The sequence below is a fragment of the Salarias fasciatus genome, chromosome 10 (assembly GCF_902148845.1).
Source record: "Salarias fasciatus chromosome 10, fSalaFa1.1, whole genome shotgun sequence".
NCBI classification, from domain to species: domain Eukaryota; kingdom Metazoa; phylum Chordata; class Actinopteri; order Blenniiformes; family Blenniidae; genus Salarias; species Salarias fasciatus.
This window is the reverse complement of record NC_043754.1, coordinates 3040518-3112606: the sequence shown is the minus strand read 5'-3', so window position 1 is coordinate 3112606 and position 72089 is coordinate 3040518. Positions and strand designations below refer to the sequence as shown.

General features: G+C 43.5%; 1 protein-coding gene across 1 annotated transcript; it reads right to left on the bottom strand.

Annotated features, from left to right (window-relative positions):
* Positions 1–31688: 31688 nt before the first annotated feature.
* wscd1b (WSC domain containing 1b) lies at positions 31689–58570 on the bottom strand. The gene is made up of 8 exons (XM_030101182.1): positions 57940–58570; positions 44542–44656; positions 42382–42566; positions 38894–39015; positions 38440–38662; positions 36027–36191; positions 35744–35944; positions 31689–32111 (listed from the first exon to the last, which is right to left on the bottom strand). Exons 1-8 carry the CDS (start codon positions 58349–58351, stop codon positions 31759–31761), a joined length of 1776 nt encoding a protein of 591 aa, XP_029957042.1. The 5' UTR covers positions 58352–58570; the 3' UTR covers positions 31689–31758.
* Positions 58571–72089: the final 13519 nt, after the last annotated feature.

Below are 72089 nucleotides of genomic sequence, written 5' to 3'. Positions count from 1 at the left end.
TGCCCCGGCTGCTAGCCGCATACGGATGTCTCGATTTTGGATCTAAATTTCTCCCGACGCACCGTTCGGATCAGAAAAGCATTCGGGGTGATTCTCTTCACAATAAAGAAGTTTATTTAACTCAGACAGGATCTCCCTCACTAGTTAAAGAAATTCCAACAGCTTCATTTCACTGATTTCAGTGTCTTGAGTTTGCAGTTTGCAGGAGGGGGCGGAGCAGCTCCGACAGGTACTCACCTGTCTGACAGGGGGCGGGGCTTACACACTAGGATCTGATCTTATGTCAGTCATTGTGTATTTGAAAACAAAATCAAACAGAGGAACAGTTTGAAGAGGACAAAGTGACTGAGGATGTTTCTCTGGTTTTCATTTTTAATGGATTCTAAACTGTAAATAAATGTGATACTTTGCGATAACATACGATGCTTATTGTCATTTTTTCTTGTTTTCCATTGGATCCAGTTGATTAACTCACAAACTGCAGTGAACAATGTGAACTATATGAAAAGGAGGACCTGTTCAACCACAGCGAGATGAAATGAGCGGACGATGAAAGATGAACTGAACTATTGAAGAATCTCAACCTTCATTTTTAACACTTCCGGATCCTCCAATAAAACTTCTCTGATCCATCTGTGTTGGTGGAAGGTTTTTCTGCCTTTTGTAAAGCCATAATGTGTAAATATCTCATTATCATTAACAGTACCGGTGCAGGTATGGACAGACCTTCACTGTTGTTCTGCTGGCAGCGTTTTCATTATTACAGCCGGCCAGTGAGCTCATATCATGTTCAGAGGCTTTATTCACTGGGTTTTATGATTGCATCGATTGGATGTGACCATATGCCTCTTAAAGTATCCTTTATTTAATAATTTCTTCATTGATCGATCTCCCTCCGTGTGCATGCGGGGAGGCTGCTGATAAAACGCTCATTTGGGATGAATAAAGTCGTGTGAACCGAGCCGAACTCTCGCTGTAGGACTTAAATATTTGAGCACGTCATAAAAAATGCAAGGTGAGAACTTCAGCGCCTTCCCGCAGTCATAAAACGGGATTCACGGCCGATTCTCAGCTCTCAGTTACAACTATTTTCATTCTCATCAACAACGAATAGAAGACGATCATTAAAAACACATAAAGACCGAAAAGAAAAAGGATCCAATTTGGTCACATCGCAATTCAATCTGCTTGAGTTTGTTAAAACATTCAGTTTAATGTCTTCACAGTTTTCACAAAATGTGACCTCTAAAGTTTTTTTTTTTTTTTTTTGTTAAAAGGCAAACATGAAGAAAACCTCAAGTAACAAAATCCATCTGGAAAGTTCTTTCTGGTTTTAGAAACTTTTTGAGGTTTACTATGTTATGATGTTTGAAGAGGAAGATGCTCTGTTATCAGTTCACACCAAATTGTGTGTTTTATCTTCATGGAAATCCATTGAAATCAATAATCGAATATTTGTAATTCCCTGCATTACTGAAGCTTGAAGTAACTCAGTAGAAAGCCAGACATAAAGCTGTCGTTTGACTGCAGCGCTGAAACACATGAAGTCTGTGTTTCCAGATTTATGAGGAGTTATGAGCCTCCTTCACCGGAAGCTGCAGTAAATATCGGCGTGTTTGTCGTCCTGATTTACACGAGTGCGGAGTTTCCTGCAGACCTGAAATACTGCAGAAGTTGGTTCTGCTGGAAGCAGAGGCAGTAAAACGCGCTTCACCTCATTCCACCTCGGAGTGGAGAGTCGCCACGTCTCCACCCGGAGACGCAGGAACCCGAGAGGCGGAGGATCTCCTCCCCGAGCTCAGACACCTGCACTGCCACGGAGTTCAACCTGAAGTTAACACACACACACACACACACACACACACACACGTATGTACAGCTATGGTTGAGAGCACACTCATTGACATAATGCATTTCCCAACCCCTCACCCTAACCGTGAAAAATGAGTGCCTAACCGTGACCTGTGCCCTAAACCTAACCTGAACTTTACTGTAACCCTGAACCAGAAATCAAGTCTGAACCCTCAAAAAGGTCGAAAAAGGTCTGTCAAACAGTGAGGACAAAACGTCCTCAGAAAATGTCCTCACTTTCCAAAACTGTCCTCACTTGTAAGGTTATTAGCCCATGGTCCTCACAACTATAGCTGTACAAGTGCACACACACACACACACACTCACACACACACGCCGCAGAGCAGAGTTCTAGATTTACTTTGACTTCTATTTTTTCAAAAAAAGTTTTTTTATTATAGCTTCTGACATTTATTTTACTCATTTTTAGTTACTAATTGTTTTAGGCTGATATATTTCAGTAGGAGTTTTATTTTTGTATAAACTATTTTGTTAAGAATCAGTATTAAACACTATAAAAACAACTACAACACTTTTTTCAGAAGTTTCCAATATTGATCTATTTTGTTAAAACAAAACAAGTTTCTGTTATATTTGACTAATCTTTTCGATTTTGTACTGACAGATGCTGTTGTATTATTTTAGAGACGTATCTATAAGTATTATTATTGTCAATAACCGTATGGATTTCAGCAAGTTTATTTGGTCATTTTATTTATTTTTTTTCATTAAATGCAGTTTTTTTCTTATTTATGATTTGACAAATTCATAATAATAATAATAATAATGATAATAATAATAATGAAACACAAAACCAATAGGACCAGTGTTTTGTAGCAGGCAGTCTGGATTCATTATTTACCTGATTTCCGTGTTTTCCGGTCGATCGGATCAGTCAGTGCGTCTCCTGCTGCTGCTGCGTTCATGTCACACAGGTTAAGTAGGAAACCGGAGCTTCGTCTGACAGCTCCTCCGTCGGGTCACGGAGGTCCGGGTGTTGAGTGACGCCCTCAGCGACGCGTCCATCAGAGATGAAATCAGCCAAATGAACTGCGCGACTCTCCTCCTCCTCTCAAGACACCAGGAGGCGGACGCCGTCCGTCCTCCTGGATCGGCCGTGAATGAACGGCGCCCGTGAGGTGAGCCGAGCGGCGCCGTCCGCACACCTTAGGCCGGGAATGCCATCCTGATGGGTAAAATACAAACGCCGCTTGTTGGCGTTATGAGAATCTGCTGACGGCGACTTCGGGCCTCCGGGAGAAAAAACAGGAAAGGAAAAAGAAAAACCTCCCCGAGATTCAACACCGCTGCAAATGAGGCCTGAAGACACATAAACGAAGCCGCCTGTTTATTTACAGGCCGCAAATCCGCTTCAGTGTGTGTGTGTGTGTGTGTGTGTGTGTGTGTGTGTGTGTGCTTCTCCTGCACCAGTGGGGACCTGAACACGCTGAGAACACTGGAAGTCCACGTTAAGAAACCAAGATCTTTAAATAAAAAACATGTTTCAATAATTCAACTCAACCAAGGAGTCATTTCTAATGTTTGAAATCTTTTTGTTTTCACACGTTAAAGTTTTTAGTTGTGTAATTATCACTTTCAGCAGCTTTTTAAAGGACTGTTTAGCATTATGAGCTAATCAGTCATCATTAGCTTTATTTTCAACCTGTTTTAAGTCTCATTTCAGCAGTTTCATTTGTTTTTAGCTGATCGGTAATTTTACCTTTTTCAACCCTTTAGAACTTTGTCGTTGTTTTCACAGTTTTAATCGTTGTACTTTTGGTGGTTTCATCTGTTTTTATCAATTTTAGCATTTTTATTCTTCACAACCTGAAAAACTCTTTCCGGTTTCTTTTAAAAAGAGGTTTTATGCTCCGTTTACACGACATCATTTCAGGCTTCTGAAAAGCGTCATGTTTACACAGCAATGTTTTAAAAATGACGTTATCATGCCATTCCACCAGTTGGTGCTAGTGGTTTTTTTTATGATGAAACCATTCAAAATCTGCTAAACACTTGTGTTTTAGTGGTTTTAGCCGTAATAAATTTTAGCTGCTTCGATAGTCACAGCCAGTTCTGCAGTTTTTTTACAGTTTTTATGGTTTTTTTCCTTTAGCTACTTTCTTTTAGCAACTTTTAGCTAATTTGCTGTTTTAACTGTGTTTAAACATTTTCTGCAGTTTTCACAGCGTTACCTGTGTTTAGTAATTTTGACCAGTTTCTTTAACATTTTCATGTTTAATTAAATTTCGGGCTGCTTTGTGGCGCAATTTGATGAGTTCAGTGCTTCAGCTGTTTCTTGGTTAGATGTGGTTTTTAAAGCTGCTTTTGGCCGTTTTAATGTCTCACGAACAGCATCAGTTCACCAGAGTTCAGTTCAAAGAGGAGAATGTTAACCGCTGGATCGAGCTCCTCAGTCAGGTTTTCAGACTCGTCGTTCTCTCAGTCCCAGATTTGGTGGATTTGGTTCCACGTCTCATCCCGTCCTCATTTCAAAGTGTCTCCGATCGAAACACTAAACCCTTCACAGGAAGTCAACATCACCGGCATGTGACTGTTAAAAGCAGGAAATCAGTAAAAAGTCCAAGTTGAAGCTCATTAGCTTAGCGGGTTAGTGCTGGGCTAGCATGTGTCTCTTTATACATTTCACTGCTTTCTGTGGCTTCTTGACAACCAAGACCTGAAAATTAACCCTAACTTCAATGACGGAGCGGTATCGTCTTCAGATGTTCGTCTCCAGGATCTGAACGCGTCTCCATGACGAGTGTTTTCACCGAAGGTCCCCACAAGGCCTCATAAACAAGTCCACTCAAACGGAATTTCTGTCGTTTATTGATTCATCCTGATTTCAGCGATGATGGCGTCCACGGCTCGCCTCCCCGCGTCCCGCCGCGGGAGCGGGACGGCTGGATATACAGATGTCTCCGTCCCTCACGGGCTCAGTGGCGCCTGCTTGTAGCGCCGCTCCGCCTGTCAGACGCTCATCCGTCAGCCCAGAGGCGAGGCGAGGCGAGGCGGGGCGAGGCGGGGCGGCGAGGCCTCGGCCGTGTTAATGACGGCAGAATTAGCCGCCGGAACCGTTAAACAGCGCGCCGGGCCTGGAGACATGTCGGAGCGGCGTCCTGACTGACAGACTGGAATCAGACCGAGAGCAGCAGTCGTCTTCTGGTCCGACGCGCCGAAGCAAGAAGACGGAGCTCGAACTGACATGTGAGGCCCGAGCGTCCTGCACACTGCACCACCGCTGGACTGGACAAAAGAGCTGCAGCGCTTCCTCCTGCCAGAGAGGAGCTGTGGCGCCATCTTGTGGCAGACATGCAGGAATCCACAGCAGGAAACCACAAAGGGACAAGTGGGCAGCAAATACAGACGAACACACATTCAGATTTACGCCTACAGGCTGCTCAGAGTCACCGGTTTCATGACAGCAGGAGGAAAAACAAGCTCATGCATGTTCAGGGAAAACATGCAAACCCCCAACAGGAAGTGTTCTTTCTTCTCACTGCTGCAGTCCTGTTAAAGTCTGTTACAACTGCAGGTCGGTGAATTTTTTTCAAATCCAAAATAAAACCACACAGTCACCACTTAATAGCCTCCTCTGAGGAAAAAGATGGAAGACTTCCAGAAAACCCACATAAGAACATCAAGAACATGCAAACTCTCCTCAGAGAAGCTCGTTCTGAAGCGTCCCGAGGAGGCGCTGAGGGAGAAGCTCGGGTCTCGGAGCAGACTGAGGGTCGCAGCAGAAACACGAGACGTTTCAGGCTGTTTAATGAGGTGAAAACGGAGATAATAAATGTCCCGCTGGCTTCAAACTGTTACTTTAGTGGAACCATGTGAAGCTTCAGAGGAAAGAGATTTACCCCTCTGGTGCAAAAAACAAGGGATGAAGTTCTGTAAAAACTCCCGAGCAGAAAAACAAAGAAATACAGCAACGCAGGAAAAAACAAAACATGTACATAAGAATTAAATACATGGTATAAAAGGAGCAATATGTCAACATGTCCAAATATACATTTTTTTTCTGCTAACGGGTTTTGGATCACAGATGAGGAAACAGCAGTGGAATCTGCTGCAGTGATTTAAACTCAACTAAAATGGTCTTTTCTTAATCCCACTGGTGAAATCCCTTTTCTTCCCACACTGACCAGCCTCTTTCTCAGCTGTAGAGGTTCTACATTACAGGGCTGATGGAGGTCAGGGGTCACGCTCAGTCTGCTGTGGGATTCAAACCTGTGCACTCCCGATCCTGAGTCTCGTTCTGTAACCTCGAGGCCTCCACTGAACCAAGAGCACTGCCAGCAGTGGGATTTAGTGTTAATCAATAATGTCCAGCAGGAGCTGCAGTGACACACAGCTCCCTCTTGTGGTTCAAAGCAGAATTACAGAGCAGGACGTTTAAACTTTTCATTTGCAGCTTTCAGCAGGCAAACAGGTGGAAGGAGTGTTGGTCTACATATTGTACTTCTTTAACGCATAATGATCTCGTGTATTTTGGGATCAAAAGCCTGAATGCAATAAGTTTTCACATTGGTCACAGATTTGTTACATATTGCTTTTTTCTTTCTTTTTTTTTTTTTTTAATAAAGTGCAATGACTCTTTTAGGACCATTGACATAATGATCAACCAGAAAGAACATGTTCATCCATAAAGATAAACATTTCATTTTATATACTCAAACATCAATAATACAGCATGAATTAATTGAAAAGGAAATTATTATTATTATAGTCAACCTTCCAATTTGTCAAAAATGACACGAAATATCAACGTATTAAAAATGAAAAGCTATAGAATAGGTTCAATCAAAACATCTCTATGAACACACACACACACACACACACACACACACACACACACACACACACACACACACACACACACACACACATTTGAATTGACACACTTGACTGAATTTGAAGTGATCAACAGCATCAAAACCATCCAGACCAGGATTGTTCAAACTGTGGCTCCAGGCCCAAACCTGGCCCAGCGACAGATTTCACATGGTCCCTGCACGCTGCCTTAACGTATCATTTACTGGAGGAAGAAACACAAACGAAACAACTGCGACACAGATATCCTCCTGTGAACTCCTGCTGGATGATGATCTTCATACAGCTGACCAGTCGAGTCCAGCAGTCCCAGTTTAACGCGTTCCCCTCCAGCTCGTCTCTGGCTGGTTTGGACCACTTTGATCAGAGAGAAGCTTTGTACTGGTTTACATTTAGAAATAATCACTGCAATATTCAACGATGCGGGCAAATGGATTTCATGTTGCCTTCAGGCCTTCACGAAATGTGAGCGTTGTTACATAATGCGGTGAAAACGTATTGCATTTAGTCTGGTTATTACATAACGTAGTGGTGTTGCATAACACAGAGTCACACACACTTAACCAATCACTTTATAAATATATTGAAACGAAGACGTTTTGGAACAGGAACATTAAGCAGTGAGTGAGAATGAAGAGCTGAGAGCAAACTGTGGAGTGGTGACCGGCTGCGTCGGGGTAAACCAGGTTAACGAGTGTTTACAGGGTGAGGAGGATGAAGCTGCTCAGGCTGCCACACACACACACACACACCACACACCACACACCACACACACACCCGCAGAGGTCTGCCAGCAGGTGCCAGTGGTGCACTGTGCTCCTGCTGCAGCCTGACGAGCTCTGAGCTCGTCTCCCTTTAACTTCAACACTTCGCCGCTGATCCCTGCCGAGAATGAGGACCAATCAGCACAGCGGCCCTCTGCTCACTGTCTGCTCCAAGAAGTGAACAAGGAAGGCAGATTAAATGGTCAAACACTGCAGCTTTGGAGTTTCCTCTTGTTCCACACAAAATTTCAACACGTTCCTCTGATTCAGATCAACAGTTTCACAGATCATCCTGAATAACATCCTTCCATCTTCTCTTTATCTGATTCAGGGTCGCAGGTTGTTGGTGAGATTAGATCATATCGAAATGGAGATATTAAAGAACAGTAGATTATAAATTATCAATAGTACAAAATGTAAACTTGTAGTATATAAGGCACACAGCTGTTCTGTTATTTTTTTGAGTCCAGAGTGTTTAACCACCGCACTGCTGCAGCTCTGCTGTGTGTCACAGACAAAAGAAATGTTCCCATCAGTCATTTCAAACTGAATTTCACCAGAGAAATGTGGTTTGTTTTTTCTGGCACAGATCAACAGACACAAACCTCTCAAACTCTGTGTACTCAGTCTGATGGCTCACAGTCTGAATAAAAAACTTCAGAGGCTGAAGCTTTTCTTTCTGTCAGACTTTCAATCTGGGGCCATTTTCACAGCTTTTCTAGAGATATGAAGAAGAAAACGGACAAATACGTTCGTGAATGTTGTGTCTAACTTGCAAAAATGAAAGAAGTAGCCGGACAGACGAGCAATGTGCATCACGCTTTTATTTATTTAACTTCTTCTCTTTTATCACAAACTTAAAGGGATACTTCAACATTTTGGCAAATTGGCCCATTTAGCGCAATTCCTTAGTCATTTCGAACAGCATACTTACTTTTTTGTGAGGGCGAGCTGTTGTTTATTCAGAGGTGAGTCGGGGAAGGTTTTCGGGACGGACACAATGCAAGTGGATGGTATTTTTGTTCCCCCTCGTCAAACTCATCAAATACACAATCCAACAACCCCAAAACACTTTGGTGGACACGTTATAATCCGCACATTCACTACGCTGTGGAACACCAACAAATAATACTGTAGCGTTACGACACTGAAGCAAATACTGGGAACTACTTTTTCTTTTGAAATCACTACGCCCAGACGCCATGTTTAGTAAGTAGTTCTGTCTTAGCAATCTTCGCATAAACAACTCGATCTCGTAATTTTGCATTAATATTTCACAGCGTAGTGAATGTGCGGATTATAACGTGTCCACCAAAGTGTTTTGGGGTTGTTGGATTGTGTATTTGATGAGTTTGATGAGGGGGAACAAAAATACCATCCACTTCCATTGTGTCCGTCCTGAAAACCTTCCCCGACTCACCTCTGAATAAACAACAGCTCGCCCTCACAAAAAAGTAAGTATGCTGTTTGAAGTATCCCTTTAAACATCTCTATTCTACTACATAAACCTACAGCGCCCTCTGGGGGTTTTTAAGTACAACAACACAACATTTCCCCTTTTCTTGAAAGATCTTGGTATTGTGAAGAAACAGTGTGACTCAAAGTAAACAGGAATCAAAGTAAATATCTGAATCTAATCATAACCATCTTAAATCAGCCATTAGTATACAGGATTAGCATCAATCACTTCGAACAAAATCACAGCTGCATTATAACTGAAACACAATCCATCCATCATTGTTATTCACATGAACAATTTTCTTTTTCTTTTAACTGTTTTTCAGAACAACTTCAATTGTTTTAACATCATAGCAGAATTTTCAGTGAGGACAATACACTCACCCGCTACTTCCTGAGTTTATTATTACCTAACAAAACCTGTCAGTCACTGAGGTGGACTTCTGTCTCTCAAACCTCGTCTTGGGCCCGTCTCAGGTGTGGAACCAGGTTCATGATTCCATCAAGCACTGTCTCACTGCCCTTCCTGCCACAGGTCACTCCATTCCACTTTCGACCATCACTAAGCAGAAAAGTGCTCTGTCCCACTTTCCGTGGCGGGTCTGTGAATCTGGACGATCCCTTTTGGACACGCTCGGGTTTCCGGACACACACACACACTGTCATTTACTTGGAATGAAGGTATTCTCACCCCTCTCTTCCTGTCAGTGCACTTTTTGCTTTTCTGTTGTCTGTTAAACTCACACATTTGCATGTTCGGAGTCAGTCCCGCCGCCTTTAGGACATGCGGAACCCTCTGTAAGTTAGCATCATGGGATAACAGGAGCGAACTGAGGTTTGTTAAAAAATAAATGTATTTTGTGTTAATACATGATTTCAGGCCTTTGTGAGCTTTTGTCTCTCCACTCTCCACTCGTTTCCTTCCATCCCGGCATTCCTGCTCTCTGGCGAGGAGGAGAACCGTCACGTCTCTCTGTGAATCGCTGCTTCACGCTGCAGGACTGAGCTCTCCTGCGGTCACGCCGCTGCTTCGCTTCACCTCACCGCCCTGCAGGGCTGCACTTTTAGAAAGCCAAGCTTCTGCCTTTTGAATCTAAACTTCTTCCACCATCTTTTAACGGCACTTCAGAGGCTGAAATCTACAATCTGCAAGATCACTGCAATGTTTTTACAGCATTTCTTCTTTCTTTATCTTCTTTCTTTATTCGTTTGAGCAATTTACAACAAATTTCAAAAGGACATTACTTATAGATACATCACATTTGCTCAAAAGGAGGAGGCTGAAGCACAAAGCTTATAAACGCTTAGCCCTGGAGCTGCTACTTGCATCCAGTTACGTTCAGAAGATACCTTGTGAGTATTAGTAGTCATAAACATATATATATTATATATATATATATATATATATATATATATATATATATATATATATATATATATATATATATATATATATATATATACACATATACATACACATACACACATACATACATACATACATATACATACATATACATACATACATATATACACATGTGCAAACACATACATACATACACACATGCACCCATACACGCACATACATACATACATAAGCATATAGCTTACGTCCCACTTAGTGCATATTGATTCAGTTTGATCTTCTTATACTGCCGTTTGAATTGTTGAAGAGAGGTACAGTTTTTAAGTTCAATTTCTAGATTATTCCACAGATCAACCCCACTTCTTTCCTGAGTTACCTGTCAACTTGTGGCTTCTGAGTGAGAAACCTGTTTTCTAAAGAGTCATTAACAGTTAAAAACTGCTGAGGAATAACTTATTTTTAATGCAAAAATGTCCATGATGTTGTTGATTGCACAATTTGGCTTGTAATTTACAATTTATATTAGCATTTTGAGTTATAAAAACAATCCCTTAAACGCAGTGGCGGACCGTGCATTTCACACTAACGCCTTCAGAACAGATCCGCCTGAACCAATCCACCTCTCAATAACTATTTTATGTCTATAAAAAAAATCTAATTATGCAGATATGCACATAAAGAGTTGTTGCACAGCAGATAGATACTTGTGCAGCCAGAATAAATGCCTTTGCTGAAGTGCACAAGTCTCCTACTACATCTGTGCACATACAATAAGCATCAACAACTTAATAAAACAGCAATATTATTTAAGAAAAGAGGAACATTTTACTCACCAAAATCCCAGTTATTTGTAAACAAAATACATCCTCATTTCCTTCCTCAAAAAGAGTTCAACTGCTCTGTCATATAGATTATCCGTGCGTTTCAGTTCCATAAAGCCAGGGCTGAACGTCCAGCTTGCTCTGTGGTATTTCTGGAGTAAGTTTTATTTCTCTTCAGGTCTTCTTCTTCTTCTTCTTTGGAATAATTGCCGGTGGCGACCAACAACTTAGGTGCATACCGCCCCCTACTGTATCTCTTGGTGAATGTAAATCAGAGGGCCTGGATATGCTGTTGTTAGTGTAGCTAGCTAGAAGGCGCTGAGTCGCCAACTCGAATTCTGATTGGTTGAAGCAACTGTCTGTTTGACGCTTCACTTTACTTTACTGGGCTATCAGAACGGACTGTGAAGGCCTCCGGCAGATTTCTTTGACCCTAGCAACAGATGATGCCTGAAATCTGATTGGTTAAATGATTTAATATGAAAAAAACATGTCTGGAAGCAGCGCGACCAGGGGAGAACTATGAAAGGAACTGGAACATACCGTTTGGAATCATTTATTAATTATTTATGGACAAAATATAATTTACATCAGTCTGTAATTCAGATACTTTTTAGGCCAGCAGAGAAGGCCTTGCAGGCCCTGACGGCCCACCACTGCTTAAACGTGTTTGTGAATTACTTCCAGTGTGTTCGTACGTTTTGTAAAACCTCAATAAAAACTGTAAAATCAGACATAGCAGGCTGAGTTGTGAAGAATGACTCCAAACAAGCATGATGAACACAAATCTATCATTTGAAATAAAAAGTGAAAGTTAAAAGTACTGGAAGTTGCTCTTTTTGAAAACAAAACAAAACAAAACAAAACAGTATTTCCCATGTGTGGCCACTGGATGTCACTGTATGACAACAAAGCTTCTACAGCCTCACTAACTGCTACATTTAACCTCAAATGACTTCAAATAGAAAATGTCTACCCCAGAATAAAGTAAAAACAGAAAACAGATAGAAAGCAGCAGGAAGAGTTCAGAGTGTGAGAGAAACAAGAAGAAAGCAAAGAAAGTGATTGTGGGCTAAAAGCCGAGACAAACTTTACTGACGGTTCTGGATCAGCGGCTGCTGGACCTGGATCAGTGTCCAGACATGGAAAACAAATGTGCATCGTCCACCAGTATGAACTGTATACATTTATTACTTCCTTCACGCTGCATCTGGAAATTACAGTTCAGAACATATGGTGAGAACCGAGAACCCCTGTGTTTGGTGCTCAAAGCTCACTGCTCTGCTGCCTCGCTCGCCGTCTCGTCCTGTTGTTGACCAGAATGTCGCCCCCCAGGCCCGTTCCGGAGATAATGCTGCTGCGTACTTCTAACACGGTGTTATTAGTGTATGCAGTTATTTCATGCCTCACAACAACTCTGAATTACTGCTTTCCTCATTTCACAGAAAACAGCCAGACAAAGGGCGCGTTACCTCTCTCAGATAATTACAGCCAAGCAGCCGAGGGGGGGTGGAGGGGGTGGAGGGAGGGTGGTGGTGGTGCCAAGCTCGCCAACTTTGAGCAATACATCATTGTCACTGTGATTAAAAAGAATAATTACTCTTTAACTTTGCTGGGTAACAAGCCAAATGTTAGTGGCAGCGTCTGCAGAGGCGGCGCAGACTTCGGCTCCTCACCTTCCAGAAAGTCCTCCAGGGGAAAGGTCACTTTCAAACTCTTCGGTGGAAACGTAGGAATAATAATAAAACGTCAGAATCAGTTACGTCCGGGACCAACAAGAGCAATACGAACAGCACAAAGTCGATATGTGAAACGTGGAAGCGAGGAGATTCAGTTTGAATGATATGATGATGGAAAGTTGTGGAATGCTAATTCTGCTGTTAGCCGATGAAGCTAACATCAGGAGGTCAGTGACCCGAAGGAGCAGACGGAGGACTTTCTGGGGTGGAAGTGTTCATTTAATGTCACAAAGCTAAATTCATACTTCACAAGCAAACGACGAGCGAAGGCTGCGTTTCTGCTACGTTGCCTCCAACCGCCGTGACGATGGTTCCAATCCTGGTCGAGCCCGGACACGGCGGCTGACCGGACAGCAGCAAGATCGGGTTCATTTCTGATGGTTTTATGTTTTTATTTTTTCCCGACTCATCCCTCCGGCGACTGATTTATCTCCGCTGCATAAGAGGAAAGGATAAAAAGGAAGGCCGGAGCGCCGGGGAATAGTGGCGACAAACATTACGGCGAGCGCCGCCTCTCGAGAGCCGTCGGCTGTGTTTGTCCTAAAACTCCACTCTGACACAGGCCGTCGTATAATTTTACATCAGGGCTCGTATATCTGAGGGACGGGTCAGGAAACACCAGATAAAACCGGCGTCCAAACAGGCGGTGAGCCGGAGCTCCAGAGACGGAGAAACGGATCGACCTGCATGCTCAGGTCTTTATTTCTCTTCATAAAAGCCGGCAGACGACACGGAAAGAAAGTTATTTATCAGCTAAATGTGTGGATGTGGTGATAAATAACTTCCTGAAGAGCTGCAAGACGATAAAAGGTTCCACAGCTTTTCTACAGATATGAAGTACGACCCAGTAAAACCTGCGTTCAGGTCGTAAAGCTCATTGTTTTTCAGTTTAATTCTCTTATTTTGATCCTCATCTGCTCATCTTGAAGTGTCCAGAACCCTTAATGTTCAGGTTACTATTGATCCATTAAAATATTTAAGTTATTTATCTTCACCTGAAATTTGTTAAGTCCCCATAAAATGACTCAAAATACTGCAAAATATACACTTTTCAAGATATTTGTCCAGCCCACTGCCAGTGCTACAGATCTTTCTAAAGTAAAGTGTTCTTGGTAAAATCTGAGTTTTTTTTTTTTCAAAGTTCAGATTTTATTTTTTTAAAAACCTTAAGCATAAGATTGAACAGCATCAGGGTATATTCAGTGAGTTGTGCATTTGTTTGGATGCATTTCTAATTACTTATTTATAACAGTATTTTTATTGAATTTTGCACAACTTTTTAACAAAGATAAACAAAATACGAGCATAACAAGTAAATGATGAATTTATGAACAATGATAAAATAAACACACAAAAAACAAAACAGGAAAAAAGAAAAAAACAGGGCATACATTACAGTAGAATGAGTTATACTGCATTACTGGCACTGAAAATATTTTTTTTTAAAAAGCGGTGGTGATATACTATAAAGCCACTAAATATTGTTGGCATTAATATTATAGCACACTCCAATATGATATTTACTGTGATTTCCTCAAAGTATCACAACATATTAATTTCTGACCGCTCTCCAACTTCGCTGGTTCTTGACCTTAACCACCACAAGCAGCAATTTAACTGGTGTTTTCACCCCTCATTACTCTCTGATAAGTCATTTGATCAGTTTTTGTCTGTGAAAATTTCCGAGTTTCTTGAAACTAATGACAACTTAGAGGTAAATGACTCCATATTATGGGAGACCCTTAAGGTGGTGATTAGAGGACACATAATTTAATTTGAAACTTGGATGAGAAAGGAAAAATGAAAACGTCTCTTAGGGATAGAAGCTCAACTTTCAAAACTAGAAAACTCTTATAGATCCTTATTAAATATTTCTTACCAACAGAATATTATAATAAAGTTAAAATATGATTATAATACAATTTTAGCTGATCAAGTACAAGGTCAGTTATTAAAATTAAGGCAAAAAAATTTTGAACTGGGGGATAAGCCCCACAAATTATTGTCCCGGCAACTGAGAGGTTTGCAAGCTAGTAGAACCATTCATAAAATAAGCTTAAAAACTGGAGAAGAAATTATTGATCACAAGAGTATTAACGACCGTTTCAAGGAATTTTACCAGGAGTTGTACATGTCTAAAGCAAAGGGAAACATTTCCAATTGGTTGGGCCAGCTAGATCTCCCTGAATCAAGTAAGACCACACAGGATGCCATAAATGCAAACATTACAGCTCAAGAAATTATAGATGCAATAAAGTCATTTTCTAATGGAAAGACCACAGGTCTGGACGGTTTTGGCATTGAGTTGTATAAAAAATATCCTGAAAAGTTGGCCCCCCCTTTTACTAAGGATGTTTAATCACTCCTTTCAGACTCATAAATTCCCAGATACTTTGTATGAAGCTAACATTTCATTAATACCAAAAGAGGGTAGAGATGAGTTGGAAGACAACTCAAGACAACTATATTCAATGATATGAACATTTTCACAAAATTACTGACAAATAGGTTAAACAAACACATAGCTTCTATTGTCCATACAGATCAAACTGGTTTTGTTCCCAAAACGTTTGCTTTTTTTAATGTTAGAAGATTGATGAACATAATTGACCATAAATATGAAAGAGATCACAAGGTTTCCGGCCTCTGGATGCAGAAAAGGCATTTGATCAGGTAGAGTGGGGATATATGCTGAAAGTGTTGGAGGAGTTTGGACTTGGTTCCCGATTTGTGTCATGGATCAAGTGAATATATGCTAATCCCTCGTCATCCGCTCTTACTAACCGAGAAAAATCTGCCTCATTTCTACGACATCGTGGGACACGACAGGGCCGCCCCCTTCGGCCTCTCTTATTGGCAGTTGCCGTTGAACCTCTGGCCATTGGAATCAGGCATCATCCCCTTTTGAGGCCTACACATTTGGGGAATGTAGACCGCCACCTTTCCTTATATGCAGATGACATTGTTATTTTCCTCTCACAGCCAGAGCAATCTATCCCCGTATTACTCAGCCTCCAAAAACCATTCAGTGATATTTCTGGATATACAATTAACTTGCGAAAAAGTTAATTCATGTCCTTTGGCGCAAATCTTGATGCGAATTTTTTACACAGTCTTCCCTTTAAAGTAACAGATAAATTAAAGTAACTTTGAGTAGTCTTGCCAACGGACCCCATACAAATATTTAATTTGTATTATATATATATATATATATATATATATATATATATATATATATATATATATATATATATATATATATTATATTCTATGATTGGACGTATAAATGCGATTAATATGGTGTGCCTTCCGAGGTTTCTTTACCTCTTCCAAAATCTTCCAATCATTTTGACAAGAAATTTTTTCAAATCATTAGATTCAATCATTTTACCATTTATGTGGACCTTTAAAGCTCGCAGAATTTCAAAAGTATACCTACATAAACCAAAGGAGAAAGGCGGGTTAGGATTGCTGAGCTTTTTACATTATTACTGGGCAGCGAATTTAAGAGCCCTGGTTTACTGGCAGGAAGATCACAAACCCGGAGTTTCAGAAACGCCTTTGTAGGAGCCATTTATCATTTCTTTCGTTGACCACCAGGGGGAGCAGTATGGGGAAAGTATAAATGGAGCACACAGGTGATCAGGGGCAGGTGTGGATAGAGGGACAGGTAACAGTCTTTCAACGCGTCCAAGAGGTGTGTGAGAGGGTGGTAGCATACAGTCTTTTGACCGTGTCGAATCGGCGTGTGAATGGTGTGTGTGTCCGGCCTATGGATGTGGAACTGTAAGTGTGAGCTCTCTGGCTCCAGCTTGACATGTAACCTGTGGAATTATGGACATGGAAAATAAATGGGTTGCTGCGCCCAAACAACGGAAAATAGTTAATTGATTGATTAATACGCCGTGCAGATACGCGTCCGAAACGGTTCTCCCTCTCCGCCCTCAAAGGAACTCAAAGTGTAGCAGCCCTATAGGGAAGGGGCTCTACAGCCTTCTTGGGTGGCCATTGAGAAGTACGGAGTTCAAAACAGCTCACTCCCAGCACTTCTTTTCTCATCACCTGGACTACCTGTAAATGTAAAAATGTATAGTCGTTTCATCCTGAATAGCCTAAAGATGGCAGCAAGTTAGGAGAAACTTTAAACTGCTACACACCTCTGTTTACTCCACCGTTTATCAAAATCATGCCTTCTTGCCTTCCCTTACAGAAACTACTTTTGATATATGAAGAGTAAAAGGTATAGTGACTTTGAAAGATTTATATATTGATAATCACTTTGCCTCATTCATTCAGTTTAAACACAGATTTTCTCTCCCTCCTACACATTTTTTAGATACTTGCAATTAAGGAATTATGTTCGTAAATGCTTTCCTAATTTTGAATCTTTCCCTGAAAATAATAGGGTTTTTAAAGTTTTGGTTGGTCCATCTGCTACAAAGGGGATGATTTCAAAATTTGTGGCAATATTTTTTAGATCAAATAAGCTTCACTACAGTCTCTGTTAAGAGTGAACAGGAAGAGGGATTGGGTTAGGGTTAGGGTAAGGGTCAGGGTTAGGGGCTAGACATGAATGGGAGTCAATGGACGGTCCCCACAAGGATAGAAATACAAGACTGCACGTGTGTGTGTGTGTGTGAGTGTGTGTGTGGAGCTAATCATCGCCTCAGGGCCGGCTCTAGGCATAGGCGAACTAGACGGCCGCCTAGGGCGCCACGTCCCGAGGGGGGCGCCGCGGTCGTACAAGGGGCGCCACGACGCTCTGTGTTCCGTGTGCCCCGCTGTGCAGCGGTCCGACACACTGCGCTCCTCGTCCTCGGCGCTGCCCGGCACTGATCGGTATTGTTCGGCATCGCTCCTCAGCGCACCCCCCCCCCCCCCCCCCGCTCAACAAATGTCGGGACCGCTCGAAAAACACGCTCCCAAGGGGCGCTCGTCTCGGGCTCGCCTAGGGCGCCTCTGAAGCCCGGGCCGGCCCTGCATCGCCTCATCGTCTGCACCTGGGGAGCCTGGCCAGGGAGCAGCTCGTCAGCCAACCCTGCGAAGCACCTGAGCAGTTAAAAGAAGCCGGCTGGAGCCGGCTGGAGCCAAGCACGCTCACGTGCCTCTTGGAGACAGTGTTAGTTGTGACTGCTGTTAGATAGTGAGGCACTCGTTTCTGTTTGTGGCTCTCGGCTCTGTGTTTTTGGTTTTGGTTTCAGGAATCCTTTGTTGTGTTTTTCTATATTATTAGTTGTCTTTTGGCTTTATGTTCTTGGTTTCATAGCTCCAGTTTAAAGTCTCTTTCTGTTCCCATTTATTCTTACTTTTGTTAATAAATAACTCCAATTTCCACTTTATCATCTGTGGACTTTTATGTCACCGCCTTTCCCCATCTCCTACACAAGCTGGCCGTAACGACTGTCTGATTCCTGAGCCTCCGTGTAACGGGAGGCCGTGAAAACTCCACACTCCTGGTTCCAAGTGTTTCTCCATCCAACACGTCTCGCCGTTTGGAGCTCGTCCTGCCACACAGTTTGCAAACAGAATTTAACGACTGGCGACTGACTGTCTTCATCAGCAGGCTCATGGGTGAGATTTATCATGAAAAGAGAACAGAACCTCCTCCACCGGGAGTGGACGTCAGATGAAGAAAGCAAAGGTCTCGCAGTGTTTGTGTTTTGTTTTGGAATGTGTGTAACCCTGACGAGACGCTACAAGGTTCCAAAGCTGCTGGAATTCAAGCTGTTGTTTCAGACTATAAAACGATCCCAGTAGTGTCCGCTGCAGGAGCAGATCTTGTGATGCACACTGCAGCCTGGCGGGGATGAAGGTTTCCTCTGCACGGTCCTGACAGGCCGTTCGCTTGAGTCAGGCGAGTCTCCGGGGCCGGGAAGGACCATCCTCTGTTCTGGAGCGCCGTCGGCTTTATCAATCAGAAATAAGTGATGCAAATGACTTTCAGTCAGCCTCTCATCTTCAGTCGCTTCGCTGTTTTTACTATTTTCTGTTGTGATGAGGAGCAGAAGAGAGAAGTCAAAGGAAATTAAATCGAAGTAATGATATCTGTAAAGAGTTGGACGGCTCCGGTCCCCAGTGCATTCAATGGTGGTTAGCTTTCTAATCAAGAGAGGAGGTCGGGCCGGCTCTTATTAAAGTCCAGCATTGATCAGGAGACTCGTATTGATTAGTTTGGCTCTAATTCATGTGGACAATGGAGGCGAAACGTCCAGGCCCAGTTCCTTCTCTTCCATGCTCTGCAAACATGCACTGCTTTGTCTGCTGGAATTAACACTTTGATTTATTCAACAGACCTATTAAAACACACACACACACACACACTTTGTAGAAAACTGGTATTTGTCCAGGGGAGATCATGTTCACACACACACACTCACACAGTCTTTGCTGGAAGGATCTTGAGTTCTTTTGTCTTCTTTGTTCATTTCAGTTGAACTTCGCTGCACAACACTACCTCTACAGGTCACCAGTGGTATTGCTCCATTTTTTCACACATCCAAAAAAGTGAGGCGTGCAAATTGAAGCTTTATTTGACATTCAACTTTCTATTCATTCTGTGAGGAGTTATTTTCAAAGGAATTCCCTCTGGGACTAATAACATATTGTATTCTATTCTATGATCCCTGGAAGTTAACCAATTTACAGACATAATGAAGACTGTCAACAGACAGAAGGCTCCGTAAATATCTGAGTGTGTATTCAGTGTCAAACCTTTTATTTGTTCGTTTTCAGTTTAATTTCTGCTGGGTGGGGTTTTGTTTTTTCTGACTCTGTCAAATAACAGGACACGGAGGTTTATCTGTGGTCATGCAGCATTGTGCTGTGATAATACAGACAGTTAATGGTCACAGATGGTACGCACAGATAATATTTCCAAATGATCCAACCCATCACAGTTAATGTTGACAGATTAAAGAGAGAGAGAGTCGTCAAGCTGATTAACGTGTGTCTGCAGAAACAGCTGTAAAGACCATCAAAGTGAACAGTCATGGTGTTTCCAATCCAACCTGCACACACTTGAAGTTTGCACTTTGACAAGACAACATTAATGAGAAAGTGTTTTAAGTGGTCAAACTGAGGCAGCATTGCTGGAGTCAAATACTGACGTAGCACAGAGTTCAGTATGAAAAGGTTTCAGGCCAACGCGGCATCATATTTTCAGATACTTTGATCATCCAGGGAGCACTTTCCGTAGAGGAGAAAAAGAAATTTTCAGGTTTACCAAAATATCATGTAGAAAACTATTTGGCTGTAGCCCCAATATGAAGGAAATCCACAACAAAATCCCTCACGGGGTCTTCGTTCTGTCCAACAGGAACATTGTGAAATGAGCTCAAATCGCTTTTATTAAAATGCTGTCCGTGACGGAGAAGATCGGAGAACACCTCTACACGTCCTTCCTGCAGATTAGTCCTAGCTCGCCACCCAGCTCACACTGGGAATCCAGATCTTGGGCTCTAAAGCCACGCTCGCGCTCGGCAGAAGCAGCCCTGACTTAGAAAGGCCAGGCAAGATTCAACACCGTTACTTTCACACATTGTTTACATGAAATCATATCCAAATTCTCAATTCCAATAAGTTAAAACCCTCTAATAACCGCTGTGTTATAGTTAGCTCAAGTCATGTTCAAAAGTTCTGTACAGCTGAAAAAAATAGTCTTGATAAAAATAGTAGTACATTCATTATGCTGCTTTCAGAGAGCTATTTTTAAGCATATTTAAGTATTCAATAATCCATCAATATTATCAAACTAATTTACAATTGCTCAATCATAGTTACATAAAAAACCATCAATTAATTATTTTCCAAAGAAAATATAAACGAAGCATCACAAAGTGTCGTTCTAATTGATCAACACTGTATCAAATGCAGAAACTTAAAGGAGGGATATCATGCAAAATCCACTTTTTTGAGCTTTATATAATGCTATAGTGTCATTTACCCATTAAAAAGACACATGGAGTTGTTTCCTGAACCATTCACGCGCATATTTGAGCAATCCCTGAATCTCCCCCTGGCAGCCATGTTGAGCGCTGAAACGCTCGGTGCTGCAATGCTCCGCCCATAATGCACAGCTCCGCCCCAGCTCTGACGTAGTCTGCACAGCTCCTCCTACACAGCTCACTCCCCCGCCCCTCTCCACTCACGGATGCTCTGAGGGGGGCGTGTCGCTAAGGTGAGGAGATTCTTAAAGAGACAGGGACTCATTTCCAGTGTTTGAGGCAGCCTGATGCAGAGGAACATGTGATTTAAGTTGTTTTTGACAAATGCAGCTTTCACCATCCAACTTTGGGCAAAGCTGTTGCTTGAGGGTGCTGTAGATTGAAACTAAAGGGCTAAAAAACACGTCATACCCCCCTTTAAATGATGACTTGAGGTAGTAAAACTCAGTGTGTGCTTCATTTGTTTCCCTCTGCACCAGTTTCAGTGAGAAACTGCACAAAAGATTCACCTCATGTGCATCTAAACATCTTTACCATGGAACAAAATATTATTTTACAATCAGTTTGACAAGATTTCTACTGTTACACGATGCCCTAATGGGGATTTAATGTCAAAGTACAGCAGTTAGCAACGTCTACTATGCTCAAGGGTCACTGCATGTCAGTTTTGAAAGTATTTTTTTTTCCATCTCTTACCCTGCAGAGGATCATAGATTAATCTTTGTCGTGCAAAACCGTCACGTGGCGTCCATGCCGTATCTTCCGAGAAGCAGGAAGTACTGGTCTGCCGCGTGACACACACAGAGCTTGTGATTGGCTCACAGAGCTGACCATCAAAATTCTTAATCTCAGCCTTCATAATAACAGGTAAAATCTTATTTTATTTCGGCAGAGTGATGTGATCAACGTAATAGTTTTTAAACTATTCCTGTAATAATTTTATACAATAATATATGTAATAAATAGCACTGAATTTAGTCATAAATTAAGTTAAGTATAGTTTCCCAACCTGGGCTATATGCAACTAAACTAAAATGTGAGCTTTGCCAAACTAGTTTTAATCCTCTACTTTTTCTCAGGATTTCTTCTCAAAAATAAAAGGAAAACACCCTGTGTTAACTGTGACTCCAATTTTCATGGGAACTGCTGGCTCAATTTAATTCTATTTTACTTCTTTCTCGCCAAACACAGCTTCAAATACACACATTTCTCAAGACCACCATTCGACACGAACATGCAGAAGAGCGGCAGAAAAGAAAAACTCCCTTCTAAACAGATGGTAATTCTCTTTCAGCTGAAGTGCCAGACTGAACAAATCCAAAAAGTGTATTTTTCAACATAACCTCAACACTGCTGAAGATATTATCCAAGGTAAATCCACAGACATCTTGTCACACCCCACAGATATGTGTATATTTACAGAAGAGGGAAATTTAATGTGATATATTTTGTTCGGTGTTCATCAAGTTTGATTTAAAAGAAAAAAATTTAACACAAAAAACAGAAGGCGACTATAATATCTATTCTTTCCACTGCTACCTGCTGGAAAGCAGTGTAATCTCAACAATAACAACTTCTTCAGGGGACAATATTTTCTGACGGAACCAAAGTGGAACCAAATGATGGACAGCTTAACACATACGTTTTCTTTTAAGCACGTTATAATATTATGACAGTTTCATTACGGTGACCAACAGGGCTACTTTCTAAAAATACATCACAACATTAGCCACAATAATCGAGCAGCAGTGTTTATATTCTCCTGTAATCAAAGTGGTCCATCAGAAAATGTCCCCCGGAAACAAAGCCTGTTCTTCTTCTTCTTCTTCTTTGTCATAATAATAATTAAAATAATAATAATAATCTACTAAATCAAGCACATTGAAGTGAGACACAGTCTCACCGTTCTGCCAGATCTTTTTTTTTTTTAGCAGCAGATATTGATTTAAAATACGCTTAAAATAATTTCACAAAAATGCCAAAAAAAAAAAAAAAGTTTTTTCTTTTGCAGAAATTTCATTTGACAATATAAAACCTTGCATGAAAGAGAACGAAATTAACAGGAAGAATCCGGTAGAACCAGATTCCAAGAAGGAGACTTTCTGCTGTTTCGGTTTGAGTTTCGGAGACAGAAAGAGAAAATGATGGGATGGAAAGACAGATATTGGGGAGGAACAGAAACCGTGGTTCAGGTAGGGGAGAGAGATTCAAACCCCTTTTTATGAGGTTTTCTCTTTGTCACTGTATATTACCTCATAACTGATCGAGTGTGACACACACACACACACACGCACACTCCAGCTCTTTAATCTGCTTGCTATTTGATGTGTTTGTGTGATTGTGAGTGAAAAGAGGCTCTGTGGCTTCCTCAGGTGGAGTTATTTGTGCGCTGGAGCCTGCAGTCGCTTTGATTGAAAAATGTCACCTTCCCTTCTGACATAATCACCATTCACGCGGCTGTCTCTTTGTGTCGGGAGAATTAAAATGCTGCTGAACTTGAACTCATCACAAAGGAGAGCAGAATTAAAACCTGGAGCCGCGGCGGAAGCCGTTCCACTTTGTAATGGGGAGAAACTCTGGGCTCAGTCCTGGTGATTTAATGTATACACTGAATCCTGATTGCGTCATAAATTATGCAGATGTATCAAAAACCCTTGCAGTTTACCACAAAGACACAATCAAGAGGATGATGATCAATTCCAAACCTATTAAATTCTTACCTCAGAGATTTCATGCTTAAAAAGTCATTTCAAACCTGAATTAATGATCATTTGATAGTCAGCGTTAACATGGGGGACTGGACATTTTTAAACTATCATCCTGTTGGACATACAGAGAGATCAGGCACATGCAAGACCTTCATTTTTCTATTTTTTTTTTCCTTTTTTCTCTGTTACAAGTTTTTTTTTTTTTTTTTGGAAGACCAGAAATCATGGAATTACAGGAGTCAATCTGACTTGAGACAATGGCTTCACAAAGGTCAACTCTGAAAATGATCCTAAGATGATGAAAACCCGACTCAACTACACGCTTTACAAGTAGAATAAATCTCAGCTCAGAGGTGAAAATGACGACTTGACCTCATTTTGTTAAGAACAGTGGCTTTAATTCTGACAATTTTTTTCGATCTTAGCTTTCGGACCAATTGCTTAAAGGAAGTTTTCTGCCATCCGTGATTTATTATCTAAATTACAATAGAAAAGCTCACCAATCGGCCGCATGTCTTCAGGTGAAACAGCTCTGTACAGCTGTGTGTCATCAGCATACCAGTGAAAATTAATGCTTTGTCCCCAGATGACATTCCCAAGGGGAACAAGTTCAAAAGAACTGGACCTAAAATTAAGCCTTGGGCCACACCGCTTTGATTTTATGAATCCCTGAGGAGCAAGAATCCATACATTACCAGAAATCTGTGACGTCGGGCTTGAAGCAGTTAAAAACAATGGCAGAGAGAATGACCAGATGCTCTTCAGTCTATTAAAGAGGATTAGGCGGTCTGCAGTAGCACTCAGTCCAGTGCTCCTCAGGTGAAATGTTGAATTAATGAGATCAGTGTTGCTCCTCAAGTTCTCTGCAAATTCTACACTGGATCTGTTTTCATTCAAATCAGGACTGATCAGGTGATCTATTGTACAAAACAGAAGTCTGGGATGTTTTTGTTAGTGATTAGTTGGGAAAAGTTATTTCTTTCCTGTTTGACTCTAATTAGGTAAATTGTTCCAGTAAAATTCAATATTTTATTAACAGTTTGTTTTTCCTCCATTTTCACTCCGGTATCCTGCAGTTCCTCTTAATTTGCCTTACTTCATCATTTCTCCACAGGCAGGAACCTTTTTTTGTTTTCAGCAGAGCAGTTGAATCCAGACTTGATTTCGGTTTTCTGTTAAATTGTTCACTTCTAAAATTCAATCAGGAAGCAGATAAAAAGACGGGAGGATTATTCTTCAAAACCTCAATGAAATTTGCAGCCACTTCAGGGTTCCCACCGAGGTCTCAATTAATAAATAACAAATAAATGTAACTAAGCACAGCAGCAGAAAACAGTGTCCAGAGTTGAAAACATTCATTAAGCTGCCGATTCTCCCTGCAGGTTCATCATCACTGATCTGTAAGACGCATTTATCTTAAACTGGGATCTGAAGCTGTGTTTTTGTCTCTTTATGATCAGCCCAGCAGTTGTAAAGTCGCCCTCTGTGCTTTGAGGAGAAGCTGCATGATTTTTGTGTGGGGAAATTGCACTCCCTGAATTAGCTGCTGCGTGAATTGCCGGGGGAGGAGAATATCCATCAAAGGTGTAATTTCCGCAGGGGACCGCGGTACATTTCCACCCTCATTTTTCAAAATCCAATTTTTGTCCTCCCCTGTTTTAAAGGCATTGTTTACCTGTAAACAGCAGCTCTCTGAGCACAGCCTCGTCAGGCGCTTGTAGGACATTGTGTGGGCACGGCGCTGTAGATTCAGGCCATCAGATGGAGACGGGCGGCTCACAAGGCACGATTTCACCAAAAACAGGGGAGGTGTTTCTTTTGCCCCCAGCTGTTTGTATGAATATATCCACAGAGTTTAATTACCACCCGCAAGTAGGATGTCTCGGCTATATATAGTATATACAGTATACAGCTGTTTCTTCCCTCCATGTACAGAGGAGTCCATCAAGAAAAGCAGAATGTGTCTAAAACTGTTTGCAGATGATATTGTGTTGTGAGCGTTTTGATCCACTTCACTACCAGCTTCACTCTAAGTCATTTTTGATTTGTTTAATGTCAAATACAGCTCCTTCAACTCTCAGATCTCAATCTCAGAGCAAAACTGAACTCATGTGTCAGGAAATCCAGTAGCCCTGCTTTCAAGGTTTCCTGAGTGAGTTATTTTTATGGCTTTAGCCGAGAGCCTTCGATCTGTCGCCGCTTGTTTTCTCTCCCCGGCTGCTCCTGTGGCTCCCGCTCTCCGTCTCGGCGGAGCAGACGGGAGTCGACCGGCTGGCCGTGAAACCTCTCTGCTCCATAACACACCTGCCAGAGCAGCGGGGCCGAAAATGAGGAAGACAACATGTGTCCATCTGAACGGTGTGACTGCTTGTTAAGGATTGAGGTCATGCTGCTATTTCAGGAACACAGTGAACCCAGGTCCACCACAGGGTGGCGCTGTCACCTTCACGCCACCCAGACTGATGCCACTGATTTCTATCATTGTCAATTCTAAAGTGTATCTCTAAAACATTTTTAAATTTATGTTATGAGCTAACATTTGTGATACTGATATATCTCTGACAATGGTTAATAACACAAATCTAAGAACTGTCACAAAACTGAGGAAGCCAATCATGAATCCGAAAGCTTAAACTCAAAGACAACAGCCCGTAATGCACTTCTATAAACAAAAAGGATGGGGGGAAAAAAAACCCTAATACTGATAAAAAAAAGTCACACCAACTCAAAAAACAAAAACGAAAACAAAAAACACAATGAATCAAAAAAAAAAAAACAAAAAAAAACCCACAATCAAAATACAACTTGAAATCAGGACAAAAAACCCATCAGACTAACCAAATTATTCCACCTGGTCCATGTTTCTATAGCATTCATTCATTTATACATTCATATATCTACTGGTATTCGTTTATATATTCATGTGCCTACTAGTGAGTAACGTGTTCTGTACCTTATCTGTATGTATATTTATTCATATCAACCCCACTATGTGTGTATTTTGTCTATATCCATCCATATATATCCACACTTACTGTACATAAAGTAAAATCTTGCTTCCTATTGCACTTGTGGTTCGCTGCCAAACTACATTTCGTTACCTCGTACTTGTACATTTGAAATGACAAAGTTGAATCGAATCTAATCTAAAATGTTACAACACAAATAGAAATGCAAAAAACATCAAACCACAACATACTAGAAGGCTACTTTACTCTAGTAAATAACACACTTTTACATAAATGTAAAAGTCAACATATTGATACAGAAGGTACAATAAAACAGGGAAAAGTTGATGGATTTCTGTACATATAAACACAGATATTTCCAGCATCACTGTCACCTGTACACTTTCTAAAAGCAACAGAAGTTTTTCCTCCATACTAACAGTCACAATGTGACAGTCTGGTCTGAAACGGGTTAAACAGAAACTCTAATCTCCCAAACTGAAGCAAAATGTCAAAAGGACAATAAAGTCAGGAGACTTGACAGAAAACTATTCACTGCACTCAAACGGCTACTTCAGTTTTTAATGTTGGATACGTGTCTGACATGTACGAGCTGGAGGGTAAAGAGCGTTTTCCAAATGTGAAGTGGAATTAAATGTGTTGTGGTTAAGTAGATAAACAGACTCTGAGTGCAGCGCTGCAGCTTCTCCTCACACCTTCCCTCCTCTGCTCTGAGACTGGAGTGAAGCCTCCCTCGCGCTGACATTGAGCGTCCTCTGGGATTCCTCCTGAGCTGTCAGCGCCGCCTCATTTCTCAGGAAACAAGCTGGAGTCCGGTCCAGCTGACAGGGAGGCAGGAGAAGCAGAACCGAACCGACACATCCTGCCTCTCACACCTTTAATCAGGGAATCAGCAGGAGGAGACGCCGATGAAGAATCCGACTCCGCGTCCCGTCGGAGCAGATGGCGCCGCGTGTCTGGATATAACCCGACGAGCTGTCAGTCCGCTCGCTGTTTGTGACAGACACCTGACTGTGACGCCTTCTGGCATCGCTAATTAAGCCCGGCTCCGGCGCTCCTCAGTCCTCTGGGAGCGGCACAACTGTTAAAAACAATCAACAAGACGGGCCTTGCCTGCCAGCCTCCAGAAGGCTTCTACCCTCAGATCCCTCCCTACAGGAGCATCGCGTCGCGTTCGTCATGCGATTCAGTGAAACTACATAACCTTATCGGTGTTTCCAATGTGTATTCTGTAGGATTTTTAGGTGGAAGAGTTATAATCAAACAGTAGGGGTAGCCAAAGCTGCTATCTCCCTGGAAAAGTTCCACCTTGGGAGCTTTTCTCAAGAAGTTGTTTTCACTGGTTTTTCCTTAAATATCTAGAAATGACCGAATTAGAGAATCTGGTATTCATTGAGGCGATGTTGCAGCATTTCTACTTCCTCTGAGCTTCATCGGTCTGTACTGCCAAGTCGAGGGAACGACAGGATGAAATAAGTTCCAGGACACTTGACCGAATGCTTCAGACACTTTGAGATGTCTGCTGCACACACAGGGCTCCACTTGGCTTCCTTCACGATGTCTCTGGACGAGGAAAAGACCCGATGTTGATATGATCAGCTGCTCTGGATTGTTACAGGACTGTTAGGCAACAATCATGGCTTCATCGTCACTTCAGTAATCTGTCAGCGTACATTTCTTCAGGTTGAAGTGTAACTTTGACATGTTGTCTTTGGGATGACATTGAAATTGTTGCATCGTCTTATTTGAATGATTATTTTACATTATAATGTTTTACATTTAGCCTGTTCAAGGTGAATGGGGTCAGATTTTATCCCGTGCACCTAAAGTTTGACACAATCGATTTATATTATAGAAATATTGAATTTCACACATCTGAGGACGCGTTGCCAAACTGAAAGGAAGGAACTGGTGGAGTTCTGGCTGGCTGCTCAGTGCTGCTCTGTGATTTGTGGGAGGATTTATTGCTTGTGTGAAAATACTCACTGCAGCTGCTTTACAGCCTCTTTATTTAGACGCTGAATGTGATTGTCGCATCATTCAAAGTATACAGATGGCAAATCTTTGCTTCCATTAGCATCTGTGAGGAGGAAAAGGTCCAAAATCACTGTGGCAGAAAGAAAAACACAGCGATAATGCAGCCTGGGATGCAATAACATTACTGCTCAGTCTTTAATGGAATGCATGAACACTGAAGTGAAGGATTGGTAATTTTAATACCAAGGAAAACGTATCATTCCCCATAAAATAATTACTCCAGGCACAGCTGAGAAGCAGATCAGCCTCATTCGTGAGTGAATCCAGCCCTACAGTTATGTTATCGTCACATCCTTCAGTTGGATTCAGCTTCCAGATGAGCTGCTGGTTAAAAGCCCGGCAGGGCTGAACTGAAACAAATAACGGCTTCGTGCACCAGACTGATGGATTGATTACCGACACCCAACAAGCACAAGGGTCTTGACCATGGGCAGCGGTGTCAGTGCTGAGTAACGATCCAATCAAACCATCAATCCCGCCATCCATCTTCCACACGGCTGGATTCAAGGCAGGGTGACTGCGACCGGAGCCGATACCGGCGACCGCCGAGAGAAAGGAGAAGGTGGCAGTGCTAGCCACTGCTCCACTGTGCCACCTCAAAGTCTTGAAAACATGCAAATTGATTTCTGGTCTTTGCGTTGAGTTTCTGACAGACTGATCCAGCCGGACAGTGTTCACTGCAGAGGAACGTCTCCTGGATCGTTTCTGAGTTTCTGTCAGATTTCCATCAAATGGCACCAAACCTGGAGAAAAAAAAAACCCTGTTCTGCCGGAATATTCTGATCCAGAGAGATGAATCAAAGTCAGACACGTGAGCCCACAGCTACACGGATCTGCTCTGTGCAGACCAAATGCAGGTTTTGTGGGGAAGAGGCTCGCAGCGGCTGTAAATCACAGAGCGGCGGTAATATTGTGGTTGCTTCGCTGCCTCGGGGAAGCACAGCTTGCAATCACTGATTCATTCCGGAGGAAAGAGAAACAAGTGGTTATGGGATGACCATTTTTCATCAGGAAAAATAAAAAGCAGAACTCATGCAGGGAGCTTTTACTGCAGGGGTCCTGAGACTCACATATTCTGGAATATGGCTTGAAGAACTGAGCACTGGTACAGCGAGCGTCACTGCGATGTGGGAGTGAGGAAGATCATCGCCACTCTGCATGAGCGCTTCATCCAAGAGAGGGAAACTCATGTGTTTGTAATGGGCAGTGTTCATATCTGCACAATCGTGGTGCAGATTCAGAATGCTGAGCTCTGTGACGCTTTCCAGGAATTCATCACATCCAAGCCTCCGCGGGAGCCGAAAGATTACATTTAAACATTCAGAAAATTTTGTAGTGGATTAATTTCTTCCACAGGATGCAGAGGTAGGAAGTTCTATAAAGAAGAAACTGAGATCAGAGCATTAAAGTTCTACTTTTGATAGCAGCATCGGCACACAGATAAAGTTCTCACCTTCTGGCAGGTTTAATCTCTGCAGAGTGAACCGTAATGATGTGCAGATCCGGAGGAGGCTCACAGCAACGCGCCGCCTTCAAATGTGGCTTAATGGCGTTTAATAAGAACTGGTGTCAGTACTCAGTATCAGCACGTCTTTTTTATTGATGTTTGGCGTATTCGCCTTCCTCCACATGTCATTAGTGATGGCAATAAAAGCTGAATAGATCCTGTATGAAAGCCATCAAAGATGTATAAAAGCTGTAAAAATATTCTATAAAAACTAAATAAATCTTGTTTATCTGTGTTACTGTATAGAACTTGTTAAACTTAAAGTTTTGCATCTTTTCACATATTTCCTCAATACTTTTTTTATATTGACTTTTACCCTCAATTACAGATTCATTCAAATAAATGAGATATTTACCTTCAATTCCGCCCACAAAGTACAGAGAAAAATGCATGCTGGATAATGATGACTATATTTTCTTTACTTACAACTGCTTTTTTTTTCCCAACAAATTTAGAAGTTTTTGTTGAAGCTCATCTGACTGGATGAACTTTCTCAGGCCTCATGTTTAACACTCAATGGTTTAAATGTCGAAATCAATAAAATTCAGTCATAAAATGCAGTGAAGGGTGGCCTCTTCTGGGTTTGTGTGAAACGTTCTCCTTGAGTTTGTCCGGGACTAGTTTTTCTGTTATCGTCTGTCGGGACTCTTGTTAAAGGTGCTTTAGGTAAATATTGTTCTGAAGAATAAATAAGATTATTAAATGTTCTTGTGCAGAATGAGCGTTTCCGATGTGCTCTATTTGTTCATTTCCAGTCATTTCAGTCTCACAGTGATTAGATTTCACAGACTGAAAGGTCAGACTAGTCAGACCTGAATATGAGGAGAGGCTGCAGACAAGTGAGTAAATATTGCTTCTAGATGTTGTTTGTCCAATTTTTTTTTAACAAATGCAGGCTGTGTGTTCAGAGACACTCGTGAATTTCCTCCAGCAGTGGGAATTAAACACAAAAAGTCACACTGATGACTTTCTATCTCATCACGATTCATTTTTTTTTATTGATTTCCATGTATTGTCAGATCACACCTTCATTAATCCCAATCATTACACAGCAGTCTGTGACTCAGCCACCAGGGGGCAGTGCTCTTTCAGATTATATCTGAATAATTAAAACAATCCATCTGCACTTTCACAGTGTGTGAGCTTTCTTTGTGCTTCACACACACACCGCTCACAGCCACACACACTTCCGACTCCGTTCAGAACATGTCAGCAGCGCCAACGTCCAACAGAATGACTTGAATCAAATAAAAAGACGAATTTCAGACGGTTTGAAGCAGTTTCGCTGTGACTGACACCTTCATGTACCGATAAATCAATAATCCTGGAGAAGCCTCGTCTTTATTCGGGTTTTATTACCATTTATGAACGCTGAAACACAAGAGAAGAACGAAAGCAGAAATAAAAGGGAGCTGAAGAGAAGCGGATGAGTCTGTCCTGGACTGAAACCCTCATATTTGTGCAGGATAATCCGAACTCTGCAGGCCAGCGGATGCCAAATCCTCTGCGAGTGTTTGTCACATTAGTGGCTGTGAGTGAGCCGGTCGAGGCCCTGAGCTCTCTGCCGGGTTCTCCAGCGACCTCTGCTGCTCCGCCGCGACCCCGCGGCCTTTCACAGCGCCAGGCGCTCATCTCAGAGTCAGGTGGGCCGCCGACAGCAGCCGGAGCGTGTCGGCCCGCTCCGCCAAAATCCTCCGTCCAGCAAATCCCCCGCCGAAGCCAGTCTCTAAAGAACTACCCGCTCGACCTTTTCAGGTCGTCATCATCTCGGGAGGTATTCCTCAGGAAGGCCGCTAAAGTTCCTGCTCTGCAGCGCCTGGTCCACGGTGCGGATGAAGGCGTCGATCATCCGCCGCATGTCGGCCGTGAAGGGGTCGAGGGGGGGCCGCTGGGCCCCCGAGCGCTTGAAGTGCCCGTCCTGGTTGGTCTGGGCGCACAGCAGCCGCTCCTCGGTCAGCGTGGCGTTCAGGAAGGCGGCGATGAGGCGCAGCTGGGGCAGCAGCGCCCGCTGCAGCTCCTCGTAGTGCACCACCAGCAGGCGGCGGCTGAACTTCAGCCAGCTGAGGGCGTGGGACGCCCACCAGGGGGCGTAGCTGGACACGAACTCCGGCCACTCTGCAAGACAGACAGGGAACCGGTCAGCCAGCAGCCCGGAGTTCTGCTCCTCCATTAGCATCGATTCTCATTATCCGCTTTTGTTTATAGCAGCGCCCTCTGCTGGACGGATTACCAAATGTTACTGCTGAGACTGAAGAGCACAGATCTGGGTGTTTCAGTGTCGGGTCAGTGTAAACGCACATTGTTTTCAAAACATTGCTGCGCGAACACGAAACGTTGCTGAAAGAAAAAAGGCAAAACGATGTGTTTTCCATTGAAACTTCACGTAAACTGGGCCTAAAACCAAGCGCCAACCTCAAAAAACATGAAGGTAACGCTAGATAATGCTGTAACTCCAGGGCAATTCCAGCAGGGGGCAATGATGGTTTCAAAAAGAGCCCGGGTCTCATTGGGACCCATTCAAAAATGTTTATTCTCAGAATGCAAATAAACATATAAAGCTCTTTGTCACTAGTTTCCGTAACTGGGTCGTCTTGAACAGACTCTGATTTTCATGTAAATCATCTGTTAATTTTATTTTCTGAGTTAAAGTTTTGCATAAATCGCCCTATCACAGCTTCTCCTCTGTCCACGTGATGCGGTCATGTGACAGGCTGGACCAATCACATTTACATCCGGTTTTAAACGTTCAATATGGAGACGTCCTGCTCAAATCAACAAAACGGGACTTCAGAATGCTACGGGGGATGTCAGGTGAGCTTTGTCCCTCTTTATAAACAGTAAATGCCTAAAATTCGCTGAATAAATAATCCTAAACCTTCATCTCAGCACATTTTCATACATTTTAAATCCATGAAGCATCCGACAGCTGCTGTTTCAGCAGATACTGATATATAAGAGTAACAGCTTTTCATTTATATAGTACTTTTTGCTGCATAAAAACCTGATGTTTCCAGAAGAATACAGATTATTTTTACCGTCTACTTTTCGCTCTTTTATCATAAAGTCTTTTTTTTTTTTTGTTTATTCATATCCATGCTCTCACCACATTTTCATGCACAGTGACGAAGTGATTTGTGGGGAAGGAGGAGGAAGAGGCACTTTAAAATTCACCAATAAGACTCTGACATTAGGATGCAGAGGAGATACGGGATTTTTTTTAGATGCTTTGCACGAAGTCTTCGGCACTCAGGCTCAGTTTGTAAGTTCAATTTTCCTCCAGCTCTTTTTCCAAATGCGTGTTTGAATAAAATAATGATGGATCTCATGATTTCTTCTAAAAATGTTAAAATGTTGGGTTTAAAATCCCCCCTCCATTCTCAGTGTGTGTTAAAACACCAACGCTCACACTTGTTTGAATGATCCGTGGTAACGGCGGATCCTCGGCGGACTTTTAATTGAGCCGAACTTGCTGCGTGTGAACGAGAATCCGCAGATCTTCACACTGGCAGCGAGACGTGTGACGAGACCCGATGAGTTTATTCCCAGAATAATGACTCTAAACCTCATATTATGATGCAACATTATGGCACGATTCACACATTCTGAGATGCACAAGTCTAATTTTTTAACGGGTTCAAGGAAAATGAGGCAACTTGTTCTGAAACATGAAGCTGCTGGAATTCGTTGAATCAAATCACCGTTTCTATGCAGCCGAGTTCCATTTTCACACTTTGGTTGGGATTTTTCCTGCATGTTGAAGCAGCTGCAGTAGGCTTGGCTACCGGTTGATCATGTGCAGCGGAGGGATTTACGGCTCTTTAGCTGCCTCTTTCTGAAGAAACTGGAAGAAACTCATTCAAAGTGTAGAAATGACGAATCTCAGCTGCTGTGAGGAGGAATCGGCTTCAGAACGACCACAGCAGGAGTAACAGGTTCTAACTGGATAATATTACAACAATAAAACTGAAGCTCGTCCACCTGATGTCCTCCCAGGATGGACGTCTTTCATTTGATGAAACCGAGCAGATAGCGGTGCAGGTGTGGTTATACAGCTGCTACTGAAGTTCGGTCATTAGATCATATAACTGATCCCATAATGATACTTTTCCATTGTTACTGTTACTTTTTTTTTAGCTTTTACTAGAATTTTATTGATAATTTCTAACTATTACTACTACTTTATCGATACATCTGAACTATGACTGTGACTATTACACACATACTGTATATCATTCTCCCTCAGTCCCCCAATATTCAGTTTCCAGAAGATTTCTTCTTTCATTTGGAGTTTAAACATTTCATCTCTCCATATTTTGAAACTGTATTTAAAATTTTAAAATACTCCCAGTTAAACCTGCTGTTTATGGTCTTTTTACAGGACGGTGATCCATGGAAACTGCTCCGTTTCACCATTTCCATTCCAGTGAAGATTCACATTCAGACAGAACCCTTGTAGTTCTGCATGTTTCAGAAAAGTCACTTTTGCTGTGTCTTTCTTGTTTTCACAAGATCCAAACAGATTTGCTCAGTGATCGGTAAAACCCGGACGGAAACAGAACCTCTTGATTGTTCCAGTCGTGTTTGTCAGAGTTCTTCACTTCATTTATCGATCTGGAGGAGACTGAATGAGGAGGCAGTAAATCCTCTCTGAACCTTTCCTTGAGGTTCTGCTCTTCCGGCCCCAGTTTCACCTTCTTTTCACCACTCAAATGTGCTGAAAATGTGATCTATTGTGGTTTCTGTCCTCGATCTGAGCTTGCTCTTTATGTTTCCGAGGCTGGAGGAGGCCTGTGAGATCTCTTCGGCGTTCCCCTCAGCAGTCGTTCACCTCGACCTTTAGTCTGTCCTCGGTTTTATCCGCAGGTCAAACGTCTTCACGGGAGCCTTTTGTTTGGTCCTGGCAGCCTTTTGATTGAAACCTTACAATACCTGTGCCTGCACTGTAAAACCCACCTGCCTGCGTTCAATGGGAGGGTTAGAAACGTTTTTTCTAGTCGGCATTGTGATTCTTTAAGAGCTCTTTAATGAATGAGGGACGGAGGGAATGAAAGCAGCAGTGTCCACCGACCAGACGGGTCCAGAGACATCTGGGACCACAGGATGGACGGCAGCGGACCTGGACACTGTGCGATCCATGAAAACTCACTTTACACATTTCAGGAAAGAAATGAGCATTTATGGGCGTTATGCCAAAGCTATGGTATCGGTGTCGATGCATCCCTGAAGTGCACACACTGAAAACAGCTGGGTTAAAAAATAAGCAAATAATATTGCTGGGGCCAAATTTACCTTCATGTGAGTGAAGGCAGGCAGTTTTAACAAGGGCAACACACACATTTCACCCCTGGTTCATCCCATTCTTTCCTTATTTCTTGGTGCATTTTTTTAAATTTTTGATTAAAAATGCAATTAAGATCAATAAAAGCAAAAAAAGGAGAATTTCAACAATTTCCACAAAACAATTTCAACATAGAGTTTGTATATCTAGTAACTCCGCCCACTGCACTGTTTGGAAGCTTTGTCAATCATTTCCAGAGAATTTATTTTAAATGGTAGACAATCATTATTACTCATATTATTACCACCAAGATTGTCGTGTGTGGTCGTAGTCGTCAAGCTGAAGTATTTAGAGCCACTTTAAAAGGTAAAATATGCATTTGATGTACATGTGATTAAAAATAATGTTAATGAGATTATTCCATAATATGATCCCTTTAAAAAAACAGACTTTTTAACAAGGGCGTTACCTTTACTCTTCCACTGAGCGTCCGTGGCGTGGCCCAGGTGTCCGGCGCACTTCCGGTTGAACTCGGCCACCAGGGAGCGGTACGGGTTCCGGATCAGCAGGATGGCCGAGTCGAACATGTCGATCTCCTTCTGGCCGCTCTCGTGGGTCTTCACGCAGATGCTGCGGCCGCTCTTCCAGTAGTCCTTCTCCCCTTTGAAACCTGCAAACCCACGAATCAATAAATGCGTGCCGAATGCCGGGCGGCGCTCCGGCGAGCCGTCGGCCCGGGGGCCGCCACCCACCTCGGTTGTACAGCGTGCCGTCGAAGTAGAAGCTGCCCGTGTAGTAGCCGGTCACGAGCTCGATCAGGTGGCGCACCCAGGTGTTCCCCGCCCCCGGGAAGCTGGACAGAGCCACCAGGGAGCTGGACCTCTGGGGCAGAAACATCCGCTCTTTGCACCTGGAGTCTGGAAGAGCAGTTTATTCTTCACGGCTGTGTCACAGAACAATACACACATCTGACTGGATTCAGGTCCGGGACAATGGAACAGCAAAGAAAGGACAAAAAAAAAAACAAAAAAAAGAAAAACGGGCCGTGTCTCTCTCAAACGGCAGCGTGATTGCAGGAGCTCAGAAAAGGATTAGAGTTAAGATTAGAGGACGTGAGGAATGAGCTCTGCTTTCAAGAGTCATTTCCTCCTCTGTCACTCACTAAGTGGTTTTCCCCATGAAGACGACATGAAATTCTCAGATTCTGTCGTTTTATCTCAGACCAGTTTCACAAGTCACACCGAAGCAGGAAAGACCCCAAAAATTTCACTTTCCAGCATTTAACACGATGACCTTGCTAATTTTGGATGCTGAAAATACAGTTTTAAACAAATTCAGGTCCCTCCAAAGAAATTCAGACATCGTAAATATTTCATCAAATGCAATCTTTTGATATTTACTTTTATTTTGAATCAGTTATAAGCTTCTACTGAAATGACAGAAATGCTATAAACAAGGTAGTAGTTAGCCTGTTGGGCCACGAGTTGGTTGTTTTTGTCATGAAACCACACACACTCAAGCAGAGAACAATACAAGTGTTTCAAAGCGGCTCCAGACGGGGCTTCATTTCATTAAAAGGCTCGATTCAGATTCTGCATGTAGTATGAATGTTTCGCAGGCAAACTGAGCTGCACAAGCGTGGAGGACGTGTTGGTGGGCGAAGCTATCAAACTTATTGGAGCGTGACAGAAATTAAATCTGATTTTTTTATTTTATTTTTTTTTAAAAAGAAAAACAAATAGAATAATGCTGTGAGGGAGATGAAGTTGAAGAGCAACAACAAAAAAACAAAAAGAGCACTAAGATGGCGTAACAGAAAGTATCCTATAAATAAGTTGATAAATAAAAGTGGAGGTGGGCCAGCTGAGGAAATGTCTCTCAGGACATTAACAGCAGCATCTCTGGTGCATTAAAAAGAGACGCAAATGTTGTAAATCACATGGATTATATATTGATAATATTAATAATGTAGTATTTTTCCTGATCTGAAATTAAAAAAAAAACCCAAAAAATTCTACATTCATAAAGATAAATTAACAAATCTTTTATACCCACAATGTTTAAGGTGTTTAAGAATTTGTGGATATGTTTAACAGTCAGAAACTTGTTCTGGTACGTTTCTTCAGTGTCTTGTTTGGGAGGAACGTTCTTAAAGGATTCATTTTCAGGATTTAGGTCACTTTGATAGAGTCTGTAGTTTCCTTTCTTCATGAGGCTCAGTCTTGTTCGAAGACTCAGCAGCTTCACCTCAGATTGGATTTACAGATTCTACTCCACACATTTCTCTTGATATTCTTCAGATTTCATCTCTGTTATTGGTTTGGACCCAGCTGCCGGAGGCTTCCTGGACTTTCCTGCCTTGGCTTCATTCTGTCGGTCAATAAACAAACTGATGCTCTGATTGACAGACGGAGGAGCGACTCTGACACTTCCTGTGTTTCTCTCTGGTTTGTCCTCCTCGGCAGTGAAGCCCTGCTCGGCTCGGAGGTACAAACTGTTCTCCAGGTGTGTTCGGCTCAGTCTGAAGCTCCTGCTGGCTTTAACCGTCACGCTCTCCTCTCAGCGAGCTTCTTCTGAGCTCCACGGGAAACGCCGGAGCACTTTGATGGCTGTTAAACTCTCCCAGAACGGAGCAAACTGTTGAAACGAGGTTCTCTGATTTCCCTCTCGTCTCTGGAGTCGTGGTTTTCTCATGCGAACTGTTGCTGCTCCGCATTCGACCATCACAGAGTCTTAACCCTTTTTTGTGAGCAAATGACCATAAATGGTCACTTCTATCATTTCATGTTTAGTAAATCAAAGTCAATATCAACTAAATTAGCGCCATGTGGTGATTCAGCTGAGACTTCAAAGCTTTTTTTTTTTTTTTATATAGACAAAGTGAGAATATTAGTCTTTTTAGGGATTTTTTTTAACTGCATTTTAAATCAGTTCAACAGATTTTTATGCAGAAATAGCATCTACTTCTTGTGTTCTTTAAAAAAAACCTCTATCTTTACTTGCACTTGCACTTAGAGTTTCTGTTTCCAATTTCATTTAATATATTTTCTTGCACTTTGGGAAAGAGTTTTGCATCTCAGCATTATTACAATCTCTGTTATAGTATTTTTCTCATGAATAAATACATTTGTAATGAGTATTCAGTGTCAGCCGAGTGGGACTGACCGAGCAGCGGGGTGTGGTAGACCCGGTAGTGGTCCGGGTCTGTGGGGGCTGCTGGGGACGAGCTTCCGGTGTCGGTGCCGGTCCGGTTTCCGCCGGCGCCGGTCCGGTTTCCGCCGGCGCCGCCGACACACTGCTGCTCGTCCGACTGCTGGTCGAGGTTGAAAAGAGACGACGTCCAGGCGCAGAAGCAGTGCGGCTTCCTGAGCACGGCCAGCGGGAGCTCCTGCAACAACACACGCCGACCTTTAACCCCGCTTCGTGTTTACTCACTGCTCCTGAAAAGTCCTGAATCTCTCTGCAGCATCGTCCAAATGATGTGCGATTTCTCCACGTTTCGCTGTTTTTCTGAGGCACAGCTGCACAGCCAGGTCCGATCTGCTGCTCATTGGAGCCACGCCGAGCCTTGAATATTCTGCTGGATCTGAGGAGGACCCTGCTCTCGTCCCGAGCTCACCTTGTCGGTGCAGGTCTCGATGCAGGACTGCGTGGTCAGGTTGGGCTGGGAGGCGTAGGTGGGGAAGGTGCCGAAGGCGCTCTTCGTCAGCCGGAAGCAGCCGCGGTAGTGGATGTTTTTGACTGCAGGGAAAGCAGAAGAAGAAGAGAAATGTTGGGATTGCGCCGCTCTGACCGGCACTCCCCGGCTTATTTACATCCCATCAAGGACGAGACTTTGAGAAAAATGTAAATCCAAAGTGAAGTAATCATTTTCCTTGACTTGACTGGATTCTGGTTGACTGTATCCGAGACTCAGCAGCCAAATCTCCAGAGACACCGGAGCCTCCGATCATGAATATTAATGCTGTTTATGATTAGGAATTCATTATATAATAGATTCGACCTTGCCAGAGACAGGAAGGGGCGTGTTAAAGGAAGGGAAAACAGTTTTTAATGGAGAAATCCAGGGATAATCAGGCCTGGATGTGCCATCGCGGTTATAAATTGGTTCAGCTCTGGCAGGATTTCACAAAAAAAGAAGAAAAAAAAAAGCCAGATATCAGGAATAGGAAATAGTGAGTCTGCTGGAAATACAGCATCCCCAAAAACATTTCAGATTGGAGGTTTTAAATACAAAAATAGTGTGTGTGTAGTGGGAAAGGCAATATCTCTGGCTTCATTGGAAACTGAGCTTTCAAATTTTAACTGTCAATTAAAAACCTTTTGTGGCGCATCAATGCAACAAGGAAATAAATCCCCACACACACACACGCACACAGGAGAAAAATTTAAATTTCTCCTCGTTCATTTGATTTAACAGGCAATTCAAATGACGCTGTCGGTGTGTTTCCCTGTTAGTTTGTGAATTCTGCATCACAATATGTGTGGCTACATGGACCAATATCAATACAATAAAATGCAGACTTGTTAAATTTTCTCCACATAAACTCTTCAGTCCAATCATAGTAATCAGTAATCATGTAAATATCTTTATAGATAATACAAATGAACTGTTCTGGGATGAATGCTACTGGAAATAAAAGTCACGTTGAGCTTAATAGATGTTACTTCTGCCATATTCCGGTTTTCATGGTGACAGTTTCAGTATGAGCTGAAGACTTTCAAGCTGAAATAAATAAGAAAGACAATAAAATGTCCTTTTTTCCTGAAGAGCATCTGTTTGCCAGAGGCAGGACTGACGCACACACGACCAGGCTTGGTTAAAGTTTGATTATCATGCATAATTGTACAGCTAAACATGCTTTAAGCAGCATTTCTGAGGCATCATCACTACATTCAGCTGGATTTGACTGTAACTTTCCGACCATTTCCAGCCTGTCTTCAGTGCTTCCGTCTCTCTCTACTGGACCTCATGTTGCACCTCGGCTTGTTCCAAGTCGTGCAGCACCGTAGAAAACAAAGCAGCGATTACATAAACTGGATTTTCACGTTTCCAGGCCGTCGGAGGGAAATGAAGTGTTGGACTGTGACGATGAACAGGCAGTAACGCGGCGTCCGGGACGGACAGTGACGGCTCCCAGACGGCTGTCAGAGGAAAGCCAGCAGCTCTCCAGCTCAGCAGCTCCCCGGGACGGAGACAAGTGTCACTTTGAACATGGACAGAGGAAACGCTGACACCACTGACGTGACTGATGAGTGTGTGTGTGTGTGTGTGTGTGTGTGTGTGTGTGTGTGTGTGTGTGTGTGTGCGCAGAATCAAAAAACACGCTCAGAGTTCAAAGAACGTCTGTTAACTGCTGCAGCAAGAAGCATTAAAATGAGTCCATGATTACTGTCACTAATTACCTGTTAAAAAGTAGTAGAATTATTAAAAAAAAAAGAAAGAAAAGAAAATATGAGTCAAATTCGATCATCTGAAAACACGAAGCATCAGCTGAGCTGTCGACTCGGAACTGCTCAGAGCAGTTCAGCAGCTGATTCACTCCAGAAGTTCACCCAAAGTTCAGTCAGAGGCCTGAACTACTGAGAGTCTGCATGAATAAAACGTTATGTTGTCCACTGAAAATCACATCTGAAATAACACTTTCTGGTAAATAACTTCAGGAATTAAATGTGTGTGATTAACTCCAATAACTCTACAGTATTAAGTCTTTCAGACTTTTCCTCAGCTGGCTCCCCTCAGCTTTTATTTGTGAACTTTATCATTAAGACATTTTATTAAGAATACCTTATTATAGTATTTTTCATTTTGTGTGTTTTTTTTTTGAGTCATCTAACTCCATCCAATCATCACAAAGCAAATCAAAGTGGAAATCCTGCTGTTTTTTTTTTTTTTTTTTTGAGGTTCCGTTTACACAACGTTTCAAGTGAAAATTCATCATTTTTGTGTTTACACATTATAAAAACCAAATTTCATTGACACATAAACAGCAGAAAAGCTGAAAACAATGCACCTGTGCAGAGAACAATATATTTAAACATTAACAATGGGAGAACATTACATTCATATAGTTGTTTTTCCCTCATTTTCCAAGCCTTACCTTGGAAGCCATTTTCAAAGAGTCGCTGTCAGTTTTTCAGTTTTCACCTGAAAACTTCATCATTATGTAAATGTCCTAAAAGCAGTTTAATGCTTTCAAAACCTTCATTTTAATTCTGCTGTTTGCATCTGCTAGCAGTCATGGTGTCATTTAAGTCATTTAAAACACACACTGAGTAATTTGACGTGAGCATAATGAAGTGCAATCTGGCGCTACATCGCACGCGAGCATCATGTTTAGCGGGCGCCATGCAGGATAAATCAGGCCGCCGTTTAGAGGAACCATGCAGACAGCGGCAGACCGGAAGCTGACACTTTCCAGTAGTAATGCAGACAAAGGCTACACATCTAGTATGGCTGAATGAGTCCATGAGAAATAAGGATAATGCTAATGCTAGCAGGAAGTTACACAGTGAGAGACAGCAGCTTCACAACTCTTCATATGTTCATATTAGACCAAAGCGATTGGTTTCCATTGTGTTTTTTGCTCATTTTCTTTGTCTTTTGTTCAGTACAGATCTAAAACTGTCTTTTCTCTGATGTAGCTTCTCACATGTGAGTCAACTCAAAGTGGAAACTGTGTTTTTCTGCCCAGGAACATAAATCAGTCCCGCCTCTCTTTTGGAAAACAAGCCCCTGTCAAGTAAATCATGAAATTAGAAGGTAAAGGCTTTAATGTCAGGGTGAGTTTGGGTTTGTTCTCAGGTTCAGGCGAGGATGAGTGGCCCGAGGGAGCGAATGGAAATCCTCTGAAGTGATGGAAACATGATGCAGAAAGACAGAAATATGACTTTGAATCCTAATATCTGCTCATCTGTACTTAAATTCCCGCTATGTGAAGGTTAGACTGTGAAATGTTTTGAGATAGTGTGAATATTATTTGATATTCTCTGACATTTTACAGACTAATTAATGAATCGAAATAATAATTGAGAAATGAATTCGTTATAAACAAAACCAGTCAGTTGTGCAGCTCTAATATTGCAGCGTTGTCTGGGAAGACTCACATCTCCTGTGCCCCGGCAGCTGCTGCTCCACCTTGTAGATGGAGAGGCGTCCCACGCCGCCGCAGGGGGAGCCCCGCTCGCCGCGGCACACCAGGCTGCAGTCCTCCTCCGGAGCCCGGGGGCTGCTGATCCGATTCCCGCAGTGGCACTCCGCCCCGTACTCCAGCCCGGCAAACTGGTACCCACTGACACACACACACACACACACACACACACGCGATCAGACGCGGGGTTACCGCCCAGCCTGAGGCGGTCCATGACCCCGAGCAGTTGCCCTCTGGCTGAGCCGTCCCGCTGCACATTACGCAGCGTTTTAGACGTCGCCTGCATTCAGTCTCCAGTCTCTTCACTCCTCAGGCGGCTGATTGAGTCTGCAGCCGTTTTCACCATGAAACCCGTTTCTGCTCATCTTCAAGAAATAGAACTTTTCTGGAGCTGCAAAACATATTTCAACTTCGAAATCAGGACTGTTGCTTGTGAACTTCAGATATGTTTTTGACATCGTGAATAACTGTTAACTGTTTTAGCATGTCAGCAGCCTCTTTAGCCATTTTTAGTATTTTATCTTATTGGTTTGACCTCCCTTTATTTTTATCGCCATATCAGTAAAAATAGTGTTTTTACCACATATTTTATCCAGTAGCAGCTCGTGTTAGAATGCTAAGTTGGGGCCGTCACGATTCTTCAGTTTCAGTGCATTTATAAACCAGAGAGCGATGGGCGACCACACATTAAACAAGACTGGCTGGCTTCATTTCATATCATTCATTTCTATTGGTAATCACTAATCAGCGATTGGTGGAATCGCTACTAAGACCCGCCTCCTCGGGGCGAATTGAAACCCCGGCACTCCAAGCTATTTATCTGCTCTTTTATTGCAGATTATTTATAGAAAATTATTTATATAGTTTATTTTCACAGCATTAGAGTGTATTTTGCTCTTGGTCAGCCGTTGATTTCATAACATTTTCGCCTGATTATTTTAGTTTCTTAATTTTGGAATTTTTAGGTATGTAAGCTATTTTAATTTAAGACTGTTTCAGTGACATTACCTTGTAGAGTTGTTTTTCACACTTGTATGTATTTTATGTTTTTAGCCATTTGTAGCTGTTCCAAACGTTTGAGCCATAGTTCTTTCCATGAACTGTGAGTTCGGAGTCTCTTCGAAAGATTGTTTTAAAGCAGAATAATATTTTTTTTTTAGACACGGTTGTGAGGAGTCTGGAGGAAGGAGCCGAGGAGCCGGGAGGCTGCAGACCCTCGGGTTGCGGACCCCTGCTCTGATGCCTTCTTCTGGCTGAACTGCAGTCACCTCTGATCTGTACTTTACATATCAAGGCTGCTGTGACTCATCCCCCCTCTATTCCCCCCCCCCCCCCCCCCCCCCCCCCCCCGCCTTCTTTATCCTGGCTCCTTGGGAAAAGACAGAGACCTCATCAAAACTGACCTTTTCATGTATGTCCTTTGAAGCTTCCTCATAAATTGCCTTGACTTTTTACTTTTGCTCATCGCTGTAATTGGCCCCGCTCAGGTAACGAGCGCGCCCGCTCTCCAAGGCGGGTTTGCTCGTGTGTGTGTGTGTGTGTGTGTGTGTGTGTGTGTGTGTGTTGAGTAGGCTTGAGGATGTGAGCGCCAGCTCTCAGTCTGACTGCATCCATCTGTTTCAGAGGGCCGGCACTCGCCTCCTCCACGCCGATTTATAAAAGGGAATAATTCAAGCTGGGGTCATTCCCCGGGTCCGCTTTGAAAGAAGATAAGTCCACCTGCCTCTCGCCGGTGAGCCGACGAGTCGCCCACAACCGTCACCACATCCTCGCACCACGGCGGGAGGAGGATGGCGAGGAGGAGGAGGAAAAAAAAAAAAAAAAAAGCGAAGGCAGTGATTTATTCCCCCGCTGCTGGAGTCAGCTCATTAAGCTTTCCAACACACACTCTCCTCCCTCCTTCCTTCTTCTTCTCCTGCAACAGATCAAGCCTTCTGTCCAGGCCTGCTCTTCATCCTCCTCTTCTGCCCCCTCATCCACCTCCCCCTCATCTTTTACTGTCATCCAGCCACCTGGCGCCGTCCGCCGGCCCCGAACACAGGCGGCATTGACGGCGGGGGGGCTGGGTTCCAGAGCGCCGGCTCACACAGCGGGCCCTCTGTTCCTCCCCCATTACCTTTCCGTGCAGGTGTCCTGACACAGGGAGCTGGTCATTTTGCGCAGGTCATAAAGCATGGTCCCTCCCAGGGCTCGGTCGCTGGCGTTGTGCAGGAAGCAGCCCATGTAGGTCCCTGAGAACACAGAGGAATTACACCATTCAGCCTGGAAACACACTGCTAGAGTGTCTTTTAAAGTCAAATACTTTTGGAAGGAAAAGCCAGATCGCAATTAAAATAACAGCCTGAATAGCTCAACCAAAAAAAAAAAAAAAAAAAACCCAAAAACAAAACAAAAACAACAGATTCTCAGTGTCCAGCTTCCACAGTGGGAGAAATGTCTTTCTTTTCCCCTTTTCTGTGTCAGAGGAGCGTGAATACCGTCGGGTTTGTTGGATAAAATAAAGCAATCTGAAACTGTCACCTCAGGCTGTGGGAAGCAGTAATGGGAATTTACTCAGTAAGACGTAATACTGACTGAATGACTCATCAGTCAGGCTAAATGACATCTCCATCAGTTATAAAGGCACAGTCGTTTGGAGCTCTGAAACTATGAATTATTGTATAATGATGTCCTTTATTTATACATCACTCGGCTGACATGGACGGTGACGTCTCTTCAGGTTTGTTCTGTCGGCCTTGGCTTCTTCTCATTCAAAAATAAAACAATCGGGACTAAAATAATCCGATTAGAGCTGCAAGGACGATCAGCTGCCGAAGGTCAGCACAGATGTTTTCAGGAGCTGTGAGCTTTTATCATGTTAAGGAAGCATTATTCAACCTGTTGTCCTCATGATATGAAACTCTCTGACACCAGTAAGATATTATTACATACCCGACTATAAGCTGTTTGCTTTTTATAGATTTTGAACTCTTACCAACACTGATAGCTGCTGAAAAACAACACCGAATGTTGGAGTTGGACCGGATCCCAGGGAAGTTTTCACAGTCACCAGGTAGACTCACAGGCAGGTTTATGGTCTGAGGGACGACTGAGGGAAATTCAACCACAGGGAGAACATGCAGACTCCACATAGAATGGAAACTAGAACGTGTTTGTTGGGATCTGGACACCGACCAGCCTTCGTTTGGCTCCGGTCACATCTTGTGACGGCGCCCGCCCCTTGCTTACTGGCAGGGATTGTACACAGCAGCGCGGATTCTGAGCCGTAACACGCAACTAATTCATAACATGACAAGGCCTAATTTATCTTCCCATGTAGATCATTCTTATTTCTACTCCACTGTGAACCGATTTACTCCAGTTAGAGTGAAAATCACCGCCGTATAAAGCCGGATGTAACGCATAATGGGCTACGACGCACCATTATGATGTGCTGACAAGATTAAGGCGCCATATAAAATGTCACCCAAATTCAGTCTTTGATGTTATCCTTGTCTCCGCCGCATTTCTGCTTCAAATTGCACTCAGCAGACACATAAAAGTCTCCTTTACAAACACCGGCTTCTGCGTGGAGGCTAGCATATGCATTTCTTTTGTGTGCAGACTTCATTTACATCTTCCCTCTCGGGTCTCAGACTGGTATATTTTTAGGTTTGGCTCCACGCTTTTTTACTCCGTCTGGAAATACACACTGTGGAAATGTTGAGGCATTTCTGTTAGGACATGAAGGACATGCAGGGATTTCTTGACGGTTTATTTCTGAATTTGTTATTTATCGACGCTCTCGAGGACGCTTCCTGTTCCGGGCGTCTTCCGGCTGGTGAAGGAGACGAGTTGAGTGTTGGGAGAGAGACATTGAAGCAAGGTGTGCATACAAAGATGGAAGCAAGCAATGGAGCGTGAAATCTCTGGCAGGCCAACCGGCGCTATGTCGAATTTGCGATTCAATCAGTGTGCGGCGGCGGCGGCGTCCTCTGAAGCTCTTCCAGGCTTGTGTGCAGAGGCGAAGCTGAGTCACCAGCCAGCCATCTGCACCTCGGGGGACGGACGCTGGAGAAGACCAGCAGCTGGTGCCTGAGAGCGCCGAGCAGAAAGGAGCTCCTGGAGAGGCGTCGCCCACGGCGCCGCCCAGCGGGCCAGGTCATTGCTTTAATCAAAGTGAAGGAGAGGCCCGGGGCAGCGGCGGCCCGGAGTTAATGGAGGGAAGCGCCTTCAATTCCCACCCATGGCAGAGATGGCTGCTCCTTCGGTCTGACACTGACGCCGCTTTCTTAAACGAGGAGACAGATGGCTGCGCTGGAGATGATTCCTCCCCGCAGGATCGGATGGAGGAGGCTAATGAGAGGACGGTCAGTCTGAGGCATGAGGCTCCGTCACGGGCTGCAGCTGTGTGTCCATTACGCAGGACCGAAGGGGGGTCCGCCGTCTCTCTGCTGGAGCTGCAATATCCTCACTGATGGGAAGAGAAGCATGAAGAGCACCTGACGGACAAGTCCCGGAGGATTGTCTTCACACGGTGTGTGGAGAGAAACTGACACGATGAGGCTCTGGGAGGCCGCGGCCTCTGCTTCACCTCTGTCCACAGCTGGCAGGACGGAGACCAGCGGCGGGGGAACGACCCACTAAAAGCTGACAGTCGTCGACAAACGGTCGTCCAACCGTCCATCGCATGCACTCAAGAAGTAATGTGCTCCACCCCCAGAGAGGTCACCAGTCCAGTTTACACACACACACACACACACACACACACACACACACACACACACACACACACACACACACACACACACACACACACACGTACTCACACCTGCTGGCACCAGTACAAAACCCAGACGTGCACGGGCCTGATATCACATCACTGTGAGAGCAGCGTGCAAACCACTACACCAAGGTGTCATTCAGTGAGAAGACTGCTTGGGGTTATGGAGGACTGTAGGTGTCATCGGTTCATGTTGAGTATCTTGATTTATTGTATTCTGCCATTTTTACGCTGTTTGTTCCTTCATGAAATTTAATTATAACTCCACATTCTGCGCTTCCATGTCAACATATTTAATGAATCAGACGGAGCCCTCCTGCCCTACATACCCACCCACGGGGTATGATGGTAGATGTGAGCGGCAGAGTGTGTGTGTGGAGCTGAACGAGCATCCTGACAGCAAAAGACACAAAGACAAGCCCAGGAAATGAAGGAAACCTGGTGGCTAAACCTGAACTCACACCCAGAGTCGTGGGTGAACACTCAGACTCGAACTCATTTCTCGTGTTCCCACTTGGTAACGCCTCGGCGACGCATCCAAACTGCAATTTCAATCTGCATGTTTTCTGCCGGCGATCAACTCAGAATCACAAAATAAGCGACGCCACACACAAGCGGGAGTACCGAAATGAAGGTTTTGCAGGCATTAGGTGAGTTTACATGAGCGTGATCTGATGGAAACTGAATTGCTTCTGTGTTTGTGAACCTTCTTTCACCGACGAGCGACCGGATGGAGCGAGGAGCCCTGACCAGCATGAAATGAAATATAAAGATAGCAGCACAGAGCCGAATGAGTTGGTGGAACAGAGTTTCGCTCCAAATATGTGAAAGCTGCAGGGAAAACCAGAGCAACTGTAGAGATTCAGGAAAGATTGCAAGACGTAAGAGAACACAACACAAAAATATTCAGTCTGCAAATAAAAGTCGCGGGGAGCCAGTTGAGGAAATACATCTCATCGCAATGACAGTAGCATCTGCTAAATACTTAGTTAAACAACAAGTTTCACATCTTGGTGACGCTCTACTCTCCCTGTGAACAGGAAACACTTTTCAGAAACACACACAAGCGCACTGCGGTCAAGATAAATCATTCTGTAAATAATTCACGCTGCTCACACGTTTCAGTGTAAAACAACACGGCCCGGATCACGTGTGGAGATATTTCTCACACATCAGAAACCGCACTGTTTCTTCTGGCTTCTTAACAGACTCATATCTCACTTCCATCAACACTAAAGTGTAAAACGGAAGATAAAATATTCAGACTGTCTACATTCACAAGCTTCTCCGTGCACAATCGTACCCGCAGCACTATACCCAACTAATCCAAACTTTGCAGAAGAATCGAGCCAAACTTTGTGGAAATCTCCTATCACGAAATATCCACACGGAAAGAGCGTCTCCTGCTGAGCGCCGCCTGCAACACTCCCCACTTCTGATCCGCCGGCGCGTCTCCGGGAGCGTAATACTTCTGATATGTGCTTTACATATCAAGGAATACGTGACTCATCCCTGCAAGGCACAAAGTTCCCAGCTGCAGACACAAAGTATTATGCATCTCTCGCTTTTATTATAAAATGTTTGAATAGGTTAGTCTGCTGAATCTATGAATATCTGACACTGGAAATGCGTGTGAAAAGCTTCCCGTCCGGCTGTGTAATGGTATTACCACGACGCCGCTTCTGAGATTAATGGCTGAATAGAGACGGGCTCCAGACCAGGGAGAGAAAAATCTTTGTCCAGTGTTTTTTAACCTTTCTGGTCATCCAGAGGGGAGTTGGAGCGACTCCTCCTCCTCACACCAGACTCTATAGACAATGAGTGACTGCGGTCCAGAAACGCCACAGAGAGGCGTTTAATGTCATAACAGGCGGCGTGTCGGAAACGTATGCAGACGTCTCTCTCAGAACAGCCATCATATAGATTTAATGAAGTGCTCCAACAAGCTGAATCTGCCAGTCGGCGCGGGAAAAGGTAATTTTACCAACTTTAAAGCTACTATTAATAAGTGTATGTTAGGAGAGTCGGGTAATTTAACAACAGTGCAGCTTTATCACCCAGTTATTCCTCTAATTTGGCCGATAATTCACCGTGGCATTTTTAAACTGTGGCCTCAGACATCCGGGCTGCGGTCCAGAGGCTTCAGCTGGGAGAGTGGAATAAGAAGATTGCTCTGGATGGATGAGAGCCGTTTAATGGCGGCAAACCTTGGCTGAACACCTGACGACGATCCTGCCCACCGAGCATTTTTCGGTCTAAATGACGTCTAAATGACGTCTAATTGTTCTTCGACGTCTAGTCTAAAATTGGTCTACCAGTGGTCTAAAAATGAAAGTTTTTTAGCGGTCTAAGCTAGACGTCTTTTAGACGTCTAAGCATTAGCCGTCTTTTAGCCGTCTATTAGCCGTCTTTTAGCCCTCTACGTCTGTACGCCTCGTCTCATCTTAGACGTTTAAATAACCACTAATATACGTCTATTTGTAGACGTCTAAACTTAGACGTTTATTAGACGTTCATTTATATACCAAATTCGTACACCTCTTCTGATCTTAGACGTTTAAATAACCGCTAATGAACGTCTATTTATAGACGTATAAATTTAGACGTTTGCTAGACATTTACTTTTGTACCAGATCTAAACCCCTTACAAAAACTACTCGTCTTATAGACGTCTATTGAACGTATTAAGATATTCTAATAAAAATGCAGCCATTGCAATTTTTTTATTATTCACCAGAAACCTGTATTTTAACATTTTTTTTTAATCTGAGCTCCTTTTTTAACCATTAGTACTGTAATCAAAACCAACACCTTTTAAATAAAATTCAAAAATATGAATGTCCAAAAAATATTTTTAATTTCTTTACACCACTTGAAAAGAGAAGCACAAACTCTAATACAAACTACCGACATAAAATATAAGAAACATTTTTTTTTTTTTTTTTAAATGTAACCCACTTCAGGGTATGTACACGTCACATACTAGGTTTGTAGGAGCAGAGTGAAACAATAACCACTGGACACAGAGGCAGAATGATTTGAAACTCTTTAGTTCCACAAAGATCTTAACAATACTAAACACAATAACATTACAACCTTGGGCCCATAAACTAAGAAATAAAATAAAATAAAATAAATAAATGTCCAAATGGGAGTGTTCCTTGGTGGTTTGGATCCAAAAGTCAAAAGTCAAGATTCCAGGATATCCAAGGAAGGCTTTCGTTGCTGCTGGTCAGTTGGACTGACACAAATCCTACCACTGAATCCGTTAAGTGGTGTGGCGGAATTAAAAGTTCTGCTTGAAGCACCGAAGGTGGACTGGGAGCTCGCCATCAGTTGGATCGCTCATCAGCTTCGTCAGACATGAAAGCTGAAGCTTCACTCTTTCCAAGCATCACAATAGAACCTGACCTGTATTTAGAAAACAGGTTTACAATCCAATTCAATGCATAGAACCTCTTCAAATGATCACCTAAATGTTAAGTTCAAGGTGGTTGTACAACACTGATAATCTTTATGAAACAGGAATCAAAATACTATGGGTTACATGCTGAAAACCATAATTAATCTTAACAATTAAGACTTTATCATGTCAAAATGTATTTTAATCAATTTAAATTCAAAGGAATAATGTTTTAAAGATTTCATTCAACGAAGAAATTCTTACTTCTACATGAAGGCATAACATGTGCTTCCTCATGTGTTTCTCTCATTTTCTAGTTTTTTTTTTTAACATCAGAGAAGAGATTTTCACTGAAATACATCCGTTCTCATAACCTACCTAACTTAAATTACAGCTTTGCTGCTTCTAAGCAACTTAAATGAACTTAAAATGACTTCTTGTACTCCTGAACACATTTTAACTTCGCATCACATGTGCAAAAGATGAGGCATTTCACACAGTGAAACTCTCATAATGTGCTCATTCCAGTCAAATTTCACCATCAATCCATTAATATAAATGTGTTTAAGTGCAAAACATGAAACAAAAACAACTTAAGATGTACAAAACACCCTTAATTGAAACAGCACAGTCACCTCACATCTCCACAGACACACACATTGCAACACGCAGCGGCAAGCTTACCAATGGATTTTTCAGGAGAAACGCGGCCGGAAAGTGCTTCAACGATGGTTTTTCCTCTCTCTGAAACGGAGTTTTCAGAGCATGGTATCAACAACTACTTCATTTCTCAGTTTGACTGCGAAATTGTACAGTTTCCATACCTTTTTTCCCGTTTTTCTCTCTCACGCGGAAGTGAAGTGGCGTGCTCCATCTGTGCATTAGTGAGGTTAAACTGCTTCACTAGCGCGGCCTACTACTTCCGGTCTTCAAAATAAACTTCAGGTTTTTCAAAGTAAAATACAAAACACTTATAAACATAAGGAAATAATTAAATAATGACTGCAAATTAATGGATTTTATTTATTAACCCTTCTGGAGGTGGGTCACATAAACATTGCACTGAAAAAATAGAACAACTTGTAAATACAAAATTAAAACCATAACAATAACAACAACAACATTTTTTTTATATATATATTTTTGTTTGTTTGTTTAATTGCTGCAAACCAAACCTTTAAAATAAAACTACACCACTGGTGTCCTGGTCTCCTGTAACCCCCTCCACCAGTCCGAGCTGGGGCCTGTTTGAAATAGAATCCCATGGCCAAGCGGATTTGGTCGTCTGTAGCCTCCTTAAAATTCTTCCGAATTGCTTCTGCAAACAAAGCAATAGAACAAATGAAGAAAAACTGCAAATGTGGCTGCCTATTGTATTATGAATTATGGTGAATTATGTGTATTATGGTCAAGTATTGGCATCTGAATATATCTCGTCTTCGAAGTTAAACAGTAAAATGTTTTGAAAATAGCCGAAGCAGAAGCTTTTAACCTCAATTCCTACAGAGAGAGCAGGCCCTTAATTAAAATAAGCAAATGCTAAATTAATGAATGACGGTAAAAGGACCAAACATTGCAAAAATAAAAAAAATTCTGTAGTATTTGCTTCGACACCCACCTCTGTATGCCTGAAACAGCACTTCTTCGACCAACTTTTCCGCCGTTGTTTCAGTACAGTGGAGCACATGAGCACAAGGATTTCACAGTTGGAAGTAGCGCAGTCCACAGGCACAAGTTGAAGGCGTTTTCAGGTTATGGTCGTACAATCTCCATAAGACTGTAAAGTAGTTCAGCTTTATCACGGACTGCTTCTCTTTGAGCAGAATAGCGTTTTCCCAGAAGTGGTTGCACGGTGCGTCACATGACCGTAGTACACCAAAGAGGTTTTTGTCAACAACGAAAGCAACATGTGGGCAGTCAGCATTACAGAGGCTGAGAAAACACAAACGACATCTAATCATCTAAGGGAATTTCAGCCACAAACTTCGTTGTCGAGTGCTCAGCAGGATCTGGGCTTTCAGATTTACCGAAGGTTTTGGGGAGGTTTCATACGTTTTGACAGAATAACGCGAAAACACCGATCACTGTACTGTGAAAGCTGTGCACTGCAAAGAGCTGGCTCTGCCATCAGATTTTGTTTGATTTGTATTCCGAAGATGTAAAATGGTGTAATTATCGACACTGAAATGCAGGATATGAGACGTCTACATCTAAACTATACCTCATAACGATTATGGCTATTAAAGTGATTTCAATCCAATATTTAGAGATCAGTTTTGCAACGTGTAGTTATTGTTTTAAATACACAACTACTGAATGATGGATTAAATTCAGTTGTCTAGATTCGGTCTATATCTAGACGTTGAAATGCGGTAGAGATTTAGACGTCTAAATCTCGGCTATATTTATACTATACTGTATATCGCTCAACGGCTTTCATAATTATATTAGTTCAGTATTTGGAGATTAGCTATGCACCTTACAGTTGTTTTTTTAAATAAATAATTATAGAATAATTGATTAAACTGCAACGTCTAAATTCCGTCTAAAAACAGACGGAATCTAGACGGTTGAAATCAGGTCTAAAAAAATACTAGACGTCTACTAGCCGTCTATTGCTCAGTGGGTGATTTAGCATCCCATCCTTCCGCTGACTGTCCTCCGCAAAGTCAGCCTGGAGACGCAATGTCACCAGTCCGGTTCTGAATCGTCGTCCCACAATGCTCCACACTCACACACACACACACACACACACACACACACGCTCATCGAGGATGGCTAACGACGCAGAATATGACACGTATTTCCCCATATTGAGAACAACGGAGGACAGAACCACGAGTGTGTTTTCTTTGCAGTGAGGTGGCGGCGCCGGCGAAGTCATTAACAATCTCAGCAGAGATCAGTTTTATTTCATATTAGTGCATGAAAGCACAATTAGCTCTTCACAAAAGGCTGAATTTACTGAAGTGAAGCGTTTTGGTTTTAATTAAAATGCAGCTAATTGGCCATAAAAACGGGGAAATTCCTTCTCTAAACCCTCATTTTCTGATCATGTGGTCGTTTATTATTGTATCACATTGTTGGTGCCTTTTTTCTTAATTCAGTAAATTTGAGAAGGTGAATATTTTGCTTCTTCAGACAGATGGGCCGTCTCTTTTGAATATTAGTTGTTGTGCTTTAAAGCAAAGACATGGCTTTACAAAGACATTCTGGCTCTAATCAGACAGCATTGCCAACATTGATGAGTTAAATTTAAACTGAATCACAAACTAAAATCTTGCCATATTACCAAATGTGCATAAAAGTTAACATTTTGCTTACTTTCATCCTACTTCACTCTGATTATTTAACTCATGCTAATTCTTGAGCAAATGTGCAAATCAGAGCCAGCATAAACTGTGGTGCATGCATTTTAGATAAACTGATGTAACTTTTCAACAACAACTAAGAGATCTTACGCTAACCTGAGCTGGAGTTCTGCTAGATGGTACCATATATGTTACAAGATTCTCGATAAGTTGACTGTGTTTCACCTTTTATGTGTATTGAAGCTAAAATTCTGGCTGTATTTTACTCTTTAAGTTGCTGAAAGATGAGAAAGTAAGGTCAACTGAAACTATTTTGATCTAAAATTTGAATTGTTCATTTAAGCAGTAATGACTTAATCCTCAAAACACCTCAAGCTATTATAAAAACGCTATAAAAGTTTAATTAAATATTCATTTGTTGTTTGTGTGATGAATCTGTCACCAAATGAAAGTTTGAATGTCGCCTGAATAAACTGAAAGGGGAGGCCAACGTCCCGAGGACTAAATGAGTGAAGGTGGTAAAGTTGGGAGGTTTTTTTTTACACTTACTGACTGCATTACTGTCAGATTTTGGTTAATTTTGGTTTGTCTGTTCACTGCATCAGTCTGTATTTACTATTTATTTGAGCAATTATTTGCTGTTGGCAAACATGTTTTTCTGAATCTATATAGCTTTGGTTTGCAGATCTGTGACATGATTACTTTCACACTTTTATCTAATAAGTTATTATTACTACTATGAAATTATCAATGCCGACACAGGGACAGAACTCTTGTCACAGATATACAACAAGCGACTCCTATTAAAACACACAAAATGTGCAGATGTTTCAAAACTAAATGTGTGTAAATCTGGCTTTACCATAATGCTAGCTTCTATACTGGTGGTCTGACTTGAAAACAGGGTCCAATGTTTCTGGTTTCTGATTAACATCTTGAATAAAAAGTGTGTGTTTTCACCCTGAACCCCTCGTCCTGTTACCCTTTGAGGACACGTTAGCTTGTGGTGATTTAAATCTGCATCCCAACTAATCTTAAAATAATCCAGCTCGTCCAGACGGCAGTTGAGTGAAAACGATCCCATTCATGCCTGAAACGTCGCTCATTTTGTATCACCGCACTGAGTGGCTGAGCGGTCATCGAGTGTGTGTTTAAAAAAAGGATTAAGTGCTCTTGGAGGATGCTTTTCAAGAATGAGCTGGAAGAAGAAACGTTCCACTGGAGCTAATTCCGCCGTATTCATCATCTCAAGTAAATGGCAAAGGCGCTGACAGGCACCGTTAAACAATAGAGTGGACGTCCAGGGAAACCTCAAAGTGCTCCAGTAATGGCGGAGGCTGCTTAACAGACAGCCACTAGTATGAGAATGATATCGTTTTTATCTTCCTAATTATTAATTTATTTTCCTGGAAGTGACTTTGGTGCCGTTTCCTCCTCCGGTTCTGAAAGGATCAGCGAGCTCCATCCTTCATCTAACAGATCTGAAGCGCCCGCACGTAAAATGTCACATAAATGTATAATGAAGCTCCTCTAAATGCTCTGAGGTTGAGATTATCTGCTCGGAAATGTAGAAGGGAGACGGCTGCGAGTGGCGAGCGGCGAGCAGCGAACGGGGAGCGTGCGCGCCGTCTCCTCGCCTTCTGGCCTCCGCTCGGCTGAAAATGTAAATCACCAAACAGAAAACAAACTTGTGTATTTGCTCCTTCATATATTATTCAGGAGAAAAAGCGCGGTGTCAAGTCTCGCGTCTCCGCGGCCGTATTTCAGCTGTGTTCTGGAGAGCGGCGGCTTCACCCCGACACCCCTCGCCTCAGCGGGTGAGAGAGGCCCGCGACCTTGGCAGCGGAGATACAAGGGCAGTTAATAATTGTAAAAGCACATTAGCTTGTGAGGGAAGGCCGCGGAGCGTCGGCGCCGTCGGGTAACAAGCGTTCGGGAAGATATATGGAACGTCCTTGAGTTTTGGAAACAAACAGGTTCCGCGGGTCGGGACGAGAGCCGTGCGTTCCGGTCAGACCAGCGTCTGGCCGACACACTAATTCATGTAAAGAGGGAAGACCGGGACCGGAACCGGAACCGGGACCGGTACCAGGACCGGCACCGGGACCGGTACCAGGACCGGGGCTGACGGCTCCACGAGAACACCGGCTCCTTGGCGGCTTGGCGAGTTTTGAGGGAGGCGGCAGCGATCCCGATGAAGTCTCAGCTCCAGTAGACTGCAGTGTGTGTGTGTGTGTGTGTGTGTGTGTGTGTGGAGCCTCTCAGGCAGAAAAGCACCTTGACTTCATTTAATTGCTTAGATTTACATAAATCTTAGATATGAGTGATTCCATAAACAACCCGACTGAAGAATCCTGATCAAATAAGCAGATTTGTTGCAACCGTCCAGAAAATGGACGGAAGAAAACCGACCCAGACACAAGAAGGCAGGAGGCCGCTGGAACCAACACAGCAGCAGCAGGTCCTTCAGGTCCTGACAGCTTCCTGCTGAGACTGAAACGGAACGGAACCGAGGACAGAACCTCGATGGGCCTGAACCACGTCTGTCAAACCACAGCAGGCAGGAAACACTCCAGTCTTCACAGACTTCCTCACACAGGCCCTGTTTACACCTCAGCTTTCACACTGGAAATGGAAAACTTTCATGAAAATACAACTTTATGGAAAAGGGTTCCCAAGGTGGAACTCTTTGTGGAAAAACCTGTTTGAAAAGATTTTTATAGATTCTGACATTTTGTCTGATAATCTCTTCTGTCTTTTAAAACCTTTGTGAACACTGAGTATGAATTTAATAAAATTCCTTCACATCCAGCCAGAGAGCACATCTGACTGATCAGTGAATAAAAGTAAGCAGTTGTATTAAAGCTGTTCTCACAAGGATAACTTCTAAGAATTATTTGTAGCCTCCTGCACACTGGCTGTTTGGTGCACCAACAACATTTACACAAATCAAATGAGGAGTGGTACATTTGGAGACATCAGTCGGACTTCAGACAGACAGATAAAACCTCAACGCAACAGACTGCTACAAGCTGAGCCCACGTCAGACCAGACATGTATCGTGGTCACGGTCAAACGAACTGGAGACTTTGGGCTCTGCTGAGTTCCCTCCAGGTCGATCACTTTCAAACATATATAAGATTTATTAGTGTCTCTAAATAGCCCAATATGTGTGTGTCTATGTGTGTGTGTGTGATTCTATACTCAGTATACTACTGGCACTAAGCCTTTATCTCAGGCAGCACTGATACCACGCCTTTAACGGATGAATTCCAGTATTAACCTTTACTGATCCCGAGTACCGATATGAGTACTTATTAAAGGCCATAAAACCTACTTTATACTACTGTACTGACGCAAAACACACCCGAAGGCTGTGTGTGGCTGTGAACCATGAAGCTTCAGCCTCTCCGGAGTCACACCCGATAGGACGGTGTCAGAGTGAGGCATCCCTTCCATTTATAGGAAAACACTTTAACGTGTGACCTTTCCAGAGAGCGCCTTAAATAACACAATTAAATGTCAATAATATGTAATAAAAATCAGTAGAAAGGAGTAAAACTGTGGAAAATGACATTGTTTCTCCAGGTGATAAATCTGACTGGATGTCTTCAAAAAGCTGCCGTCTGCTCCTGACAGAATCAATGTCTTAAAGAAAATGTCCTCCGAACGGTCCATTTTAAACAGACAGAAGGAATCTGGACATTATCCTGAAAGGTGATCGTCCACACGAGCAGATGACACCGTTTTCTCTCTCTGCTTTGGAGCTGTGTGGACAGACGACCTGTTCAGGCCTCTCTTACTTCCTACCAGCTGGAATCTTCTCCAACACTCTGTGACCTGAAGTCTGTTAAAGCAGGGACTGAAGATCGGAGTTCTGGAGGTTTATGAGCTTCAAAGAGGTAAAGATCATCCCGATGTGGTGTGACCGCCTTGTGAGAGCAGATGTTTCTTCTCACCTGTTTGAATGCAGCAGCTGAACCGAAGACATGAGACTAATCTAAACACTGAGCGTGTTCAGTGTGCACATGTTCTCACCTTTGTGTTTGCTGTTCTTGTGCAGAGGGACTTTCTGCTCTGGGCTCTCGGGCAGCAGGCTGTGGAACCAGCGGCGGTGTAGGTGTTGGACCCCCAGGCTGCGGGACGTGGGCCAGTGCCTCCCGCTCCTCCCTCCCCCTCCGGACACCACGGGCACGGCGGCGGCGGCGGCGGCCCACCTGGAGCGCGCCCTCACGCCCAGCCCCGCGGCCCTCAGGGCGGTGGGCGGCGCGGCGAGCGACAGCAGGGGCGGGAGGCCGGCGGGGGCCCCTCCTCCGGGCGGCGCCACCCGGACGCCGGAGCGCTGCAGCAGCAGGATGCTGCCCGCCATCAGGTAGGCGATGCCCAGGCAGACCAGCAGCATCTGCGCCCGCTTCAGGAGGCAGTGCAGCCTGTAGAGCGGCGCCCCCATCCCTCACACCGCTTCGCACCTCACTGAAGGGCCATTTCATGGAGAAGGCGTGAGAGGATCGACTTACAGCCTCATCATCCCGCAAAGACTCGCCGCATCTGCACAAATCATCCTTTTGTTGCCTCCGAGTCCAGCGGCGGTGGAAGAATGGATGTGTCACAACGGAGAGATATTTAATATCCAAGCCCCTGGATGCTTATTCCCAGAAGGTCCCTGGAGGGGCGGGGGGCTGCGGGGGGGATCTGGGGGGGCAAAACACAGGCAGTGGATTTAAAGCACGAGTGTATTTCTCTGTGTGTCAGCACAATCAAAAGCAGGGGAAGCGTGCTGCTGGTGGATTAGACGCACAGCTCATGTTGACATATGGACTTGTGTTTCTGTCTTGCAGCATCTTGCAACACATCCCTCTGCGCCTGCCGCCCCGCCGCCTTCAATCCCGCCGTTTGTTTTTCAATCTCAAACCCCTGTCCGAAGTTGTGCTCTGAGAGTCCTCTAAATTCCCCCACTCCTGTATCCCCGGCAAACCCCCAGACTCGCCCTTCACCGATGTGACTTCTTAAAGCGAATCGTCTTCCGGTTCGGATCCCGCATGAGCGGGACTCTTATCTTCTCCGAGACAGGTACCGTCTCTCAGCTCCCGCTGCCGAAAATCCTCAGTAATCACAGGGAAATAACATCATGTGATAAAGAGCTGTCTGGAGAGCGCATTATGGGCGCTTATGAAATGGGGATTATCGTTGCAGTGTGCTCACCAACTCTGGCCTCATCCGTGGAGACATGAATAAGTGATGAGTGGGGAAGAGAGAGAGAGAGAGGGAGAGAGAGAGAGAGGAGAGATGTTTAGGATCTCAGAATAACGTCGACGTGTTGGGAGTGCTCTTCTGAAGCTTGACACTTGTGAGTGGAGCCTGGCCGTGGCAGCCTGACCCGCTCTGATGCGCCTCCTGACATGATGGAGCCTCAGACCTGCTTCACCAACGAGCCTCTCCGACACCTGGCGACTCTCTCTCTCTCTCTCGCTCTCTCTCCCTCCCTCTCTCTCCCTTTCTCTCCATGTAGGATGCTTTCCGTCAAAGCCCGCTTGTCTTGATGGCCGTCACACTCCGTCATGCCCTTCAAGCTCTATACTTTTCATGTCAGGCCTCTGGACCGCTCGCTCTTATTTCCAGAAGAAGAAGAAGACAAAAAGGGAAAGTGGGGAGGGGGTGTTCCTGAGGATGGAAGCAACAGTTTGCTCAATGTCTCCGATCAAGTCCGGGTGCCCAAGTTGTGATCAACTCCGCGTTTTTATTTTTTATATTTTGTGCGTGTGCGTGTGTGTGTGTGCGTAAATGCCTCCTCCGCTGCGCGTTTCTGTCCGAAAATAACGGCGGCGGGAGCGGGATGTGCGCGCGGGGCTGGCGGCGAGAGTAAACACGCATCACCTATTTAAGAAGCAGAGGTCTTCCATCTTTAAAGAGGAAAAAAAAAAAAAAGAAAAGAAAAGAAAAGAAAGGCTCCTCCACCGTTTACAGTAGCAGGATGTTCGTGCGTGCGGCTTACCTTCAGCGGCGGAGCGGAGCGGAGCGCGCGGCGGCATCCTCCGGTACCGACATCACTCCAGGTTATTCCCGTTATTAGAGCTCGTTCTGCCCGTTTAACGTCCGAGGGTCTCTCTCTCTCGCTCTCCCTCTCTCTCTCTCTCTGCTCTACAGCATTTCCCAGAGCTGGTGTTATATAAGCTCTCTCTCTCTCTCTCTCTCTCTCTCTCTCTCTCTCTCTCTCTCTCTCTCTCTCTCTCTCTCTCTCTCTCTCTCTCTCTCTCTCCCTCTCTCTCTCTCAAAGCCTGGCACGGCGGTGTGAAGCACAGCCAGTGTGTCTATGTGTGTTGCTGAAGAGGAGGAGGAGGAGGAGGAGGAGGCGTACTGACTCTCATTTGCATTGGTGATGCGTGCGCGTCACCGCTCCTCCGCCGCGCGAACGGGAGGAATCGTGTCCGGCAGCCCTCCGCTTGTCGGCTGCACATGATCAAACAGCGCTGCACAGTATGGGACGCAGAGACCCTCTCATCCTCCGTGCATCGCACCCCTCCCTCCCTCCCTCCCTCCCTCTCTCTCTCTCTCTCTCCTCCTCTGCTGCTGATGCTTGTCGTCAGGGGAGACCCGGCGCGTGCGCGCGCGCGCACGCTGCAGCCCACTAACACCAGGTCTGAAAGGGAGCATCGAGAGCAACTTCACTTCCCCACGAGACACGTGAAGGACGTCAGTGCGTCCGTGCACACAGCAGTGCGTCCAAGCAGAGCTGCCCACCCCCCGCCCCCCCCCCCCCCCCCCCAAAAAAAAAAAACAAAACAAAAAAAAAAAACAAAAACTGACTTTTCTTCCTGTGGCTTCAAGCAGCAGAACATCAAATATGACTCACTTCGTGTCACACATTCAAAAACATGAGGAAGGTCAATGGATTCCACTCATGTTTGCTTTTCCACCACTCGTTCATCACATTCACCCTTTCACACACACACACACACATTCACACACCAGTGGAGGCAGCTGCCAAGACACCCCGTCCATCCTGAGAGCAGTTTGGGGTTCAGTGTCTTGCTCAAGGACACTTCCTCATTAATTCCAACGGGCTGTAAAGTTTTTTTGGTTTATGCTCTGTAAATAATCTGCTTCAAGTCTTAAGCTTTTCTGTGACACTCCAAGCAAATGGAGAAAATATAAAATGTGTTTTAAACACTTTGTAACCTCTGCCTGAACTGCAGAGGGAAATGTGTCCAGATTATAGAATCCTACAAGTCAGAAATCATGAAATATGTGCAATTTGTGTTGGGGTTACTCTTTTCCTATTATAGTAAATGAGTGTGTAATTGTGTCAATTTGCTGGTTTCTTGTCTTTTGGTAAAAACTGACCCTTGAAATCTCTTTCCCTCAAGGTTAAAATTCTGACTTTTGAAATGAGTGTCTAAAAGATTTAAATTAAATAAATAAATAAACCACAATAAAGTCTGATTTATTTAATTCTTACACTTTTACAGCTTATCCATGATGGTGTGTTTTTCATGGCACAATATTTTCTTATATTGCAGTTCAGAGTCATACATTTATGGGCTAAGTAACCAAATTAACTCCCTCATTTCTCCAAAAATAACAACAGAATATTAACAGGCTTAGTGCTCGATAAAAATATGAGAAGTTCTGCTTCACATTTTTCATTATCACAGTAATGGAGCAAACACACCAGTATCGTAGTGATTTTTATAGCTTCAGAATAGGAGAAAACGCTGAAAATATCTGATGGTTTTCACTGCCGTGCTCATTACGGGGTAATATTTTGAAAACTACTAAAATTCAAAATTCAGAAATACTGCGCTTTTGATCCGTTTTAAACATTAACGCTGATTTGATTATAAATTAATGAAGTAGAATAGCACATTCAGTAACATTAAGAAATTGCAAATTAAAATAAGAATCCCTCAGTAAAACCAGAGGGCTGAATTTTTCATTCTCCAAAGTATTTTTGCAAGTGAAGGTTTAATGATACAATCAGGGTTTTTTTTTCTTTCTTTTTCAGATGAATGTTGCAGTAATAGTCTTCCAGACCATCGCCTCCCTTGTGATTCCTTTCCCTGCCCGTCTTAAATCTCAGATGTGAAGTCCCATCAGCGCGTCTGAAGACGCCGCCTCCAATCATCCGCCTCCCTGACCACTTTATGCTCCTTATTTATTGATGTTCCCTCGCATTCAGCCCGCCGGCGCGCTGGTTTTGGTCCGAGCACTTAACGGATTGCCGTGATTCAAAGCGTGACGTAGTCAACCGCGACCGGCGACCCCACAGGAACATGGCCGCCGCCGTCCGCACGCACGGCGAACCGCTTCGTCACGGCTGATCGGAGCGGTCTGCACTGGGAAGGCTGCCGGTTACACGACGACTCACAAACACGTGGCGAGCGTTCACATTAAGCCTTCGGTCCGGAATGGGACTTTTTCTGAGTTTTTTTGGTTTGTTTCTTGGAGGGGGGGTTGGGGAAGGGGGGGGGAGGGGGGAGGGGGGGGGGGTTTGTGTTTCATAAAAGAGTTCTTTGAAATGACTTCCTCTTTATTTCCTGCAGTGAGTGAAGTGGTTTGAAGGACTTTCTAAATGTGGTGAAATGTCAGGCTGAGCGGGGATTAGAGGACGAACCGACACTTGAGGGGCCAAGCTGTGGTGCAGTGGTTCACATTCTGGACTCATCCCGGTTCAGTTCCAGGTCACGAACCGTGTGTGTGTGCGTGTGTGTGTGTGTGTGTCACGAGGGTTGTTTCTGTTAGTCCTGTGACGAACTGATTCCAAAACTTTCTTTATATTATGGGTGTCCGTATTATTAGCTTCTCATGTTGAGTTAATAACGCTAAGAAACATCAAACTGTCTGCTCAAATACTTGAAACCGAACCATTTCCTGCTCCGTTACAGGTGTTTCTGCTGCAATTATTCTTAAAGTCAACTATGGTGGATTATTAATTAACCTTGTTGCTAATTTCTAAAGAAGACTTTTAATTTCCTGCTGTTTTTACTGTGATCAGCATTTAATCTGGTGTGACACTGTTTTCATTAATGTGCTGGTTTTCACAGAGAAAGAGCTTAATCTACTTTGTATTGATTTTTTTATTTTGATTTATGTCAACTGCTTGTTGCTGTTGTTTCTCTCACATTGTTCTGGTTCTCTAAGTCTTTTTATTTTAGGTAACCACATCTTGATGAGTATTTATGCTTTTTTTTTGTTTTTTTTTGGCTTTCTTGTTAAAATTCTGCATTTTGTACATTACAACAAAATATTTCCAACAAGAAGCCCAAACACATGTGCATGTTGAAGCATTTCTTGTTTGTGGAGTTCCCCAAGGTTCTGTCGTTGGCCCTCTACTTTTTAACCTCAACATTCTTCCTGCAGCTCAGACACAAAGATTGGGTGAGTGCTCTGGAAATACCTCAATTTCCTTTAAATGAGAAAAAAATATTAACAGTGATGTTGTAGATTTTGATGACAAAAAAAAGGCGATGTATTGACCTTCAGTCTGTCAAGTCAGAAAGCTACAATAAAACCGTGGCGCAGTTCGGTTTCTCATGTTGACCCGGAGTCTGACAGCGATATTGAGACAACAGAGGCAGCTTCCTGTCGCCTGAACAATGCAGCAGGACTGAAAGGCCTGATGACTCAGCAGGATTAAACAGGCTCCCTTAATCCAGGAACGCAACTTCGGTTGAGTCGACCGCTGTGATGCCAAATTCACTGATCCTCCCCCAAAAATCTATCAGAGCGTCACAGCCCCAGTCTTCATGAACAGAGTCAAACCACGTCCGGCCACATCTCAGGTCTTTCCACTGGACTATTTCAGAGGATTCTCATACTAATGGTCATTGATAAGGAATAGATGGTGTGATAGATCATTTATTGGTGTGTGTGTGTGTGTGTGTGTGTGTGTGTAGGTGTGTGTGTGTGTGTGTGTGTGCGCTCCAGGCTGATGGCTCTGTGTGGGACGACCCTCCCACACACTGAGTGAGTCTGTGACAGCTGCCAGCTGCTCGACCGCCTCCTGTTTGCGAAGTTGTCGGCGTGCAGAGGACGGATGGTGTTTTCCTCAACATCCAGGAGTTCATCCAGCGTTCGTACTACAGACTTGTGAGCCGCAGATCCTCCTCCTCCCCCTGAAGCTATCACAACCCCGGCATCACACAACACGGATCACTGTGATTTGCGATTTAGAGGCACAAAAATGCAAATCAATACACAAATTAGCCTCAATTTTGTCTTGGAAACAAACTGTGTTTGTGCTCTGTTGTGAGAAAAGTTTGCAAAGTTTGGCCTGAATGTCACACAGCGCTCAGTTCAGGGTGATTTTGCCATTTGTTGACCTTTTTTTTTTGTTAAAGATAAGGAATCTTGTATTACTGATGCTTCAGGTTAATCCAAAATAATGTTTTAACACCAACAAGACGCTTGAAGTTGTACAACTGTAGTTTGGAACATCCTTCCAACTCATGTTTTATTTCAATATCCACTCAACTGAGTTTTGTGGATCCAATCCCAGCCTGGACAGGCTCTCAGTCCATCACAGGGTCAACAGGGCCCCCTCTGCCTGGACTTGAACCCACTTCTTTCTATGAGGTTAGGGTGCTAACCGCTGCACACCTGTGCACGCAGATATCTGCAGTTTAGAACATTAAAAGTGACCGTGTGGCTCCAGACCGCCACAGCTCCTCGTGGGTGTGTGATTCAGTCCCGTTTGCATTATTTCAACCTTTTCCGTTGACAGACAGCTCTGTCTTTCCGTCATCACAGCCTGTATCGAACATCATGACTCCCTCGGCTCCTTATTGAACACTCGCTCTCAGATTAATATTGGAAAATGTTGCATATGAACAAATAGAGATTTCAGCCTCAGTGTTTATCGTTTGTTTCAGTCAGGTTTGAGATCAAACCACTGAAAGCAAAGCAGCCCTTATCAGAGCAACCAATGGCCGAGGATTAATGATTCAAAGAGATTTTCTATTTTGGTCTCAGCTGATCTAATTCCTGCCTTTGATACTGATATTTTTAATCAGCAGACTTCAAGATCTCATCAGGCAGCCACGTCCCACTTCTTTACCAGCTTTTCTTTTGATTGTGCGTTTACATTCATCTCAGCGTTGATAAAGTGAGATTATCTGTGTGTTTTCATCTAGAATGTACATTTAAAAAAAGCAAGCCTGTTTTTTTCTTCGAAACATCTCTGATCCACCAGTGAGACGCTGAGCCGTATCACTGTTATTAACTAAATGTTAAATTCAGATGAGACTGGGTTTGGAAGGATGCTTTTTAATGTCATTTTCAACAAAATATCGTGTCTGCAGAACCAGAGTCAGAGGAGGAGACTTTCTGTAGAAGCCAGCGTTGTAAACCTACAGCAGCTTCTTTAGAAAATGGTCCAGACTGTCCTGAACCCGTTCCAACTGGAAGCTCTTCAGTCTGACCTTGTTAGTCGAGCCTGCTCTCTGAGGCAACACTCAGCATTATTATGTGTCAGTATTATATTAGATTAGATCTTTTATTCAACCCCAAGGCAAGTTAACAGTACCCAGCAGTATCCACAGATTAAAGGTATAAAAATCTAGATAAAATATCAAAATAAGGTCACATAAACTCAACATTTTCAGGTGGAATAAAGCACATTTTCGTTGCGTTTTGGGTGTCCGTTTACACAGTAATGGAGCTTGGAGGAGCTGAAACACAACTCCTTGAAAACAGTCTTCCTCTGTCAACATGTAAAGGGAAAAATGTAACTTTTCTGCATGAGCACCACAGACACAGTAAATATTTCTTCTGTTCATGCTCAGTAGATGGAGAGTAAGAACAATGTTTGCCTCCAGAGTGTCATTAAATCCATATTCTCCTGGTCCTGGTAGTTTTCGATTTTCTGAAAAGAAAACACAAAAATGATTTGTTTTCACTTGAAACGTTATCGTGTCAACAGCTCCTACATGGCTGGCAGTAAAGAAATTAACCACGGTACACAGTAGTAATGATTTATTATGAGTGAAGGAGTAGGTAGCAGAGTAAACTAACCAGTTTTATCACTGTCTGCATGTTGGAGCGTCGTCTCATTCCTCGAGGACGAACCAGACCACAGAACACGGTTTCACAGTTTATCCTTCAGTAATCCAGCTCTGTGCTCCACCTGTACTCCACGAACTCCACTGCCTCTTGAAGAACTCTCTCCTAACTCCAGTCAAGTGTTCATTTCCTCCGGCTTGCTCAGTGTTGGAGGTAATGGCAAACACCTGAAGCCTGAGTGCTTTTTATTTACGGTCTGATCAGAGCCCGAGCGAACGGAGCTGATTGGTCGGAGACGGCGCAGCTCCTTCAGCAGGATTTTTATTTCCGTAATCCGTCTCACTGCAGACAGACTCGGACAACTTTGTCAAATGAGACCATTACCCCGACGTGAGCCCGGGCATATTTCTGTCTGTGTCTGAGACATGTCTGTTTTGTGGCCGTGTTGTTTATCAGCGTGAATTAAAGCTCGCGCTCTTCTGCTGATTTACCTTCACTTGCACTTGAATGTCAATGTCAATGCCTGGTTGAAAAAAAAAAAAAAACAACAACAACCACAACGAAAAGGAAGCTCCCTGGTGTGTATTGTGAGAGGCGGCTGTCTGAACCTGGTGTGTTTCCATGTGGAAGTGAGCCGTCACCGAAACACAACACCACCTTCCTCCACCGAGCGAAACACTCCGGTTATTATTCCAATCAGTCTCATTGTGCCTCACGCCGGCTCTTCCAGACCGTAGAGACCCAGTCTTGTGCAACCGGCGACCGAACCGGCATGTGAGACGACCACGGGGAGGCCACGGAGGACGGACGCTGTAGATCCAGTCTTAGTGATTTGCTTTTATTACATTTCCCTTTTGCAGTATCCTCATCTAACTCCCTCCTCCTCTTACTCGTCCCCCGCCTTCCTCCTCCTCCTCCTCCTCCTCCTCCTTCTTTTTTTTTTTTTTTTTTTTTTTTTTAGAGGACAGGGCCATCTGTCCCCAACAATGCAGTCAATTTAACCTCCCTGAACCCCGCGGGTCGGCCCGCTCTCGCCCCGACGTGGAGACGGAGCGCCGGCGCTGTCGGTCAGCGGTCCAGACGCCGGCGCTCGTCTCTGCCGTCGCTGCCTCTCTGCGCCGTCTCGCAGACATTGATCACCTCAGACACGACAGAAACACTTGCTGCTGTCTCTCTGCGGCACAAAGCCTCCGACGCTCCCCCTCATCAGGCCATTCAGCTCCCCTCTCCTGCCTGAATTAGCACTCTGGCTGTAAAAAGAGGGCTGAGTCTTAATGTGAAGAGGCTGCTTTATGATCGGCGAGCCCCTGTTTGTCACTGCTTGAGACACACTCGTAAAGGGAGCTTGTTTTTTTTTTTTTTTTTCGTTAAAATGCAAATGTCTGAAGGGAAAGAATGAATGTGTGCGAAGCTGCATGGTAAATATTTGGTTTTCAGATTGGATTAGCATCTGTCTCTTACAGAGGGCATCTGTCTTTCGGATGATTCAGCAAGTACAGAAGTGGGACCAGGACTGAGGAAAGAGGGGTGTTGTGCAGAATTCTTATTGCTTTTTTTTCCTAAAGTAACTCAAACTAAGTAGCTGGAGGACTCAGGCGAGATTTAAAGACCAGTTCAAATGTTCTGATCCTGGTCAAAACACAAATTTGACTGGATATTTGAAGTATGAAGGGGGGAACCGAAATAAAAATGAAAAACAAGACGTAGAGCGATCCTCAGTGGGGGTGGCAGCCGCGCTGCACGAGACGGACAAGACAAACTGAAGAAAACAAGACGCAGGACACTGACTGTGAAGCATGAGGGAGATGGAGAGCAGGGAGCTGCGATCACTGCACAACAACAGGAAGTGGACTGACCTGGAAACAGGAAATAGAACCATCAGGCTGGCTTTCCGGATATTGTAGCTCATGTCAGCTGCTGAAGCTTTCTCCTCTCTCCGGTGCCGTTTGTCATCCTGATGTTAGCTCCCCTCACCTCAGCGTTTCCCCCTCGGTCTCGTTACCTTCCCTGATTAGAGCCTGAGCGTTTGGGCATTGACTGGAAAATGGGGAAGCTTCCACTTTCACTGTGATTAATATCAGGCTTGTTTTCAGGACTCAGCAGTCTGAACGCCCGATCTCAGCAACTGCAACAAAAACTCGGTCTGATTGACATCAGAATCGTAAATTCCACCAGGTAAGTGGGACGTTTTGGACAACTCCAGAAGTCATTTGACACGTCACCTCGTCTACATTACTGACTCACTGAAAGAAACAAAAACCACACATGCTCCTGTATTTTTCAATGTGATTTTATGTGAAATCTTATTTATGCTCAGTTTTTGTTCACTTTATATTGTTACACACATTTCTCAGGGACTATTAGACTGAAATTCAGGACCAAAGCTGGATTTGGGGAATCACACTTTGAATCTGATGTTGTAGGACCTCTGACTCCTCCGGGAAATTGTTGAAAATCCGTATAAACGGGACCTTTAAAGTTCATCATTTCCTGCTTTTAATTGGTTTGAAGCTTCATTGCAAAGTGCCGGCGCTCCGCTGGGACGTGTTTTTAGTATCCGCAGCAACACCTGAGCCACAGCCAGTTTGTCTTTGAATGATCCGTCCTAATAGCCGGTGTTCAGGGGAACAGCCACACATCCGATTCAGCTCCACAGACTTTCTCTCCGACCCAAAGACACTCAGTTTGGGTTTTTGCTGATTGGAACTCAAGGTCACTCCGACCGCATAAATTCCCCTCAGCCTGTCATCTCGTCATTCTCTCCTTCATTCCCTGAAGCGAAGGTCTCTGATATTGAACCCACTGCAACCTGAAGATGAATGGATTGGGTTTAGTCAAGGTCACACTGATCTCATATTTGCCCCAGGTTTGAAAGCGCCGGCTCTTATTTCTCATCAATCTTCGGCGTGAATAGAGAATAGAGTCAACTGCCGCCTTGAAAGATGAGCTGGGCTTCCAAGTTTGTTCAGTAATTGACACATCGCGTCATTTTTAATCATAAAAGATGTTACGAGAAGCGTGATGTCTGCTTTCATTGCATTCAGGGACATTTAATCAGAGGTCTGTGGGGCAAACTGGAACTGTTTATATCCACTAAGAAAACGAGGGGAAGAAAAATATGCAGCCAAATAAATTCCAGGCTTTGACTTTGTCAAACCTGACCGGCGCTGCCGAGTCTCCCAGTCTGAGGTGAAACACCTGCTTTCAGATGCTTCCCTGAGTGAGTGTGTGTGTGAGGCTGGGAAGGACTCATCTTTAATGTTGAGCGATGGTAGTTCAGGAACCGTTTTCCAGGACGTCATTCAGGCTGACCTCTAAGCAGTCTTGATGACCTCTGCCTAAATATCTGAGTTTCTAAAGGCGAGGCAGTGAGGCTGTTTTCCTTCACAGAGAGTCTCTTCTTCTCTTTATTGATGTTTGTAAGCACAGTTTTGACATCGAGTTCTGCAAACTTTCTGACCAAAAACAGAGCAGCTTGGCTTTTTCGACTGGACAGACTCAGGAAGTTCACATTTAAGAATAACTGTTTCCTGAGACGGCGGTATTTTCCAGACTAGAAGTCACTTCTTGTTTTAGTTGCTCTGCTGATCGGACAGTTTATATCAAATCGCCACTTAAACATCAAAATTTACTGGCAGAAATCGTCTAAGACGACTCGATGTCACTGCGTGAGAACAGAATGCTGCTTCAGAAACCAAACCTCCAGTACTGGATTTGAGTTAATGTGAGGAAATGGAAAAATATCTGTTTGAAAAAAACAGTCCTTTGCATTTGGTGAGTTTCATAAGGTTTATGATTAATTGTATTAACCACTGGCTGTGCGGTGGTTCGGTACCCGGTACGTACAGAGTGACAGAAGGCTTTATGGTCCGGGTTTATCCTCCCCACAGGGAACCTGGAGCCGTTCCTTCTCCACCGTTGCTGCTGGCGTGGCTCGGTTTCTCCGTCCTCCTCTCTCAGCTCTCCTTCCCTCTTCTGTCCAGCCGCTCTTCTTCTTCCGACCTTCACGGTCAGGATTTCCCTCCTGATACTCAGCTTCTCCAAACTCAGCAGAATTAATCATATATATATATGAAAACACACCCTGCTGCTGCCTGAAAGCACCATAAAAGAGGCAGCAGAAACAGAAAATCTCTGATGGTTTCTGAGCATCTCTTTCTCTTCCCCTCTTTTCATCCATGTACATTTAAAAGCTTCCCTTCAAAAAAAAAAAAAAAAAAAAAGCCGAGAGCCCCAGATTGTTGCTTCTCCTCCCTCCTGTTATCATCCTCTGATCGCAGCACTTCAAAACCGATTCACTGACCCGTCCTCCATCTTCCAGCAAGCAGCTGAGAACATCTTACTCCTCCTCCGGGGGAGCGGACCCTCTCTTGACCTCGTCCAGACCGAGGTCGGAATCCATCTGCTCCACCTCCCACTCCATCAGCGCTCGCTTTGGGCGCAGCGTGAGATGATAGAGAATCAATCTGGAAGTCACCGGGAGCTCCGCCCCCTCCTCCCCTCAGCCCCCCCTCGCCAATATCTGACCTAAATTCACGTCTTGCCTTTACTTGCCTTCAGTCGTGAAGCCAAACTCGTCAGTTCTTCTTTCAGGCCTTCATCAGATCTGATTCTACAAGCTGAAGCCACATTTTCTTTTATTTCCCCCCCAATCAGATTCAAATGATCCATAAATACTTAAAGTCCCAGATGTGACTGTAACCTGATTACAGTTTGGTTATGATCAGGGTCGCTAATGGCCGCCGCCGGATTCATGTGAGGTTCAATTGCCTGTGAAATATCTCTGTTTTTCAGAGGAATATTCATAAGAAGAGCGTTTTTTTTTCCAACTCGCTCTCTGAAAAACAGATGAACTGAGTCAAACAGCCACCGATCGTCCGAGTCTGTTCCCATTTCAACCAGCAGGCAAACTGTTTGGGAGATTTTATTCTGAGCGTGGTCAGTGTTAAGTGCAGCTGGAAACTCTGTCGTATCTCATGACTCTCCTCGCCGAGGTCAAACAGAAGTGGCCGGGAGAAAACATCAGGTGTAATTTATTCCTTTGGCTCTTCTGCCACCGTCAAAGGTTTTCTCACACTTTTGGAGTCATTTTTCGACCTGGAGATGAGAGTCTCTGGAGCCATTACGGAGCTGAAAGACAAGAATGAAGCGGTGAGAGGAGCAGTGAGGTGTGTCCTAAAGAGCAGAGTCCTGAGATCCGGAGGAGTGAGTGGCCGGTGCCCACTCTCCACATTACCGCTGAATCAGGACGAACCCTCATCCAAGACAAGCGCTCCATTTTACATTCACTTCATTTTTATTTCTATTTACAATAACCAGAAAAAAAAATCTCTGCTGTTGATTCAGAATTATGGAAGGAGTTTCCTCTGCTTCACTTTAAAACCTGTTTTCACTCCTCGGCTTTTATGTTTTTATTGCCTTTTATTGTTTGAGCTTTTTTTTTATATTCATTTATGTAAAGCAATTTGTTTTTCAGCTCTGCGTTGTTTTTATGATCCTTTATGTGCAGCACTTTCTAAAAGACGAATAAAAATGAAGTTGAGAATAAAAACTGAGGTCATGAAAGCTTGTTTGTCTTCATCATCATCATCATCATCATCATCATCATCATCCTCATCATCGTTTCTGATCCTGTTCAGATACTCACTCGAAAGCTTTTTATAGGCAGGTGGTTCCATTTCCATTCCCCAGCTGGCTCTCCGATACTTTTATTTGTGGATTTTATTTGTTATTTTTATTTTTTTCAGGAATTCCAAGCTTATCTGAATCTCTTCAGTTTTTGTCTTTTTTCTCAGATTTAACCCGACATGTTTGATAACTTCCTCCCTGACATCACGGCCAGGTTTTCTCCTCCTGAATCGTTCTTTATATCTGATCTGACCTGCAGGTTTTTCACACATAACAGACACAAAACCCCACGAAACCGATTGTTCACGTCTCATTCTATGTTTGCCGGGTCTCAGGATCTAATCGCTCCATCCAGTAAACAAACAGGAACATGACTGCTTCCAGACGGCCGGCGTGTCTAAACAGACTAATGAACACACAGCCTTCATTTGTCACTCATGGTTTTATTCTTTATTATTCCTCTAACGCAAACTGAAAGCTCCGGCGCTGCTTTTTACAGGATCTTAATAAATCTGACCCTTCCAGCTGCGGCGTACTGACGGATTCCCCGTCGCTAACCGTTC

Excerpts from the sequence above, each read along its gene's own strand:
- wscd1b (XM_030101182.1), bottom strand. The coding sequence starts at position 58,351 with ATGGGGGCGCCGCTCTACAGGCTGCACTGCCTCCTGAAGCGGGCGCAG. Across the intron at positions 36,192-38,439 it reads CTACCACACCCCGCTGCTCG|ACTCCAGGTGCAAAGAGCGG; the intron begins GTCAGTCCCACT and ends CTGCTCTTCCAG. Across the intron at positions 35,945-36,026 it reads CGGCACGCTGTACAACCGAG|GTTTCAAAGGGGAGAAGGAC; the intron begins GTGGGTGGCGGC and ends GTGGGTTTGCAG.